The 69,003-nt window shown below is 36.4% G+C and overlaps 8 protein-coding genes across 10 annotated transcripts; 4 read left to right on the top strand and 4 right to left on the bottom strand.

Annotated features, from left to right (window-relative positions):
• Positions 1-3,813: 3,813 nt before the first annotated feature.
• LOC113340745 (F-box/kelch-repeat protein At3g06240-like) lies at positions 3,814-4,620 on the top strand. Its single transcript, XM_026585820.1, has one exon. The coding sequence runs from the start codon at positions 3,814-3,816 to the stop codon at positions 4,618-4,620; it is 807 nt and encodes a 268-aa protein (XP_026441605.1).
• A 9,907-nt stretch (positions 4,621-14,527) lies between these two features.
• On the bottom strand, positions 14,528-15,604 carry LOC113340757 (F-box protein At3g07870-like). The gene has a single exon (XM_026585830.1). It carries the CDS (start codon positions 15,602-15,604, stop codon positions 14,528-14,530), a length of 1,077 nt encoding a protein of 358 aa, XP_026441615.1.
• A 3,135-nt stretch (positions 15,605-18,739) lies between these two features.
• On the bottom strand, positions 18,740-21,009 carry LOC113340767. The gene is made up of 7 exons (XM_026585841.1): positions 20,889-21,009; positions 20,474-20,683; positions 20,130-20,331; positions 19,825-20,019; positions 19,527-19,696; positions 19,241-19,439; positions 18,740-19,069 (listed from the first exon to the last, which is right to left on the bottom strand). Exons 2-7 carry the CDS (start codon positions 20,520-20,522, stop codon positions 18,925-18,927), a joined length of 960 nt encoding a protein of 319 aa, XP_026441626.1. The 5' UTR covers positions 20,523-20,683; positions 20,889-21,009; the 3' UTR covers positions 18,740-18,924.
• A 4,292-nt stretch (positions 21,010-25,301) lies between these two features.
• Positions 25,302-26,108, top strand: LOC113340758 (F-box/kelch-repeat protein At3g06240-like). The gene has a single exon (XM_026585831.1). The coding sequence runs from the start codon at positions 25,302-25,304 to the stop codon at positions 26,106-26,108; it is 807 nt and encodes a 268-aa protein (XP_026441616.1).
• Positions 26,109-42,391: 16,283 nt separating this feature from the next.
• On the bottom strand, positions 42,392-43,366 carry LOC113340759. The gene has a single exon (XM_026585832.1). It carries the CDS (start codon positions 43,364-43,366, stop codon positions 42,392-42,394), a length of 975 nt encoding a protein of 324 aa, XP_026441617.1.
• Positions 43,367-44,076: 710 nt separating this feature from the next.
• Positions 44,077-47,746, bottom strand: LOC113340766. Of its 3 annotated transcripts, XM_026585839.1 has the most exons (8): positions 47,587-47,746; positions 47,115-47,326; positions 46,771-46,972; positions 46,465-46,659; positions 46,167-46,336; positions 45,881-46,079; positions 45,545-45,709; positions 44,077-44,140 (listed from the first exon to the last, which is right to left on the bottom strand). In XM_026585839.1, exons 1-7 carry the CDS (start codon positions 47,589-47,591, stop codon positions 45,574-45,576), a joined length of 1,119 nt encoding a protein of 372 aa, XP_026441624.1. In that variant the 5' UTR covers positions 47,592-47,746; the 3' UTR covers positions 44,077-44,140; positions 45,545-45,573. The 3 variants fall into 3 exon arrangements, with proteins under 3 accessions (XP_026441624.1, XP_026441625.1, XP_026441623.1); XM_026585840.1 differs by lacking the exon at positions 44,077-44,140 and having other exon boundaries at positions 45,389-45,709; positions 46,471-46,659; positions 47,587-47,745; XM_026585838.1 differs by lacking the exon at positions 44,077-44,140 and having other exon boundaries at positions 45,389-45,709; positions 47,587-47,745.
• Positions 47,747-51,067: 3,321 nt separating this feature from the next.
• On the top strand, positions 51,068-51,925 carry LOC113340760 (F-box/kelch-repeat protein At3g06240-like). Its single transcript, XM_026585833.1, has one exon. The coding sequence runs from the start codon at positions 51,068-51,070 to the stop codon at positions 51,923-51,925; it is 858 nt and encodes a 285-aa protein (XP_026441618.1).
• Positions 51,926-63,982: 12,057 nt separating this feature from the next.
• Positions 63,983-65,191, top strand: LOC113340761 (F-box protein At3g07870-like). The gene has a single exon (XM_026585834.1). It carries the CDS (start codon positions 63,983-63,985, stop codon positions 65,189-65,191), a length of 1,209 nt encoding a protein of 402 aa, XP_026441619.1.
• The last annotated feature ends 3,812 nt before the right edge of the window (positions 65,192-69,003 follow it).

Here is a 69,003-nt window from a genome sequence, read left to right on the forward strand (position 1 = left end):
TCCAACGAAAGAAATATAATCTTAACTTCCAAACACTTTTTTATTTAGGTTCATTGCTTATAACGAGATAATGCTCTACATGAACATGGAAGTTTAAATATTTTTTGGAAATATGTCGTCAACAACGCTCATCTTAGTGAAATCAACTAATAAATATCGTCCATAAAAGTCGCCCCATGCTCCTATTTCGCTCCAGCTAACTCATCTATCATGGTCATGTTGTCGATCCTCCAATAGGCATAAAATAGTATTTTTTTTTGCATAGAACGGATGATACAAACTCTCCAATGTGACATGATTTTCCTGTAATTTTTCAACACCCATTAGATGACAATGTTTAAAATGTGTACCCATTACCTTTTTGAAGGGATTGTATATATGCGAACCTCTGCTATTAAATCTTCAACAAAGTATTGTGCCCAGCAGTTCGTCTTAACGAAGGGTATGGTAACTTCAAAAGTCTTGGACATTTTGTCACTTACATTTGTTCCTACCTTCACTTGGAATACAATCTGGCGACACATTACCTCATAAAGAACCTTGAACACATATTGTACTCTCTGATCCTATTTCAAATTAATAGGTTGTCAATAGATCCTTTACCAAAAGTTGACATGTTCTACGTTGAATATTTATAAAAAAAAAAATTATGGTATTGTGGATCGTTGCTTTCTAAGATTGTAGTTTTCAAAATTGGCCTCTTCAAGTCCCACGGCTTTCTAAGTTTATATATCATATTTGTTTTTAACATTTTAGTTAGCCATATTATGTTTGTTACAAACTTTAAACTTGATGTCATCTTCTACTGTGAAATTTATGTGATTTCAGAATCGAAATAGTTATACCTCTTTCATTCGTATCAAGTAATCCGTTGTATATCCCAGGAATTCTTTTAAAACAATTCCTTTCTTTTGTTGTTTCTGGACCATCAGTAGCCATTATTATCAAACGCAATCTGTCTAATTTTTGTTGATGTTATGTATTTGCAATGTTCATTTTTCTTAAATAATAGATTGTAGAAAAAAAAACAAACATAAGTATTACATCGGGTCTAAGTTACTATATCCAAAATACTTTGGACACTGCTTCTGGTGCCTTGTTTCCTCAAATTCCTCGTTGCATTCTAGACAGTACATGCAACACCAATCATTTGTGAAGTGAGCTATTTGCGCAAGTGTGGTCAATGTATCCCTTACCTATAATAATAACAACAACACGTCAATTTTTTTCAAGGCGTCCAGTTGTAAATGGTATGAATCTAATAGATTTGAATTGTACCTCAATCTTAGATATCACCTTCTTCTCACATAACATAGCAATTGAGGAAGGACAAATCTTGACCACTCTTTACATAGGCAGAGTTAGCCAAACTATGTTTTGCAATTGTCTTAGTGGAAATTATTATTAATCCATATTTTAGTCGGCTCCTACCGAAGCCGATCTAATTAGTCTTATAGAAAGTTAATCTTAAATTTTTGACCTTATTTCTTGACCAAATTATCGAAGTATTCTCAGTCATGTTCTGCTTTATTTGATCTACCTATCTGTATCTACTATACCTTCTAACCCAGTGAATGAAACCTATACATATTGATCCGTAGTTTGATATTGTTGTTTTGTAATCATGAGGTCGCATGATTTGAGAATGTCAAATATAAAAAATATTCTATAAACATCGGAGGGGAAATTTGGATTTACGATTTATAGTTTTTTATGATGATTTCGATGAACAAACATAATTTTCAAACAAATATTTTAGAATGAAAATACATTTTCCCGGTCAATAAGGTTTTATATCCTGAAAGTTGTTGTCTCTGTAGGTAGTTGTCGCGAAACAACTCGACATTGATGGTCTTTCAGGAAAAAGAATGTAATAGTACATGGGAGAGTGATAATGTTCTCTTACACGGGTACACCAATTGCCTTTATATAATACGGATATCGTTTCGGTGATCCGACAGTCATGATCATATTGTCTTATACGTTCCGGTATCATCCTCGAAATATTTGGTTTTTGTCCTTATCAATCGTGCTAAAAACCACCAATTACATCTTTCACAATACAATGTTGCATGTTTTATGAAGATTTTTCTTTTACTCGGTCAATAAAACTCACTAAAAAGCAAAAATTCTTATCATCCACTACTATTACCAATACCCACCACCATAAAAACCATCCACGACCACTATTTCTTCCACCAATAGTAATGTTATCGTCTCCACCATTCACAAATACCTGCCAATGTTTATACACCATTGGAATTAATATAGTTTTTAGTAATATTATTAATTAATAAAATTATGTATTTATGTTAGATTATTAAAGGGACATTTATAATAGAAATATAATTAATCATTATGAACAATCAATGAGACACTAATTAATAAAACATTTAAAAATTGTTAAGTTGAAAAACCCCAGCGATAAAGAACAAAATTACTCATTATATTAATAAAATATAATAGAAAGTTGGATACGTGTGAAAAATGGATTTTGTATCCCATTTTACGATAAAAGAACAAAAATAAATATAATTGTGTTTGGCTCCGCCCTTAACCAACACTAATATTTCGGCCTCCACACCTTCTACTACTCATTGTCCCCAAAAATGTCTGTTGATATTATTTATAAAAATTATTTATTAATAGAAATAAATATTATAATTAATTAAGAAAATATTTATAATTAAAAAATAATTAATCATTTATAGAGGGTGTAAAATACAGTTTCTGAGCCAAATACTGGAGTAATCACATGGTTGGTTCATGCAACGGTTTGGTTTGTCTTCACTCTTATAACTTTGTCACAATGGCATCTTATTGTGGTATTTGCAATCCAGTAAGAGCATCTCCGATGAGACTAGATAAACATCCTAGAATCCAGGCCACATAGGATTTTTTAAGTTTTTCAAAATTTTCTTCTCCAATGGGAACGTGAAGGAGGATGTGAGGATGACTTGACACGGCAGTTATTTTAACATCCTCTACTCCATTCTCTGGTTTTAGAGGTTTTTTCCCGAGGATGTGAGCCATCCCAATCACCAATTTTTCCTTGATTTGTAATTTATACCGAAAATAAATTATCTCGAGTGAAAAAATCAAATCTTCCATGCTTTTCGTACACAGATATGCAGAACAACTTATCACCATTAACAAGTTTCACTTGAACTTCGTGAACGGAAAAATATATTACATAGTATAAAAAAAAAGGACGTAAGACACTATTAGAACATCTTCAAGAGAGGGTGGATTTATTTATTTTTAATGACACATAGGATTTCAGATTCCCGTTTGGCATAAATCCATCTCCAATAGTAGGGTCCTATAAGTTAGGAGGGACCAATTACTAATTATGAAGGTGTTCAAGAAAATGTTATCTACACCTCCGATTACACCTCCACGTTCATGTTTTTAACCAATTTTCTTTTAATTTAAGGATTAATATTCTCACGGTTGGAGATAAATTTTTAGATATAAGGTCCTATATTTTCTCTATGTGTGGACCCCATAAATAAAAGGACTAAATAAAAAAGCCACCTAGGATTTTTTACTTCTGTTGGAGATGCTCTTCGAGATTGGCAAACATTTGGTGTGTGATTTTTTTGATTAGTTCAAATTAGATTGATTTCAAGATTAATCACGATTAGGATAATTCACAAAATAAGTTGTATGGCCAATTAAAGTAGTACAAGTGGACACATGATTTAACCTAAAACATTTCCGGTTGGAGATAGATTATATTTTCCTCCTAAATTCTAGGGTTTTTAGCGTTATTTCCCCTGGAGGATGTCTTCAAAGAGCAACCACGTAGGAATGACATCACATTCGAATGGAGATACTCTAACAGGAGAATTCCTTATTCTTCCAAGCGAACTTAAGCCAGAATATGACCAGCGGCTGGTATTTGGATTTGGATACCTTCCTTCCACCAATGAGTATAAGGTTGTTAGATGCAGTTACACTGAGTTAAACAATGTGTGGAAGGGGCATGTGGCGGTATACACTCTTGGCTCACAAAATGGGTGGAGGGAAAAAGAAGACATCCTTTACATTTTGTATTCGTCAGGTCTCTTTGTTAATGGAGTAATTCATTGGATTGGAAAAATAGGCGAACAGGTGCCTCGGATTGTCGCCTTCGATCTGGCGGATGAGAAGTTCAAATGCGTCTCGACACTACCTTTAGATTCTTTTACAGCATTTGACACTTTTAGACTCAGTTTGTTAGGGGGGAACATGTGTTTTATTCACACTGTATGGGATGAAAGTCAAGACTGTGACGAAATCCAAGATATATGGGCATTAAAAAAACGGGACAACAACGCAAAAATACGACAACCTAGAGTTACACGAGAGTACTATGACCACAATTGGAGTTGGAGTAAGGACTTCCATATAGCATTTGGAGGACCAGAGATGTGCAATTATAAGCCTTTTGCAATTACAAAGAGCAATGAAGTTTTATTATGCCAGGATTATAGGAAACTATGCATCTACGACAGTAATACATCTACTTTAACTAAGCTTTGGGATGGTGATAGTAATGGTTTTTTTAGGCCTTCAAGCAATCCCTCACATGAACACACTTGTTTCTTTAAAAGATTTAGGAGAGTGTTCTGGTGATAATGTGACTTCGGATATTGAGAGTTCCGACAGTAAGATGAGTACTAGCTAGTGCCATGCAGGGTAGAAAAGAGATCGAGCGTCTTTTATTAATTAGTTTATCATTTATTAACTATCCTACAGTGTGATTTTGCTTTAATGTCCTTCCATTAAGCTGCAAATTAAATTAGTTTGTCAGTCTTTTTTGTTTCGTGTTCTTGAAATGACAATGATTTTTTAATATCTATCTTGGAATGCTTATCTTCTAATGCTAATTTTTGCATTAACCGTAGGGGTCACCTGTATTTGATTGTTATAACAAATATTCACGGCTGGCCTCGGTCAGTCTTCTGCGACCCCAAATGGTAGGCACACACATGAAACATTTTTCTTCGTTTTCTCACCTGGAAAGGAGTTTTGTGTGGCAGGATCTGAAAATGGTACCAGTAGAATATGGCAGATTGTTCGTTTGATAAGATTAATGCCTGGTTGATTATGCCGACGTTAAAAAAACAACAACACATATTGCCTTTGTTGTGACTTGTGAGTTAATGCTTATGTATTTTTAAGTATTATTTTTCTCTCGGATGAAGACTGGTAGTTACATGAATTTAGTTATTTTTCTGTTTTGTTTTCCATCCTGAAGTCTAATGTTTATTGCGCTTAATTAGCAAGAGAAGCACCAAGTCTTTCTCTAGCTGCCGTGGGTTCACATTTTTGCAGTGAAAATAACGTGGGGCTTGTGCCCCCTATGTGATCCGTTCATATTACCTTTATTAAGCCCATATCCCATATATATGAGAATCTATAACCCGATTGTATAAGAACTTGGTTTCGCCTTCTACCGTCACAATACGGTTTCAAGGGAGTTTCATTAACAACTCATTAGGGTTTTACAGTTAAACCAAGATCGAAGGCGAAGCTTTTGAACCAAAATCATCTTGATGGAGAATCTTCCCACAGATATCATACACAACATACTTTCTCGCTTATGTAGAGCAAACGAGTTTGCAGAACATGGAGAGACATCATCGGTAAAAATAAAATTGGTTTTTTGTTCGCATATGCAAACCTTAAATATAATACTCCATCTCTACCACGACTGGTAGTACAGCTCTACTATGGCGATCAGTTTCAAGTAGGTCTCAACAAATCCTACTCCAACCAAACACTTGAAAGGTTAAACCGTGTAAAATACATTCATCAAGGGGTAACAACATTATTGGTTCATGTAACAGTTTGGTTTGTCTTCAATCATACAGAACGAGAAAAATTCCGTCTGGTATTTGTAATCCATTAACAGGAGAATTTCTTTGTCTTCCGGGCTTAACAGAACGAAGAGATTCAGCGTGGCAAGAAGTTGGATTCGGGGTATATGCTCTCCATGGACAGGTGGAGGTATATACTCTAGGTTCTCAAACTGGGTGGAGAGCGAAAGAAAAAATCCCTTATAAATTCTTTTCGTCTGGCATCTTTGCTAATGGAGCAATTCATTGGGTTGGAAAGAGAGGCGGAGGAGCACAACATGTGTATCAGATTGTCGCTTTCGATCTGGAAGATGAGAAAGTCAAGTACGTCTCATTACCACCTTTTGATTATGCCAAGGGACTTAACAGTTTTAGACTCATGTTGTTAGGGGTGAACTTGTGTGTCATTCATTATAGAAGCCGTGATCAAATCCAAGATATATGGGCACTAAAAAAAAGGACTACAAGGATACTGCGACCTAGACAGAGCCGTACCAAGTTTTTTAGAGGCCCTAGGGGAAAACTAAAACTTGGGGCCTAAAAAAGAAAAAATTATATTGTTTAAAATCAAAAAAATCCCATAAGCAGTATACTTCTTCCGTTTAAAAAAAAAGTTTGTTTTATGCGTGATTTGTACATGGAGCTAACCTATTTTTTTGAAACGGAGATGATACAATAAACTTTGCACAATAGAAACAATTAGATAAAAATAACAAATGTGTTAAAATTGACATTCCTGGCTTGTTTGACGTTATCGTCCTCGATAGACAACATTGCTAGGTTATCCAAAAATAAATAAATTACGACATTGTTGAATGAAAGTAAGACTTGATCAAGTTCAACTTGAATCTTTCTACTGGGGCAACTGTAACTGAAATTGTCAATAAAATTATATATGCAATTTTTGGAGTAGCAACTTTTCATATCTTTCAAGAAATTCAACAATTCAATTTCCCTTTCAATTTTTTTGTGGCAAATAGTTTCTTAGAACTTTCATTTCTAGATACAAGTCATCGCAGCCCATCAATATCAAAATCCATTTCATATTTGAGATAATTTTTAGGCTTGTTACACGACGCTTTTAAAGTGCTGTCATCAAGAAAATATAAAAAGTTTAGTTAGATAGTGAAGTTTTTAATTTCGTAATGTAGAAAGTTGGATACTAGTGTTGGGTGCAATAATCAAAAAAAAAAATCAAATAAGCAAAAGTTACTGATACTTAGCTCCTTTATAATGGAAGTGATTGCTTTGACGAAACGAACAAGCTCCCCGTATCTCCGCAACAGCAACAAGGCAAAACTTTGGAAAATAGAGTGAGTCACGTGTTCAACACGCTGTCCTTAAGACATTAGCGCCCGGTTACACTCAAGAGTGATGCTATAGCCCTCACAGGACGGATATCTTCAGGATAAAACACCCTAATAGTTAAAATATGGGCAAACCGAAAAGAGATTCTGGGATTTTGTAGAAATAATTTTTGGACCAAAATTGTTAAAACTTAGGCTGACGGATAAAATATTCTAGAATTTTGTTGAAATTAAAATGCACAATGATAATTTTATTTTTCTACATGGGCAAAATACACAAGAATTAATATATATACACACACAAATAAAAATAAAAATGGGGGCCCTGTCATTCGCGGGACCTAGGCGACTGACTGCCTATGTGGCCTTTACTACTTGGTACGGCTCTGGACCCAGAATGAAAAGAGGAGAGTACTACGACCGCAGTTGGAGTTGGAATAAGGACTTCAGTATAGCAATTAACCAGTCGGAGGAGATGCATGATTGCAAGCCATTCACAATTACAATGAACAATGAAGTTCTATTATGGCGTGAACATACTAATAAACTATACTGTTATGACAATAATACATCAACTTTAATTAAGCTTCGGGATGGTGGTGATGATGGTCTTTCATGCACTCAAGCAATTCCTCACATCAACACGCTTGTTTCACTAAAAGACCTAGGAGATAATAGCTTAACTGTACAGAGTAAAAACAAGAGAGTAAAAAGCCGGTTGTGCCTTTGTTAATTGGTATACATATTATTGACTCAGGTGATGTTGTCATTTACAAACCATTCGATGTGATTTAGCTCGTTGGTCCAAAAACATATTATTGCTTTTAATTAGACGTCTACTTGTTTTGCGTTCTTGAGATATTTATTGCCGGTGAATTTCCAATATCTTTCTTGGAATGCCTAATTTTCCCCGTTTAATTGGGGGCCCAAAAAACAATTAGGGGCCCTGCAATAGAGGGCAAAAAAGGGTCATGAAATAGCATTTTGTGGCTACCCCTTATCCTCATTTTTTAAAAATGCCTAAATAACCCCTTAATCATTAGTGTTGATTAAGTTAATTAAGATTTTAATTAATATAGTTAGATTAAAATCAGTTTTGGGGATAAAATTATGATAAAAGGGATATTGTGTTTTTGTGTTGTGGAGAAGTAGAAGTTGAGTTTTTGGGGGGAAAGTTTTGGTTTTTTGAAATGAGTGATTTTAGTGGAGGAAATGATGTTGGTGAAGCTTCAAACAACAACAATGATTGTGTTGATGGCAAGATTGTCTCAACTAATGATATGGATTGGATGTTTGATGAGGAGATGTTGATAGAGGAAGCTATCAACAGTGGTGCAAATAAAGATCTCATTGCTCAAAATGAAGGAACCAACACTCAAAATGAGGAATCCCAAGCTCAAAACAATCAGGTAAACATTTTATACCCTTCGATATATCTGTTTGATGCTCCAAGTGGTCGATTCATGTCCACCATGGAAGAATTGAGTGTAAGAGTCGTCATAGTCGGGGTGGTTAATACCCAAACAACTCTAAAATGTCGTCACTACGTTGACACTCCCAAGAATTAAAATGCACAATAATAATTTTAGTGTTTAAAACTTGACGACCCTTTTTTCCAGGTCAAGTAGAGTCGTTATGTGTTTAGGCCTATAAAATGACGATCCTGTTAGCCTCCTTCTCTGTAGAAACATAACAGTATGGTCGTTATAGGTTTAGTCCTATAAAAGGACTATTCTAATCGGCCTTTGCAAATTTTAAGTAGAGTCGTTAGGTTTCCTAGTCCTATAAAATGACGACTCGCACATTGGATTATCATAATTTTGATTTCATAAAATCATTTCATTGAATCTTAAAAGGCGTACATCTTTCATAGGGCTACATTGAAGGAAGTGAAACATAATAGATAGCAATGGTGCACGTCTACACTCCATCATAAAGCATATAATTATACATGGTGCCATGCAAGATAAAGTAGCAATCATGTAACTCAAACTTTTTCCCACGAAGCACCTCGTAGTATGCATACGCCTTCTTCATCTGAAAACGCAAACGCAAACATGGTTAGTTAGTATCGATCAAAGCTTTGGATAAGTTTTACCTTGTGTTTAAATACTTACTCTTGTAACACCCTACATATCCGGAAAGGCTTCCCTTACGGCCGCAAATTCTCTTTTCAAAACATCACACTCAAATTTTATGTCCTTGACGTTTTTCAAAGACCTTGAGTTGCGATTTCCGTCCAACACCACAAAAAGGATGAATACGCGGTTCCACCAAGCATCCGATGTTTCATCAATGTCTTTGTCTAGACTTTCAAAGTGGTTTGTGACCTTCAACCAAGCTCTCGTAATGGCACAATTCTCTTCGGAAATGTAGGGAGTAATCATCTTGAAGATATCTTTTTTTTCCCTTTTGAATGTTAAATCTATGAGAAAGAGAAAGGTTAGGTTGTGAATGTTGAGAATTATGGTTTGGGTGAGGAAGAGGTGATATATGAGTCTCTATTTATAGACTTGAATCACCCAACTGTGCTTTTTTTTGAATTTTTATCCGTTGGTCGAATCAACCACATTTAGGTGAATTGAAAACACACATTAACTGCTAAAATGGTCGTCAACCTATATCCTATATATTAATATATTGACGACCCTTGAAAATCCGACGAGTCGTCATATTTTTTTGTTTACACACTGGAACGACCCATTAAGAAAACTGAACAGATTGGTGTGTGTTTTTACGTCAAGAGTCGTTACTATTATTGTAGTTTCGTTATTTTTGACCAGTTGAGTCGTTCACCTGCTATAACTCCCATGACGACCTATCCCTGGTACACAGTTGACATCTCCTCACTCCCTATTTGGTCGTCAATCTGCTAAAAAGTAAGTTTCGACCCTGGTAAATGTAATAATTTCCAGTTTGTAAAGATTTGGAGTCGTTGGTCTCCAAGTTCCATGTATGACGACTGTACCCTTGGTAAGGTTATTTAATATAAAAGTCGTCACTTTTTTATTGTACATATGGACGCCCCTTGCTTGAATGTTTTGTGATATGTTGCAGTTGGCGGTGCAACCAAGCTCTCAACCAGAACCAGTCAATATAATGGGTCCGAATACCTCCCAACACTATATAACTGATTTGGTACGTTTTCCTTAACCATTTAGTTATATTTAATTTAGCATTTTTTAGTTATTGATCTCATGGATGTGTATTTTTTTTTGTTGAATGTAGACATGGAGAGACAAGGCTAAGGCGAAGGAATGGCTTATCTCAAAGGAAAAAGAGGTGATGTGCGTGGTTGTTCAAAGCAAACACGTCTATTTTAATAAGATGGAGATGCTATGTGAGAGAGCGGGGAAAAAGGGAGAAAGTCATAAAGGTAAGAATTACAAATATGAGAAGAAGACGACTAGGGTCTACAAAACAACATCGAAGAAGTGTGAATGTTCGTTTAGGATTTATTTCAAAAGGCATCACGAAACTGATTGATGGAGATTGGATATTATTCCTGACGGTCGTCACAACCATCCTCCACCTAAAAGTTTATATGGACACACTGCATATGCCCGATTGAAACTGCATCAAATGGAGAAGGTCCGTCAGATGAAGGGATGTAGGCCTCATAAGATCCTAAATGCGATAAGTAGGGAAGATAAGGATAACTTGTCTACCATTTCCACAATCTACGCTGCCAAAGCAACGATCGAGAAAACCGAATGGAATGGTAGATTAATTATGCAACAGTCTGAGTAGTTGGCTGAAACACTTAACTACGCCATGAAAATTAAGGTGGGTCCGGATGAGAAAGTGACTCATATTTTTCTTGCCCATCCAAGGATGATGGATTTGGCTCAGTGTTTTTATCAGGTCCTGTTCCTAGATTGCACCTATAAGACAAATAGGTATAACATGCCGATGTTGAACGTGGTCAGTCATACTTCGAATAAACAATCATTCACCGTGGCATGGTGCTTTATGGAAAAAAGGAAATAAATGATTATGTTTGGGTGTTGGAGCAAGTGAGGTTGATTTACCGTGCCGAAGAGACACCATGGGTTATATTTACGAATCGGGATTATGCAGTATGAGTGCCGTCTGTCAAGTTTTTCCACTAGCTCAACATTTTCTTTGTACGTGGCACATCCAAAACAATCTTTTATCTAATTGCAAGAATAAAATCCAAAATATCCATACTAAGAATGGTAATCAACGTTCGAAGGAGGAAGACGAGCGTGTAAGTAAACTTTCCAAAAAGGAGCGAGCGGAAGAAAGAAGAAAAGAAAATGAAAAATACGACGAAGAGGGGGACCTATGGAAGGATTTATGCACGGATTGGGACTATTTGGTTCATTCGAAGACGGAGGTCAAGTATTATGCTAACTTGCAGAAGTTTATTGATGATTAAAGCACTGAACATAAGAAGGTGGTAGACTATTGCCTAGATACTTGGTTGAATCCTTGGAAGCAGAAGTTTGTTTATGCATGGACCAATAGATACAAGCACTTCAAAAATGAGTCTAAAAGTATTGCAGAGCAGTCTCATGGAAGTTTGGAAAAAAAATTGGAAGAGAATAATAGCGGGGTAGTTACGGTACAAGAAGCTATTCACGAGCACGCAGAGGATGATCTACGCAAAATAGTGGCTCAAATGGAGATAAGTAAAGACCGTTTTCAAATGCAATTCATAGGGACCAAGATTTTGTAAGGGGGTAGAACACCAAGTATCGTGGTGGGCGATAGAGAATATGATGGAAGAACTTAAAAGGTTTAGAGAAAATGAGGCCATGGGAAAGGTGATGCAGTGTAATTGTACAACGACACATGGCTCGGCCTCCCTTGTAAACATAAACTTGGTGGGTACAAAGATCTCATTCCTCTTAAAAACATCGATCCATTCTAGAAGAAACTATTGCTAATCAATGATATTGCTAATCAATTGGGAGTTGAAGTTGATTTTCACGGGGGTCGTATAATTCATAGAACACATTTTTTTGATGAGATTGGAAATTGTGAGGAAACAGTCCAATCAGCTGAAGAATCTTTTGGAACTAAGTTTTTCTTGCAGATTGTTGATCAAGCTATTAGTTCACTTGAAAGACGGTTTGAGTAGTATAAAGCATGTGGCGACATATTTGTTTTTTTGTTTAGTTCATATACTTTAAACTCAATGGATGATGATCATTTGAAAGCTCGTTGTGATAATCTTGAAGCTGCTCTAAGACACGAGGAAACGTCGGATATTGATGCAAACGATTTGTTTGCCGAGTTGAAAGTTTTACGTGAAGTATTACCAAGGGAAATAACCACAAAAGTTGGTATATTTAATTTCTTAAAACGTCAAGATAGCTTTCTGATTACATCTATTGCATATAGAGTACTCTTAACAATTCCAGTTACAGTGGCATCGGCAGAATGAAGCTTTTCAAAATTAAACATATTGAAGTTGTTTTTGCGTACTACCATGGCTCAAGAAAGACTCAATGGGCTGGCTATGATATCGATTGAGCATGGTCTTCTTGACGACGTTGATGTCGATTCCTTAATCGATGATTTTGCAGCAGTGAATTCAAGACGGCTAAATTTTCGTTGATGATCTTCTGAATGGTATATATGCACGTCATATTCGAATTTGACATTAATTTTTTAAAGTCTTCCATTTGTAATTTTGGTTTGCTAACAACTTTAGTCTTTATATATCTTTCAGGTACATAGATTTTGGTTAACTAACTCACAGATGGGAGAAGTTGAAGTCATTTACAAAGATATGTATATGAATCATCTTAGTATATGAATCTTTTTTTGGACCTTTTTTTTGTGTTGAACTAGAAAATGTATAAAAGCAATGCTTATAACCGTAAAGAACTTGTTATGCTTATCCTATCTATATATGTATATGAATCATCTTAGTTTCCTATTCTCATTGCTATTCGAAATTGTCAGGGAGAAAAAAAAATTTGAACGTAAAAAGGCCATGCGGTTAAGTTCGCATCAGGCCCTAAAACGCACAGGATTGGCTCTGCCCTAAACAAACAGTTCCCTCTCATAAATTGGAAGGAAATGAAAATATGCTTGCTAAATACTAACAAATTATGCTCTTATTTGAGTCTAAATTATCAGCTCACAGCACAGCTACACTACATTAGATAAAAAATAATGATCATAAGTCAAATCATTTCTACTTGAAAGATGAAAGATCACCATGAGCCAATTCTAAATTTGATTTAATGTTCAAAAGAGTATAGTTAACTAATTCACAGGCTACAAATAAATTAAAGAAATGCACTATTCTATCATGCTTATTATCGAACACTTCATGTGCAAAATTTAGTGTCTGCTCAATACTCACACAATCAGCACAAGCAACACTCACTGTATTCCAAATTTCAAACTAAGAACATTTCTACCCAGGATCTTATCAATAGACATATTAGTTAGCCATAAACATTTCAAACATTCCTTTCAGAAATCAATAAATTTAATGGTTACGAGAGAAATAAAAAATTGAGAAGAGATATAACTTATCTTTATAATCATTTTTATTGACGGATCTTTAAGATTCGATTGCTTTTGGTGATTTCATCGATCTTCTACATGAATTTCAAACTAATTCTTCAACAACAAATGTAGGGATTGAATCTTTTTGAACCAATTGGAAATTGATATATACTCAGATTTTGGTTATGAAGATGGAGATAGAGATTGAACGAAGTTAGGTTATCTTAAACTCAAATTTACAAATTATAGATCTAAACTCCTCTGGTTTATATGGGTTAGGATTTATTTTTATTTTTCTCTCTCGGCAAAGAGTCGGATTTGAGGAGAGTGATGAAATGAATGAGGAATAACTTACGACTCCGGGTTTTCAAAGCTATGTCATTTTTGTCATCTATTTTTGTAAGATTTGGACCGAATCGTTAAAAAAGGACTAACTCGTCCTAAATTTGGTAAAAAAGGATCTCCCAGTATGAGGTTTTAGGTGACAAGACTAAACTGTCTAAAGCCCAATATAAATGGGATTAAATATTATTTTCTACTAATATGTTATCTTGGAAAAAGACGAAGCCCAAGCCAAGATACAACAAGGAGGATGCCTGTCTCAGTCTGAAAGGCATGCATACTTCTCTCTCACACACATAAAGTTAATGCTTCTAGCCTTCTGGGCAATGATTTAACAATCAAATACAGAAAAACATAATTTGTTATTAGTAAGAAATTTAATAATAAAAATTAAACAACTGTGAATGTTTTTTCTGGATTAACGATCTAACTTTCCTGCTTAAAAATCAAAGAGGAAAACAAAAAACACATATATAGTTATACTAATTAAAACTACAGTAATTAACAAAGGAGCTAAATCGCTTTCTAACCTACACCGCGCTAGCACTTCCTCTTTTTACACTGTTTCGAGATCTTGGAATTCTCATCATCAGCTGAAGTCACATCATCATCACCACAACATTCTCCAAGATCTTTTAAAGAAACAAGAGTATTCATGTGAGGAATTGCTTGAACACATGAAGAACCCTTACCATCGTCCTCCCAAAGCTTAGTGAAGGTTGATGAATTATTATCATAGCAATATACTTCTTGCCTATGTTCATGCCATAATAAAATTTCATTGTTCTTTGTAATAGCAAATGGCATGTACCAATAATTCATTGGCTCATGGTTGATTGTCATACTGAACTCTTCACTCCAACCCCACTCATGGTTGTAGTACCCCTCTCGTGTCACTTTGGGTTGCAATATTCTTGTATTCTCAATCCTCTTTTTAAGTGCCCATACTAGGATTTTATCTCGGCAGCCAATATAGTGAACTGCACACAAGTTTCCGCCTAACAACACGAGTCTTCTACCATCGTATCGCTTAAAATTACTAAAGGGTAGTGATAAGACGTACTTGAACTTCTCATCCACTAAATCATAGGCGACAATCTTATACACCTGTTGTGCTCCTGGTTGGCCTGTCTCGCCAATCCAATGAATTGCTCCGTTAGCCAAGAGACCCGAGGAATAGAATCTGTAAGGGATGTTTTCTTTTCTTCTCCACCCACTTTGAGAGCCAAGAGTATATACTTCCACATGTCCCTTCCGAGCACCATTGTAAGTGCATCTGACAACCTTGTACTCATTGGTGGAAGGTAGGTATCCAAATCCCACATGTCGCCACCCTGGATATTTTGGTTCTCTTAAGCCAGGAAGAAAAAGACATTCTCCTGTCACTGGATTGCAAATACCACCAAAAGTAGGGAGTTGGCCGTTATACGACTGAATACAAACTAAGCCATTGCATGAATCAACCAAGTGATAACAACAATTGCTATATGTTCCTCGCAAACTGTCTTTAACACGGTCTAACTTTGTAAGTGTTTTGTTGGAGTAATATTGCTCGAGATTTACTTCATACTTATCTCCATAGTAGAGTTGTACTTCTGTTCCTGATTTAACTGACATGCTATAATTATGGTTTCCGTATGCAAACAGGAGGCCTGTTTTATTATTACCGATGATCTTTTTCCAAGTGTTACATACTCGTTTGCTCTGTAAAATAGATTGAATCGGTAAGCGTAAAAGTATATTTCTATAATATCTGTGGGAAGGTTCTCCATGAAAATTTAAAGATATTGGTTTCTCTCTAGACCTTAAAAACTCTGATGGTAGGGAGGGGAATCACATAAACCCTAGGTTGGTAATTCAGTGTTATAAAAGAAAACAAATCGGTTTATATATATTGTGACCGAACCGAAGTCCTTTGAAATCCAAATTCTAGTTCAATTGCCTTAATAAAATGCATACAGAGCTGGAAAGCCAATATAAAATACAAGTAGCTAGAAGCTAGCTAGCTAGGACATGAATGCAAGGAGTCGATGTTCAAAATCAGCAGCGTCTTCGATATCCAAGCTCACAGTGGCTTCGATTCCGTCACCTGAACTAGTATCCATTAGCACAACCATATTCTTAAAGGGGATTGAAGAAATACTTATCCATGTTGGCTTTCCAAAACCGAATTCTGAACCTGCACCAACTAGTGAAGTGCAGCATCGATATCAGTAGTTCGCAGTTCTTCTATGTAATCTCCATCAATTTTCTCTATGGTGTCCCTAACTTTACTCACCAAATCTGGGTAGTCCTTGTCTTTTACTTCATTATCCCTGCCATCATTCATGGAGACGTGGGGAGCAACCGCAAGGCAAGCCATATTGCCAAAGGAGTTTGGCGGAACTATCCTTGATCTCATATTTATTGCATGTGTCAGTAGGTAAACGGTTACGGCAGGAGGTTCATCAGTAGCCTCCTTCATGATCTTGCCTTGATCTATATCAATCAAACATTTCCAAATCAAACCAGACGGCGCTTCAACACGAGTCGGCAGCTGGTACTGTAATTCTGTCGATTCTTCTTCGTAACCACTACTCCATTCATCGGCAGAGAGGCAGGCGGTTTGAAACCGGTTAAATCTTTTTGTGGGAAAAGACATTGTAACCCGAAATCGGAACCTTTCATTTGTTGATGACCATTTACAGAACTAATACCACGAGTAGTAGCCCAAATCGTTGATGAAAATGGTGAAGCATCAATTATTTTGTGGGAGATGCACAAACCAATCGCAATTCCGCCACCACGGTCCTCGGTCGAAGACATTGACTTCGACAGATATTAAAGGAAGTCGCATGGAAAGTAATCCAGGATCCCGGGGTTCAAACGGAAGGAATATATTTGCGACTTCATGGACATCAGGATGTTGGATAAGTTGAGAGAGCTGGCAATTACTTACTTTCGTTTCGAAATAATTTGCGCATGTCATCAATGACCTTACCAGCTAAGGGATAGAATTGCCTTAAAGCTTCAGCTAAAGATTTATTTATTACAGAACAACTATCGACTGCTTCAAGCTTCAACATCGTTATAATTGATTGCAGTAATAAAGGAGTGGAGTATAAAATGGAGGAGCAAGCTAATCAAAGTGGGATAAGTTGAAGGTTTAAAGGTGATTGGGAGTTGGGCGAGAAGGTTTGATAATTTCTTTTGAAACTATCATTCGCCATGAAAATATGCAATGAATATAAAGTTATAAGTTTATAGAATACTGTTGTCTACTGCTACACCTAAAACAACATATATATACAATCTATAGATATACACAAACAGTTTACTCTTCAACTACTACCGAATGAATACAAATAGACGGACTTAATCATTTTAGGTGCGTGCAACCACCGTTCGGTAGAACTATATGCTGTATTGTGTGCTCTTGAATATGCTGCTTATATGAATGCTCCAAGATAATCATTCAATCTGATTCAATTACTGCCATTGAAAGGTTTAAAGATGGTGAAATACTCTGGTCCATAAAAGTAAGATGGCCCAAGGTGGTTGACAAGTTTGAAACAGTAAAATTAGAAGGCTATTATTGAGGCCTCACACTCCAATAGAGGGTTTCACTGATTCTTAATGTCCAAAAGAGTAGTTATTGGATATCCTAACACATATACAAAATGTCTAGCTTACCCTTTAACTAAAATAAAACTTAAAAACCGTATAAGTGATTTTACGTCCAGGTTAGGATTAACTCCAACGTAAAATTTTATTTGCATGTAGTTTAACGTCCAGGTTTGGATTAGTTTCCAACCGTAGAAGCTCATTTTACGTCCAGGTTTCTTTTAATTCCAACCGTAAAATCCGATTTTACGGTCCAGTTTTCTTTTAATTCCAACCATAGAAGTGATTTTACGTCCAAGTTTAGTTGAATTCCAATCGTAATTTTCAATTTTACATCTAGGTTTAGTTGAATTCCAACCGTAATTTTCAATTTTACGTCTAGGTTTAGTTTACTAAATTTTCCTTTCGTCAACCTAGCTGTAAATTTCAATTTTACGTCCAGGTTCTTTTTAATTCCAACCGTAGAAATTGATTTTACGTCCAAATTTTGATTGATTCCAACCGTAGAAATTGGTTTTACGTCCAGGTCTGGATCGATTCCAACCGTAAAATTAATTATTATCTAATTAAATTAAATAAAATTAAAATTAACTAAAGGGTTATTCGATCATTACAAGATTATTTGAGATAAGGGATTTTTGATATTACTTCTGGATGACCCGTTTTTGTCCTATTAGGTGACGCCCCTCTAATGGAATGTGACGCCCCAATAATAGCCTTCTAAAATTCCCTCTAATGGAATGTGACGCCCCAATAATAACCTTCTAAAATTAACACACTGCATAAAGGAAATAAATTTTTCGGCAAACACACTAGCAACAAATGGAGTATATTTGAATGCAGGAGAAAGAATTATTCACAAGGGGAGACCTTCTTTTCTAAAGAGAATTGAGCAGCCAAGAGTATCCTATTTCTGTTTATGTTAAAATTCTGTCTTGATTCATTTGCTAGTGTTTAGTCTCTTTATGAGTTAAGTCACAGTCTGTATTGATTTTAGCTTTTATTTTTAGTCCTGTAAAACTTTAGGCTTGGTTTTTTAGCCTTTCAATTAATAAAAAAAGTGTGATTCAACAAAAAAAAGAAAAATAATAATAATAAATAAATAAATAGTAAAAAAGTGATCTAAGTTCGAAACTCATCACACAATTCTTTACAGACCAAAAAAAGGGAAAAGTCTATTTATTTATTTAATCGTGCTCGGAATTTGTGTTCGTTCCAAACATGGAGAAAATGATTAAGTTCGTTCCAAACATAGAGAAAATGAGTAATACACGGCATTTCCCAATTCAGAGACAATAGATATACCCGATAAGAACACATCATGCTTGGTCATCTTAAAATTGGAGGCTCGACAAGGTTGTCAAAAAATAACCACCACAGACAGCACCAGTGCTGGAATCCACCCAGGAAACAGTACCGCATTTGAAATAATCACCAATCATACAAGTGTCACCAGGCTTGCCTACGTAAATTAAGTCGCTGCCATAAAACATAAGGTAAAATGAGCCTCCACAGGAAAACCAGAAACACAGGCAAGCATACCAACTGTATGTGTTCAACTAATAATCGTTTTGTTTGCAAAATAATTAAAAAAAAAACAAAAAACAAAAACAGTCGACTTAAACCTCCAAGAAGGTATAACATATTCACCTGAAAATTCCAACCTTCTCTTTGCTTGTGTCAATCAGCATACCAGCATCGCTGCAACTCGTGTTTAATTGTACATCATTATAGTAAAAATTTTCAATAAGCAAGGCAATGCCATATTCATCCTTTTCATGTGAGGAACAAGAATCAGCAGGCCATGCATCGCCAATAGGATTTTCAGGTTTCTTTACCAAATCCATACCTAACATTAAAAGATTGTATCAGATCTTAAATATGTCATCAACCTAAACAAACAATAAACAAGATGAAATCAAAGACGTTCGCAAACCTCTGAAGCACAAACACGTGTTCTCAATAATGGATAGCAGATGACCCACACATCCCTTTTCAAAAGCCATAGGCCTGATTAAGACGAATGTCAGATCTTCATTGTAGAAATTGCTGTAGAAACTGCTGTAGAGATCGGAACTGCTGGCTAAATTCTGTTCCTTGAAGTACCTAAAAGGAGACGAATTCCATCTTACAACGTATTGAGAATATTAAACAGGAGTAAAGATAGAAATAACAAAGAGCAACGAACTCTGTAAAATTAGATATGTATTTCATAACTAGAGACTGCAGCTTACTCGTACTTAAGGTGACACTGTTCAGCTAACTTCTCCAACACTGTTTCAACAGGGCCAAATGTTTGGCCACCTGGGAGTGCGACTGCCAGAAGATTACTTTCTTTTGCTTCTTCTATCCAGTTTGCAGAGTCAATACCAAACCACAATCTACAATCTTCTTCCACACTATCAGGTGTGACACTGCTATAAGCACGCCTGTAACACAAAATACTCAACTTCACTAACTGTATAGTAGTGTTATCTACCAGTACTATATTATAAATATAAATTAAAATGAGAGATAACAATGCAGTCAAGAACATTACACAGCAGGTATCAGAAAGGGATATCTCTCGGCCGTTGATGTTAGCTGATGAACTTTACTAATAGCATCTTCACCTTCCACTACCATAGCTACAAAAGGATAGGGACAAAACTCTGCTGGAGTAACATTGGGCAAAATGTTTCTACCTTCCATGGCGAAGAATTGAATAAAAAACTTCTCTGTGGCGCATACTAATCTGATCCCTAAAAACACAAACAAAACCAAATGAATTCGAATCAATAATGCACTAGAAATAGTCAATATCAAGATAAAAGATGAAACCATTAACAATGCATAAAAAAAATATAGCACTGAAACAAAAGATATAATGTACGAATGGTGTACTTATTAATTTCAAACTGATCTTCTCAAATTCCATCAAGATTTCGAACATCTTTATAAACCACGGCGCTAGGAAAGCACAAAACAAAGGTCTGCTCCCTCCCTTGAATCGTCTTCTCCAAACCTTCTAACACCACCGTCTTTTCCGTATCTTCTACCATCAGTTTGGGACTTTTTATTGGAGACAGCTTCATCTCCTCTTCAAACGTCGAACTTGAAACATCAAATTAGGTAAGGAGATGAGATTCACATGAGAGTAAGAAAATGTGATAAAAAAAATGGAAACATCAAAAACAACAAACAAATTAGCAAAAAAGAAACAATCCCCAGCCCGTCTTTCACAAAAAAATTGACTTCAAATCGACCATTAATCCAATTGAAACCGAATTCGAAACAAATTTAAATATGTAGAAATTACCTCATGATTCAATTGGAAACTGAGATTAAGTCTGGAAACTCAAAAGATTACAGATACAAAGTTATTTGAGATGAGAAACGAGGCATCTACTTTCGACGGCCTTGTCTTTCTTATAAGCGAAACCCTAAAACGAGGGCAATCCTACACGTCAGATATGAAAACACCCTCCGTATCGCCCCTGTAGAAATTGCAAGCGGCCTTATGCCCAAACAAAGGGGAAAAAAACATCCAGAGGCCCAAGAGCCCCGTAATTAGCTCTGAAATTGCAAGAGCAAAATTCCAACAGTAATTAGCTCTGAAAATGTAAGAAAAATGAATTTTTACGTATTTGAGCAACAAAAAGCTAGTTGGGACTAATTTAGAACATACCAGGTCATTTTTAGGCACTGTTCTTCACTTTGTAGGTTAACTAGCCCTTAACCTGTGCCATAACGGCACGGGCCATGATGTTGGTTCATTTTTAATATATCGTATAATTTGTGTCCCGAATACTTATCAACTCCTTATGATTTAATATGGGTTTTGCATAAAAATAGTTGGGATCTTCCTCTATTTTTTTCTTGTTTTTTTCCTTTAATATTTTTGCCGCCGGAGATTTGATCCAACGAAAGAAATATAATCTTAACTTCCAAACACTTTTTTATTTAGGTTCATTGCTTATAACGAGATAATGCTCTACATGAACATGGAAGTTTAAATATTTTTTGGAAATATGTCGTCAACAACGCTCATCTTAGTGAAATCAACTAATAAATATCGTCCATAAAAGTCGCCCCATGCTCCTATTTCGCTCCAGCTAACTCATCTATCATGGTCATGTTGTCGATCCTCCAATAGGCATAAAATAGTATTTTTTTTTGCATAGAACGGATGATACAAACTCTCCAATGTGACATGATTTTCCTGTAATTTTTCAACACCCATTAGATGACAATGTTTAAAATGTGTACCCATTACCTTTTTGAAGGGATTGTATATATGCGAACCTCTGCTATTAAATCTTCAACAAAGTATTGTGCCCAGCAGTTCGTCTTAACGAAGGGTATGGTAACTTCAAAAGTCTTGGACATTTTGTCACTTACATTTGTTCCTACCTTCACTTGGAATACAATCTGGCGACACATTACCTCATAAAGAACCTTGAACACATATTGTACTCTCTGATCCTATTTCAAATTAATAGGTTGTCAATAGATCCTTTACCAAAAGTTGACATGTTCTACGTTGAATATTTATAAAAAAAAAAATTATGGTATTGTGGATCGTTGCTTTCTAAGATTGTAGTTTTCAAAATTGGCCTCTTCAAGTCCCACGGCTTTCTAAGTTTATATATCATATTTGTTTTTAACATTTTAGTTAGCCATATTATGTTTGTTACAAACTTTAAACTTGATGTCATCTTCTACTGTGAAATTTATGTGATTTCAGAATCGAAATAGTTATACCTCTTTCATTCGTATCAAGTAATCCGTTGTATATCCCAGGAATTCTTTTAAAACAATTCCTTTCTTTTGTTGTTTCTGGACCATCAGTAGCCATTATTATCAAACGCAATCTGTCTAATTTTTGTTGATGTTATGTATTTGCAATGTTCATTTTTCTTAAATAATAGATTGTAGAAAAAAAAACAAACATAAGTATTACATCGGGTCTAAGTTACTATATCCAAAATACTTTGGACACTGCTTCTGGTGCCTTGTTTCCTCAAATTCCTCGTTGCATTCTAGACAGTACATGCAACACCAATCATTTGTGAAGTGAGCTATTTGCGCAAGTGTGGTCAATGTATCCCTTACCTATAATAATAACAACAACACGTCAATTTTTTTCAAGGCGTCCAGTTGTAAATGGTATGAATCTAATAGATTTGAATTGTACCTCAATCTTAGATATCACCTTCTTCTCACATAACATAGCAATTGAGGAAGGACAAATCTTGACCACTCTTTACATAGGCAGAGTTAGCCAAACTATGTTTTGCAATTGTCTTAGTGGAAATTATTATTAATCCATATTTTAGTCGGCTCCTACCGAAGCCGATCTAATTAGTCTTATAGAAAGTTAATCTTAAATTTTTGACCTTATTTCTTGACCAAATTATCGAAGTATTCTCAGTCATGTTCTGCTTTATTTGATCTACCTATCTGTATCTACTATACCTTCTAACCCAGTGAATGAAACCTATACATATTGATCCGTAGTTTGATATTGTTGTTTTGTAATCATGAGGTCGCATGATTTGAGAATGTCAAATATAAAAAATATTCTATAAACATCGGAGGGGAAATTTGGATTTACGATTTATAGTTTTTTATGATGATTTCGATGAACAAACATAATTTTCAAACAAATATTTTAGAATGAAAATACATTTTCCCGGTCAATAAGGTTTTATATCCTGAAAGTTGTTGTCTCTGTAGGTAGTTGTCGCGAAACAACTCGACATTGATGGTCTTTCAGGAAAAAGAATGTAATAGTACATGGGAGAGTGATAATGTTCTCTTACACGGGTACACCAATTGCCTTTATATAATACGGATATCGTTTCGGTGATCCGACAGTCATGATCATATTGTCTTATACGTTCCGGTATCATCCTCGAAATATTTGGTTTTTGTCCTTATCAATCGTGCTAAAAACCACCAATTACATCTTTCACAATACAATGTTGCATGTTTTATGAAGATTTTTCTTTTACTCGGTCAATAAAACTCACTAAAAAGCAAAAATTCTTATCATCCACTACTATTACCAATACCCACCACCATAAAAACCATCCACGACCACTATTTCTTCCACCAATAGTAATGTTATCGTCTCCACCATTCACAAATACCTGCCAATGTTTATACACCATTGGAATTAATATAGTTTTTAGTAATATTATTAATTAATAAAATTATGTATTTATGTTAGATTATTAAAGGGACATTTATAATAGAAATATAATTAATCATTATGAACAATCAATGAGACACTAATTAATAAAACATTTAAAAATTGTTAAGTTGAAAAACCCCAGCGATAAAGAACAAAATTACTCATTATATTAATAAAATATAATAGAAAGTTGGATACGTGTGAAAAATGGATTTTGTATCCCATTTTACGATAAAAGAACAAAAATAAATATAATTGTGTTTGGCTCCGCCCTTAACCAACACTAATATTTCGGCCTCCACACCTTCTACTACTCATTGTCCCCAAAAATGTCTGTTGATATTATTTATAAAAATTATTTATTAATAGAAATAAATATTATAATTAATTAAGAAAATATTTATAATTAAAAAATAATTAATCATTTATAGAGGGTGTAAAATACAGTTTCTGAGCCAAATACTGGAGTAATCACATGGTTGGTTCATGCAACGGTTTGGTTTGTCTTCACTCTTATAACTTTGTCACAATGGCATCTTATTGTGGTATTTGCAATCCAGTAAGAGCATCTCCGATGAGACTAGATAAACATCCTAGAATCCAGGCCACATAGGATTTTTTAAGTTTTTCAAAATTTTCTTCTCCAATGGGAACGTGAAGGAGGATGTGAGGATGACTTGACACGGCAGTTATTTTAACATCCTCTACTCCATTCTCTGGTTTTAGAGGTTTTTTCCCGAGGATGTGAGCCATCCCAATCACCAATTTTTCCTTGATTTGTAATTTATACCGAAAATAAATTATCTCGAGTGAAAAAATCAAATCTTCCATGCTTTTCGTACACAGATATGCAGAACAACTTATCACCATTAACAAGTTTCACTTGAACTTCGTGAACGGAAAAATATATTACATAGTATAAAAAAAAAGGACGTAAGACACTATTAGAACATCTTCAAGAGAGGGTGGATTTATTTATTTTTAATGACACATAGGATTTCAGATTCCCGTTTGGCATAAATCCATCTCCAATAGTAGGGTCCTATAAGTTAGGAGGGACCAATTACTAATTATGAAGGTGTTCAAGAAAATGTTATCTACACCTCCGATTACACCTCCACGTTCATGTTTTTAACCAATTTTCTTTTAATTTAAGGATTAATATTCTCACGGTTGGAGATAAATTTTTAGATATAAGGTCCTATATTTTCTCTATGTGTGGACCCCATAAATAAAAGGACTAAATAAAAAAGCCACCTAGGATTTTTTACTTCTGTTGGAGATGCTCTTCGAGATTGGCAAACATTTGGTGTGTGATTTTTTTGATTAGTTCAAATTAGATTGATTTCAAGATTAATCACGATTAGGATAATTCACAAAATAAGTTGTATGGCCAATTAAAGTAGTACAAGTGGACACATGATTTAACCTAAAACATTTCCGGTTGGAGATAGATTATATTTTCCTCCTAAATTCTAGGGTTTTTAGCGTTATTTCCCCTGGAGGATGTCTTCAAAGAGCAACCACGTAGGAATGACATCACATTCGAATGGAGATACTCTAACAGGAGAATTCCTTATTCTTCCAAGCGAACTTAAGCCAGAATATGACCAGCGGCTGGTATTTGGATTTGGATACCTTCCTTCCACCAATGAGTATAAGGTTGTTAGATGCAGTTACACTGAGTTAAACAATGTGTGGAAGGGGCATGTGGCGGTATACACTCTTGGCTCACAAAATGGGTGGAGGGAAAAAGAAGACATCCTTTACATTTTGTATTCGTCAGGTCTCTTTGTTAATGGAGTAATTCATTGGATTGGAAAAATAGGCGAACAGGTGCCTCGGATTGTCGCCTTCGATCTGGCGGATGAGAAGTTCAAATGCGTCTCGACACTACCTTTAGATTCTTTTACAGCATTTGACACTTTTAGACTCAGTTTGTTAGGGGGGAACATGTGTTTTATTCACACTGTATGGGATGAAAGTCAAGACTGTGACGAAATCCAAGATATATGGGCATTAAAAAAACGGGACAACAACGCAAAAATACGACAACCTAGAGTTACACGAGAGTACTATGACCACAATTGGAGTTGGAGTAAGGACTTCCATATAGCATTTGGAGGACCAGAGATGTGCAATTATAAGCCTTTTGCAATTACAAAGAGCAATGAAGTTTTATTATGCCAGGATTATAGGAAACTATGCATCTACGACAGTAATACATCTACTTTAACTAAGCTTTGGGATGGTGATAGTAATGGTTTTTTTAGGCCTTCAAGCAATCCCTCACATGAACACACTTGTTTCTTTAAAAGATTTAGGAGAGTGTTCTGGTGATAATGTGACTTCGGATATTGAGAGTTCCGACAGTAAGATGAGTACTAGCTAGTGCCATGCAGGGTAGAAAAGAGATCGAGCGTCTTTTATTAATTAGTTTATCATTTATTAACTATCCTACAGTGTGATTTTGCTTTAATGTCCTTCCATTAAGCTGCAAATTAAATTAGTTTGTCAGTCTTTTTTGTTTCGTGTTCTTGAAATGACAATGATTTTTTAATATCTATCTTGGAATGCTTATCTTCTAATGCTAATTTTTGCATTAACCGTAGGGGTCACCTGTATTTGATTGTTATAACAAATATTCACGGCTGGCCTCGGTCAGTCTTCTGCGACCCCAAATGGTAGGCACACACATGAAACATTTTTCTTCGTTTTCTCACCTGGAAAGGAGTTTTGTGTGGCAGGATCTGAAAATGGTACCAGTAGAATATGGCAGATTGTTCGTTTGATAAGATTAATGCCTGGTTGATTATGCCGACGTTAAAAAAACAACAACACATATTGCCTTTGTTGTGACTTGTGAGTTAATGCTTATGTATTTTTAAGTATTATTTTTCTCTCGGATGAAGACTGGTAGTTACATGAATTTAGTTATTTTTCTGTTTTGTTTTCCATCCTGAAGTCTAATGTTTATTGCGCTTAATTAGCAAGAGAAGCACCAAGTCTTTCTCTAGCTGCCGTGGGTTCACATTTTTGCAGTGAAAATAACGTGGGGCTTGTGCCCCCTATGTGATCCGTTCATATTACCTTTATTAAGCCCATATCCCATATATATGAGAATCTATAACCCGATTGTATAAGAACTTGGTTTCGCCTTCTACCGTCACAATACGGTTTCAAGGGAGTTTCATTAACAACTCATTAGGGTTTTACAGTTAAACCAAGATCGAAGGCGAAGCTTTTGAACCAAAATCATCTTGATGGAGAATCTTCCCACAGATATCATACACAACATACTTTCTCGCTTATGTAGAGCAAACGAGTTTGCAGAACATGGAGAGACATCATCGGTAAAAATAAAATTGGTTTTTTGTTCGCATATGCAAACCTTAAATATAATACTCCATCTCTACCACGACTGGTAGTACAGCTCTACTATGGCGATCAGTTTCAAGTAGGTCTCAACAAATCCTACTCCAACCAAACACTTGAAAGGTTAAACCGTGTAAAATACATTCATCAAGGGGTAACAACATTATTGGTTCATGTAACAGTTTGGTTTGTCTTCAATCATACAGAACGAGAAAAATTCCGTCTGGTATTTGTAATCCATTAACAGGAGAATTTCTTTGTCTTCCGGGCTTAACAGAACGAAGAGATTCAGCGTGGCAAGAAGTTGGATTCGGGGTATATGCTCTCCATGGACAGGTGGAGGTATATACTCTAGGTTCTCAAACTGGGTGGAGAGCGAAAGAAAAAATCCCTTATAAATTCTTTTCGTCTGGCATCTTTGCTAATGGAGCAATTCATTGGGTTGGAAAGAGAGGCGGAGGAGCACAACATGTGTATCAGATTGTCGCTTTCGATCTGGAAGATGAGAAAGTCAAGTACGTCTCATTACCACCTTTTGATTATGCCAAGGGACTTAACAGTTTTAGACTCATGTTGTTAGGGGTGAACTTGTGTGTCATTCATTATAGAAGCCGTGATCAAATCCAAGATATATGGGCACTAAAAAAAAGGACTACAAGGATACTGCGACCTAGACAGAGCCGTACCAAGTTTTTTAGAGGCCCTAGGGGAAAACTAAAACTTGGGGCCTAAAAAAGAAAAAATTATATTGTTTAAAATCAAAAAAATCCCATAAGCAGTATACTTCTTCCGTTTAAAAAAAAAGTTTGTTTTATGCGTGATTTGTACATGGAGCTAACCTATTTTTTTGAAACGGAGATGATACAATAAACTTTGCACAATAGAAACAATTAGATAAAAATAACAAATGTGTTAAAATTGACATTCCTGGCTTGTTTGACGTTATCGTCCTCGATAGACAACATTGCTAGGTTATCCAAAAATAAATAAATTACGACATTGTTGAATGAAAGTAAGACTTGATCAAGTTCAACTTGAATCTTTCTACTGGGGCAACTGTAACTGAAATTGTCAATAAAATTATATATGCAATTTTTGGAGTAGCAACTTTTCATATCTTTCAAGAAATTCAACAATTCAATTTCCCTTTCAATTTTTTTGTGGCAAATAGTTTCTTAGAACTTTCATTTCTAGATACAAGTCATCGCAGCCCATCAATATCAAAATCCATTTCATATTTGAGATAATTTTTAGGCTTGTTACACGACGCTTTTAAAGTGCTGTCATCAAGAAAATATAAAAAGTTTAGTTAGATAGTGAAGTTTTTAATTTCGTAATGTAGAAAGTTGGATACTAGTGTTGGGTGCAATAATCAAAAAAAAAAATCAAATAAGCAAAAGTTACTGATACTTAGCTCCTTTATAATGGAAGTGATTGCTTTGACGAAACGAACAAGCTCCCCGTATCTCCGCAACAGCAACAAGGCAAAACTTTGGAAAATAGAGTGAGTCACGTGTTCAACACGCTGTCCTTAAGACATTAGCGCCCGGTTACACTCAAGAGTGATGCTATAGCCCTCACAGGACGGATATCTTCAGGATAAAACACCCTAATAGTTAAAATATGGGCAAACCGAAAAGAGATTCTGGGATTTTGTAGAAATAATTTTTGGACCAAAATTGTTAAAACTTAGGCTGACGGATAAAATATTCTAGAATTTTGTTGAAATTAAAATGCACAATGATAATTTTATTTTTCTACATGGGCAAAATACACAAGAATTAATATATATACACACACAAATAAAAATAAAAATGGGGGCCCTGTCATTCGCGGGACCTAGGCGACTGACTGCCTATGTGGCCTTTACTACTTGGTACGGCTCTGGACCCAGAATGAAAAGAGGAGAGTACTACGACCGCAGTTGGAGTTGGAATAAGGACTTCAGTATAGCAATTAACCAGTCGGAGGAGATGCATGATTGCAAGCCATTCACAATTACAATGAACAATGAAGTTCTATTATGGCGTGAACATACTAATAAACTATACTGTTATGACAATAATACATCAACTTTAATTAAGCTTCGGGATGGTGGTGATGATGGTCTTTCATGCACTCAAGCAATTCCTCACATCAACACGCTTGTTTCACTAAAAGACCTAGGAGATAATAGCTTAACTGTACAGAGTAAAAACAAGAGAGTAAAAAGCCGGTTGTGCCTTTGTTAATTGGTATACATATTATTGACTCAGGTGATGTTGTCATTTACAAACCATTCGATGTGATTTAGCTCGTTGGTCCAAAAACATATTATTGCTTTTAATTAGACGTCTACTTGTTTTGCGTTCTTGAGATATTTATTGCCGGTGAATTTCCAATATCTTTCTTGGAATGCCTAATTTTCCCCGTTTAATTGGGGGCCCAAAAAACAATTAGGGGCCCTGCAATAGAGGGCAAAAAAGGGTCATGAAATAGCATTTTGTGGCTACCCCTTATCCTCATTTTTTAAAAATGCCTAAATAACCCCTTAATCATTAGTGTTGATTAAGTTAATTAAGATTTTAATTAATATAGTTAGATTAAAATCAGTTTTGGGGATAAAATTATGATAAAAGGGATATTGTGTTTTTGTGTTGTGGAGAAGTAGAAGTTGAGTTTTTGGGGGGAAAGTTTTGGTTTTTTGAAATGAGTGATTTTAGTGGAGGAAATGATGTTGGTGAAGCTTCAAACAACAACAATGATTGTGTTGATGGCAAGATTGTCTCAACTAATGATATGGATTGGATGTTTGATGAGGAGATGTTGATAGAGGAAGCTATCAACAGTGGTGCAAATAAAGATCTCATTGCTCAAAATGAAGGAACCAACACTCAAAATGAGGAATCCCAAGCTCAAAACAATCAGGTAAACATTTTATACCCTTCGATATATCTGTTTGATGCTCCAAGTGGTCGATTCATGTCCACCATGGAAGAATTGAGTGTAAGAGTCGTCATAGTCGGGGTGGTTAATACCCAAACAACTCTAAAATGTCGTCACTACGTTGACACTCCCAAGAATTAAAATGCACAATAATAATTTTAGTGTTTAAAACTTGACGACCCTTTTTTCCAGGTCAAGTAGAGTCGTTATGTGTTTAGGCCTATAAAATGACGATCCTGTTAGCCTCCTTCTCTGTAGAAACATAACAGTATGGTCGTTATAGGTTTAGTCCTATAAAAGGACTATTCTAATCGGCCTTTGCAAATTTTAAGTAGAGTCGTTAGGTTTCCTAGTCCTATAAAATGACGACTCGCACATTGGATTATCATAATTTTGATTTCATAAAATCATTTCATTGAATCTTAAAAGGCGTACATCTTTCATAGGGCTACATTGAAGGAAGTGAAACATAATAGATAGCAATGGTGCACGTCTACACTCCATCATAAAGCATATAATTATACATGGTGCCATGCAAGATAAAGTAGCAATCATGTAACTCAAACTTTTTCCCACGAAGCACCTCGTAGTATGCATACGCCTTCTTCATCTGAAAACGCAAACGCAAACATGGTTAGTTAGTATCGATCAAAGCTTTGGATAAGTTTTACCTTGTGTTTAAATACTTACTCTTGTAACACCCTACATATCCGGAAAGGCTTCCCTTACGGCCGCAAATTCTCTTTTCAAAACATCACACTCAAATTTTATGTCCTTGACGTTTTTCAAAGACCTTGAGTTGCGATTTCCGTCCAACACCACAAAAAGGATGAATACGCGGTTCCACCAAGCATCCGATGTTTCATCAATGTCTTTGTCTAGACTTTCAAAGTGGTTTGTGACCTTCAACCAAGCTCTCGTAATGGCACAATTCTCTTCGGAAATGTAGGGAGTAATCATCTTGAAGATATCTTTTTTTTCCCTTTTGAATGTTAAATCTATGAGAAAGAGAAAGGTTAGGTTGTGAATGTTGAGAATTATGGTTTGGGTGAGGAAGAGGTGATATATGAGTCTCTATTTATAGACTTGAATCACCCAACTGTGCTTTTTTTTGAATTTTTATCCGTTGGTCGAATCAACCACATTTAGGTGAATTGAAAACACACATTAACTGCTAAAATGGTCGTCAACCTATATCCTATATATTAATATATTGACGACCCTTGAAAATCCGACGAGTCGTCATATTTTTTTGTTTACACACTGGAACGACCCATTAAGAAAACTGAACAGATTGGTGTGTGTTTTTACGTCAAGAGTCGTTACTATTATTGTAGTTTCGTTATTTTTGACCAGTTGAGTCGTTCACCTGCTATAACTCCCATGACGACCTATCCCTGGTACACAGTTGACATCTCCTCACTCCCTATTTGGTCGTCAATCTGCTAAAAAGTAAGTTTCGACCCTGGTAAATGTAATAATTTCCAGTTTGTAAAGATTTGGAGTCGTTGGTCTCCAAGTTCCATGTATGACGACTGTACCCTTGGTAAGGTTATTTAATATAAAAGTCGTCACTTTTTTATTGTACATATGGACGCCCCTTGCTTGAATGTTTTGTGATATGTTGCAGTTGGCGGTGCAACCAAGCTCTCAACCAGAACCAGTCAATATAATGGGTCCGAATACCTCCCAACACTATATAACTGATTTGGTACGTTTTCCTTAACCATTTAGTTATATTTAATTTAGCATTTTTTAGTTATTGATCTCATGGATGTGTATTTTTTTTTGTTGAATGTAGACATGGAGAGACAAGGCTAAGGCGAAGGAATGGCTTATCTCAAAGGAAAAAGAGGTGATGTGCGTGGTTGTTCAAAGCAAACACGTCTATTTTAATAAGATGGAGATGCTATGTGAGAGAGCGGGGAAAAAGGGAGAAAGTCATAAAGGTAAGAATTACAAATATGAGAAGAAGACGACTAGGGTCTACAAAACAACATCGAAGAAGTGTGAATGTTCGTTTAGGATTTATTTCAAAAGGCATCACGAAACTGATTGATGGAGATTGGATATTATTCCTGACGGTCGTCACAACCATCCTCCACCTAAAAGTTTATATGGACACACTGCATATGCCCGATTGAAACTGCATCAAATGGAGAAGGTCCGTCAGATGAAGGGATGTAGGCCTCATAAGATCCTAAATGCGATAAGTAGGGAAGATAAGGATAACTTGTCTACCATTTCCACAATCTACGCTGCCAAAGCAACGATCGAGAAAACCGAATGGAATGGTAGATTAATTATGCAACAGTCTGAGTAGTTGGCTGAAACACTTAACTACGCCATGAAAATTAAGGTGGGTCCGGATGAGAAAGTGACTCATATTTTTCTTGCCCATCCAAGGATGATGGATTTGGCTCAGTGTTTTTATCAGGTCCTGTTCCTAGATTGCACCTATAAGACAAATAGGTATAACATGCCGATGTTGAACGTGGTCAGTCATACTTCGAATAAACAATCATTCACCGTGGCATGGTGCTTTATGGAAAAAAGGAAATAAATGATTATGTTTGGGTGTTGGAGCAAGTGAGGTTGATTTACCGTGCCGAAGAGACACCATGGGTTATATTTACGAATCGGGATTATGCAGTATGAGTGCCGTCTGTCAAGTTTTTCCACTAGCTCAACATTTTCTTTGTACGTGGCACATCCAAAACAATCTTTTATCTAATTGCAAGAATAAAATCCAAAATATCCATACTAAGAATGGTAATCAACGTTCGAAGGAGGAAGACGAGCGTGTAAGTAAACTTTCCAAAAAGGAGCGAGCGGAAGAAAGAAGAAAAGAAAATGAAAAATACGACGAAGAGGGGGACCTATGGAAGGATTTATGCACGGATTGGGACTATTTGGTTCATTCGAAGACGGAGGTCAAGTATTATGCTAACTTGCAGAAGTTTATTGATGATTAAAGCACTGAACATAAGAAGGTGGTAGACTATTGCCTAGATACTTGGTTGAATCCTTGGAAGCAGAAGTTTGTTTATGCATGGACCAATAGATACAAGCACTTCAAAAATGAGTCTAAAAGTATTGCAGAGCAGTCTCATGGAAGTTTGGAAAAAAAATTGGAAGAGAATAATAGCGGGGTAGTTACGGTACAAGAAGCTATTCACGAGCACGCAGAGGATGATCTACGCAAAATAGTGGCTCAAATGGAGATAAGTAAAGACCGTTTTCAAATGCAATTCATAGGGACCAAGATTTTGTAAGGGGGTAGAACACCAAGTATCGTGGTGGGCGATAGAGAATATGATGGAAGAACTTAAAAGGTTTAGAGAAAATGAGGCCATGGGAAAGGTGATGCAGTGTAATTGTACAACGACACATGGCTCGGCCTCCCTTGTAAACATAAACTTGGTGGGTACAAAGATCTCATTCCTCTTAAAAACATCGATCCATTCTAGAAGAAACTATTGCTAATCAATGATATTGCTAATCAATTGGGAGTTGAAGTTGATTTTCACGTGGGTCGTATAATTCATAGAACACATTTTTTTGATGAGATTGGAAATTGTGAGGAAACAGTCCAATCAGCTGAAGAATCTTTTGGAACTAAGTTTTTCTTGCAGATTGTTGATCAAGCTATTAGTTCACTTGAAAGACGGTTTGAGTAGTATAAAGCATGTGGCGACATATTTGTTTTTTTGTTTAGTTCATATAATTTAAACTCAATGGATGATGATCATTTGAAAGCTCGTTGTGATAATCTTGAAGCTGCTCTAAGACACGAGGAAACGTCGGATATTGATGCAAACGATTTGTTTGCCGAGTTGAAAGTTTTACGTGAAGTATTACCAAGGGAAATAACCACAAAAGTTGGTATATTTAATTTCTTAAAACGTCAAGATAGCTTTCTGATTACATCTATTGCATATAGAGTACTCTTAAAAATTCCAGTTACAGTGGCATCGGCAGAAAGAAGCTTTTCAAAATTAAACATATTGAAGTTGTTTTTGCGTACTACCATGGCTCAAGAAAGACTCAATGGGCTGGCTATGATATCGATTGAGCATGGTCTTCTTGACGACGTTGATGTCGATTCCTTAATCGATGATTTTGCAGCAGTGAATTCAAGACGGCTAAATTTTCGTTGATGATCTTCTGAATGGTATATATGCACGTCATATTCGAATTTGACATTAATTTTTTAAAGTCTTCCATTTGTAATTTTGGTTTGCTAACAACTTTAGTCTTTATATATCTTTCAGGTACATAGATTTTGGTAACTAACTCACAGATGGGAGAAGTTGAAGTCATTTACAAAGATATGTATATGAATCATCTTAGTATATGAATCTTTTTTTGGACCCTTTTTTTTGTGTTGAACTAGAAAATATGTATAAAAGCAATGCTTATAACCGTAAAGAACTTGTTATGCTTATCCTAGCTATATATGTATATGAATCATCTTAGTTTCCTATTCTCATTGCTATTCGAAATTGTCAGGGAGAAAAAAAAATTTGAACGTAAAAAGGCCATGCGGTTAAGTTCGCATCAGGCCCTAAAACGCACAGGATTGGCTCTGCCCTAAACAAACAGTGCCCTCTCAAATAAATTGGAAGGAAATGAAAATATGCTTGCTAAATACTAACAAATTATGCTCTTGTTTGAGTCTAAATTATCAGCTCAAAATTATTAGCTCACAGCTACAGATGAACACTACTTATTTAAGTTCACATGATAAAAATAATGATCATAAGTCAAATCATTTCTACTTGAAAGATGAAATATCACCATGATCCAATTCTAGATTTGATTTAATGATCAAAAGAGTATAGTTAACTAATTCACAAGCTACAAATAAATTAAAGAAATAAGGATGTAATTCATACAAGAAATGCACTATTCTATCATGCTTATTATCGAACACTTCATGTGCAAAATTTAGTGTCTGCTCAATAGTCACACAATCAGCACAAGCAACACTCACTGTATTCCAAATTTCAAACTAAGAACATTTCTACCCAGGATCTTATCAATAGACATATTAGTTAGCCATAAACATTTCAAACATTCCTTTCAGAAATCAATAAATTTAATGGTTACAATAGAAATAAAAAATTGAGAAGAGATATAACTTATCTTTATAATCATTTTTATTGACGGATCTTTAAGATTCGATTGCTTTTGGTGATTTCATCGATCTTCTACATGAATTTCAAACTAATTATTCAACAACAAATGTAGGGATTGAATCTTTTTGAACCAATTGGAAATTGATATATACTCAGATTTTGGTTATGAAGATGGAGATAGAGATTGAACGAAGTTAGGTTATCTTAAACTCAAATTTACAAATTATAGATCTAAACTCCTCTAGTTTATATGGGTTAGGATTTATTTTTATTTTTCTCTCTCGGCAAAGAGTCGGATTTGAGGAGAGTGATGAAATGAATGAGGAATAACTTACGACTCCGGGTTTTCAAAGCTATGTCATTTTTGTCATCTATTTTTGTAAGATTTGGACCGAATCGTTAAAAAAGGACTAACTCGTCCTAAATTTGGTAAAAAAGGATCTCCCAGTATGAGGTTTTAGGTGACAAGACTAAACTGTCTAAAGCCCAATATAAATGGGATTAAATATTTTTCTACTAATATGTTATCTTGGAAAAAGACGAAGCCCAAGCCAAGATACAACAAGGAGGATGCCTGTCTCAGTCTGAAAGGCATGCATACTTCTCTCTCACACACATAAAGTTAATGCTTCTAGCCTTCTGGGCAATGATTTAACAATCAAATACAGAAAAACATAATTTGTTATTAGTAAGAAATTTAATAATAAAAATTAAACAACTGTGAATGTTTTTTCTGGATTAACGATCTAACTTTCCTGCTTAAAAATCAAAGAGGAAAACAAAAAACACATATATAGTTATACTAATTAAAACTACAGTAATTAACAAAGGAGCTAAATCGCTTTCTAACCTACACCGCGCTAGCACTTCCTCTTTTTACACTGTTTCGAGATCTTGGAATTCTCATCATCAGCTGAAGTCACATCATCATCACCACAACATTCTCCAAGATCTTTTAAAGAAACAAGAGTATTCATGTGAGGAATTGCTTGAACACATGAAGAACCCTTACCATCGTCCTCCCAAAGCTTAGTGAAGGTTGATGAATTATTATCATAGCAATATACTTCTTGCCTATGTTCATGCCATAATAAAATTTCATTGTTCTTTGTAATAGCAAATGGCATGTACCAATAATTCATTGGCTCATGGTTGATTGTCATACTGAACTCTTCACTCCAACCCCACTCATGGTTGTAGTACCCCTCTCGTGTCACTTTGGGTTGCAATATTCTTGTATTCTCAATCCTCTTTTTAAGTGCCCATACTAGGATTTATCTCGGCAGCCAATATAGTGAACTGCACACAAGTTTCCGCCTAACAACACGAGTCTTCTACCATCGTATCGCTTAAAATTACTAAAGGGTAGTGATAAGACGTACTTGAACTTCTCATCCACTAAATCATAGGCGACAATCTTATACACCTGTTGTGCTCCTGGTTGGCCTGTCTCGCCAATCCAATGAATTGCTCCGTTAGCCAAGAGACCCGAGGAATAGAATCTGTAAGGGATGTTTTCTTTTCTTCTCCACCCACTTTGAGAGCCAAGAGTATACTTCCACATGTCCCTTCCGAGCACCATTGTAAGTGCATCTGACAACCTTGTACTCATTGGTGGAAGGTAGGTATCCAAATCCCACATGTCGCCACCCTGGATATTTTGGTTCTCTTAAGCCAGGAAGAAAAAGACATTCTCCTGTCACTGGATTGCAAATACCACCAAAAGTAGGGAGTTGGCCGTTATACGACTGAATACAAACTAAGCCATTGCATGAATCAACCAAGTGATAACAACAATTGCTATATGTTCCTCGCAAACTGTCTTTAACACGGTCTAACTTTGTAAGTGTTTTGTTGGAGTAATATTGCTCGAGATTTACTTCATACTTATCTCCATAGTAGAGTTGTACTTCTGTTCCTGATTTAACTGACATGCTATAATTATGGTTTCCGTATGCAAACAGGAGGCCTGTTTTATTATTACCGATGATCTTTTTCCAAGTGTTACATACTCGTTTGCTCTGTAAAATAGATTGAATCGGTAAGCGTAAAAGTATATTTTCTATAATATCTGTGGGAAGGTTCTCCATGAAAATTTAAAGATATTGGTTTCTCTCTAGACCTTAAAAACTCTGATGGTAGGGAGGGGAATCACATAAACCCTAGGTTGGTAATTCAGTGTTATAAAAGAAAACAAATCGGTTTATATATATTGTGACCGAACCGAAGTCCTTTGAAATCCAAATTCTAGTTCAATTGCCTTAATAAAATGCATACAGAGCTGGAAAGCCAATATAAAATACAAGTAGCTAGAAGCTAGCTAGCTAGGACATGAATGCAAGGAGTCGATGTTCAAAATCAGCAGCGTCTTCGATATCCAAGCTCACAGTGGCTTCGATTCCGTCACCTGAACTAGTATCCATTAGCACAACCATATTCTTAAAGGGGATTGAAGAAATACTTATCCATGTTGGCTTTCCAAAACCGAATTCTGAACCTGCACCAACTAGTGAAGTGCAGCATCGATATCAGTAGTTCGCAGTTCTTCTATGTAATCTCCATCAATTTTCTCTATGGTGTCCCTAACTTTACTCACCAAATCTGGGTAGTCCTTGTCTTTTACTTCATTATCCCTGCCATCATTCATGGAGACGTGGGGAGCAACCGCAAGGCAAGCCATATTGCCAAAGGAGTTTGGCGGAACTATCCTTGATCTCATATTTATTGCATGTGTCAGTAGGTAAACGGTTACGGCAGGAGGTTCATCAGTAGCCTCCTTCATGATCTTGCCTTGATCTATATCAATCAAACATTTCCAAATCAAACCAGACGGCGCTTCAACACGAGTCGGCAGCTGGTACTGTAATTCTGTCGATTCTTCTTCGTAACCACTACTCCATTCATCGGCAGAGAGGCAGGCGGTTTGAAACCGGTTAAATCTTTTTGTGGGAAAAGACATTGTAACCCGAAATCGGAACCTTTCATTTGTTGATGACCATTTACAGAACTAATACCACGAGTAGTAGCCCAATCGTTGATGAAAATGGTGAAGCATCAATTATTTTGTGGGAGATGCACAAACCAATCGCAATTCCGCCACCACGGTCCTCGGTCGAAGACATTGACTTCGACAGATATTAAAGGAAGTCGCATGGAAAGTAATCCAGGATCCCGGGGTTCAAACGGAAGGAATATATTTGCGACTTCATGGACATCAGGATGTTGGATAAGTTGAGAGAGCTGGCAATTACTTACTTTCGTTTCGAAATAATTTGCGCATGTCATCAATGACCTTACCAGCTAAGGGATAGAATTGCCTTAAAGCTTCAGCTAAAGATTTATTTATTACAGAACAACTATCGACTGCTTCAAGCTTCAACATCGTTATAATTGATTGCAGTAATAAAGGAGTGGAGTATAAAATGGAGGAGCAAGCTAATCAAAGTGGGATAAGTTGAAGGTTCAAAGATTCTAAAGATCTGAATTTAAGAGTCTCACAATTGTGTAGACTTCATTCTATTTCATTGAGTATTTATACTGTTTACATAAGAATGATTCAATTGAATCTGAACTACATGAACGAATATACAGGAAAATTTACAACAGAAGACTAGGTTACAACAAAAGACTAGGACTTTACAACCAAATACGTCATATATGTAGCAACTGACTAAGACTAGGTTTTATGTGCCGGTGGTGTGTGCTGTTGCCGCACACTCCAAGTGTGGAAGCTATACACGTCTAATACCCCCCCTCAAGTTGGAGGCTGAGGATTATCTGAACAAAGACCCAACTTTCTAGCAAGTCGGATAAAATGATCCACTCCTAGTGGTTTCGTGAAAAGATCAGCTAGTTGCAATGTTGATGACAGATGAGTAGGTTTGATAAGACCAGAAAGGAGTTTTTCACAAACGAAATAACAATCTATTTCAATGTGTTTAGTTCTTTCGTGAAAAACTGGATTTTCAGAAATATGAATAGCAGCCTGATTATCGCAATAAATTGGAATTGGTTGTTGAATAGTAATGCGAAGATCACTGAAAAGATAATGCAACCATTGCAGTTCGGAAGTAAGGCGCGCAAGAGCACGATATTCTGCTTCAGCAGAAGATAGAGATATTGTGGGTTGTTTCTTAGACTTCCAAGAAATAGGACTATCTCCAAGCATGGTGAAATAACCCGTCGTGGATCGACGAGTGGTTGGACAGCCTGCCCAATCAGAGTCGGCATATCCCGAAAGTGACAAAGAGCTTGAGGCAGATAAGAAGATGCCATGACTAACCGTACCTTTAAGGTAACGAACGACACGATGAGCCGCATCTAAATGACCAGAGCATGGTTGCTGCATGAATTGACTTAGATAATTAACATAATAAGTAATGTCAGGACGTGTCACCTGAAGATAAAGGAGACGACCAATTAGACGACGATAGATACTAGGGTCAGGTAGGAGATCCCCAGAAGTTGGAAGCAATTTTAAATGTTGTTCCATGGGAGATGGAGCAATATTAGCTCCTAAAAGTCCAGAATCATTAACAATATCAAGAATATACTTTCGTTGACAAAGAAAAATACCTTTGGGAGAGCGCGATACTTCAATCCCCAAGAAATATTGCAAACGACCAAGGTTCTTGAGAGAGAATTGAGACTCAAGTTTATGTTTTAGGTTCTGAATTGCAGAGTCACTATTACCTGTGATAATAATATCATCAACATAAACTAAAACGTAAATAGATACTGATCCAGAATGAAAGGTAAAAAGAGAGTAGTCAGCACGAGATTGTGTGAAACCTTCATTGAGTAAAGTTGTAGAAAACTTGGAGAACCATTGGCGAGAGGCCTGCTTAAGGCCATATAAAGATTTATTTAATTTGTAGACACGATGATCACCCTTTTTCTGAAAACCAGGAGGAATTTTCATATAAATATCTTCAAGAAGATCACCCTGTAAAAAAGCATTATTAACATCCAGTTGATGAAGAGGCCAATTATAAATAGCCGCAATAGATAAAAGAACACGAACAGTGACCAATTTAGCTACCGGAGCAAAAGTGTCATGATAATCAATACCTTCTTGTTGCGTATAACCTTTAGCAACAAGACGTGCTTTACGACGTTCAATCGTGCCATCTGGGCGATATTTATTCTTAAAAACCCATTTGCAACCAATAGCAGTCTTTCCAGGTGGAAGAGTAGTAGGAGTAAAAGTATCATTGTTTTCTAGAGCCGTATGTTCGTTGAATATGGCATCACGCCAAACTGGAATTTTAATGGCTTCAGTAAAATTTCGTGGTTCATCATTGGTAAGAACAGATGAAATGAAAGCACGATGTTGTGGAGTAAATTGATCAAAAGCAATATAATTAGCAAGAGGATAAGGAGTTGTAGACTTACACTCTTTAACTGAACATATATAGTCCTTCAAATGGGAAGGCCGATTATGCTCTCTGGCTGAGCGACGTAAAGGCACATCAGGTCTAGTAACAGGAACCGAAGCTACTGGTAGAACTTCAGCAGTGGTCACACTTGGTAGAGAAGATGCCGGAGAAGCAGCGCTGGATGACGAGGCAACTGCAGATGGCAGTGACGTAGTGTGGGTATGCTGAGAAGAAGGTTGAGGAGAACAGTCCAATGAGGTAGATGGATTAGGATATGGCTGTTGTAAGTCTGAACCAGAATTTGAAGCATCATAAAAAAATTCTTCCTGAACAACAGGAGTAAAAACATCAGTAGTGGTAACCTGGGCATCCTTAAAAGGAAAGAGATGCTCATGAAAGATAACATCACGAGACACAAACGTGGATTTAGTGGAAAGGTCTAGTATAATATAACCCTTGTGATTATATGGATAACCAAGAAATATTCCCGGTGTATCTCGTGGATCAAATTTATTAGTAATCTTAGTATTGCGCGCATAACAAAGACAACCAAAAATACGAAGAGAACGATAGTCAGGTTTCGTACCTAACAAGACTTCATGAGGAGACTTTTTAGAAAGTACTGGAGTTGGCATTTTATTAATGAGATAGGCTGCTGTTAAAATGCACTCACCCCAGTATGTGATAGGTAGATTTGCCTGGAAACGAAGAGCCCTAGCAACAGTTAAGAGATGACGATGTTTCCTTTTAACTACTCCATTTTGTTGTGGAGTGTAGATACAACTGCGCTGATGATGAATACCATTTTCATGAATCCATGCATGAAATTCTCGAGATAAAAATTCAGTGCCATTATCGGATTGAATACGTTGTAAGATAGGTAAAAAAGGTAGTGAAGTACCTGTAGAGATGATGTTAAGTTGCTTAGAATACTGAGTCACAACATGACGAGCAAAAAACTTGAGAAATTTGCAAGTTTCACTCTTGGTATGCATAAGATATACCCAAGTACACCTAGAAAAATCATCTACAATGGTGAGAAAATATTGTGCACCAGTCAAAGAAGGGGTGGAAAATGGTCCCCATATGTCACAGTGAATAAGTTCAAAACAACGAGAAGAAGAAATACTATTTTTATTAAAAGACAACCGAGTCTGCTTATCCAATGGGCATACATCACATGAATGGGAAAAATTTGACTGAATATAGTCATACGAATTACATAAATAACGAAACCGATCTAAGCTAGGATGCCCAAGTCGACAATGCCATATGTCGAAGGCTGTTTTATTGTTAAAAAGAAATGTAGGAGGTGCCGATGGACATGTAGCAGCTCGTAATTGATATAAACCCGCTGTAAGCTTACCCTGACCAATCACTTTGGTCGTGAGCAGGTCCTGAAACATGAAGGAATCGTGAGTAAGAACAACTACACAATTCAGAGAACGAGTGAGTTGACTGACAGATAAGAGATTAAATTTAAAATTTGGGATATGGTGAACATTAGACAGTTTCAAAGTAGGTGAGAAAACCACTTCACCAATGTGTTTGACAGTGGATAGAGTACCATCAGGAAGTTGCATTTGAATCAAAGATGTAACAGGAGAATATGAAGTGAAATAAGACAAAGAATTACAAATGTGATGAGTAGCACCACTATCAACAAACCAAGGTTCAAAGCAAAAAGAATTAAGTAACTTACCAGCAAAATTGACCGTGGCTCAATTGGAGTATCTGCAGACGGAGTATTGATGAGCGCTAACAAGCGAGAATACTGCTCAGCTGAAAAAAAAGGGGAAGCAGGCTAATTGGTAAGCTGTGATTCGGAAGGAGCAGCGATAGTATTGGCAGCAACCGGCTGTGATGTAGAGGAAGACGGGAAACCGTGAAGACGATAGCAGCGATCCCTGACATGTCCATGGCGGTTACAAAAATCACAATGAGGTCTTGGCCTTTTGTTGTGACTTGCAGCAGATCGGTTAGCAGAAGACGGCGCAGCAAAGCGATTCGTGTTGAGAGCAGCCGACTCGATGTTAGGAAGAGGACTCGAGGTGATATGTTGTTGTTCCTCCTCCTGCTGCACCATATTGAAAATACGGAGTGCTGTTGGAAATGGATCCATTAAAAGGATCTGACTTCTGAGGTTTGAAAACTTGTCGTGCAAACCTTGAAGGAATTCCACGGCTCTGTCACGTTCCAATCTTTCAAGCAGCGACTTTCCAGCTCCACAGATGCACACCTCCGTGACAGCGACAAGGGAATCATATTGATCCCACAAGGTTTTGATTTTGGTATAGTACAGAGACACAGACATCGACTCTTGTCGAATCGCAGCAATAGCAGATTTTAAACGAAATAAGATAGGAGCATTAGATATGCAGAATCTCACCTGTATATCCTTCCAGATTGCGTGAGAGGAAGGAGCATATAAACAGCTTGCCCTGATATCTGGTTGGCATGAATTAAGCAGCCAACTGCCCACCAAATCGTCACAACGTTTCCAACACTGATAAGTCAGTTCATCAGTGGGAGGAGGAAGGGAGCCATCCACGAATCCAAGTTTTCCCTTAGCATTGAGAGCCTTGGTGATACCTCTCACCCATGATCCGTAATTATCACCTTGTAACAACGGAGAGAACAACACAGTAGCTGGGTTGTCGCTGGGATGAATTACGTATGGGTCCAAAGTTCTAGGGTTTCCTGAGTTTGAAGTGAATGGGATTTCTGTGGTTTGGTGATTGGGACTTTCAGGTGGTGTTTGAGAAACTGATTCAACCATTATGAGATGATTTTTCAATGGAGATGAGAAATCAGAGAAATAGGATGCAGAAGGTGAAAAAAAAAAAAAAAACAACTAGGTCCTAGGATACCGATGGATCAAAGATACCATCAAAGATTCTAAAGATCTGAATTTAAGAGTCTCACAATTGTGTAGACTTCATTCTATTTCATTGAGTATTTATACTGTTTACATAAGAATGATTCAATTGAATCTGAACTACATGAACGAATATACAGGACAATTTACAACAGAAGACTAGGAATGGAAGACTAGGTTACAACAAAAGACTAGGACTTTACAACCAAATACGTCATATATGTAGCAACTGACTAAGACTAGGTTTTATGTGCCGGTGGTGTGTGTTGTTGCCGCACACTCCAAGCGTGGAAGCTATACACGTCTAATAAAGGTTTAAAGGTGATTGGGAGTTGGGCGAGAAGGTTTGATAATTTCTTTTGAAACTATCATTCGCCATGAAAATATGCAATGAATATAAAGTTATAAGTTTATAGAATACTGTTGTCTACTGCTACACCTAAAACAACATATATATACAATCTATAGATATACACAAACAGTTTACTCTTCAACTACTACCGAATGAATACAAATAGACGGACTTAATCATTTTAGGTGCGTGCAACCACCGTTCGGTAGAACTATATGCTGTATTGTGTGCTCTTGAATATGCTGCTTATATGAATGCTCCAAGATAATCATTCAATCTGATTCAATTACTGCCATTGAAAGGTTTAAAGATGGTGAAATACCCTGGTACATAAAAGTAAGATGGCCCAAGGTGGTTGACAAGTTTGAAACAGTAAAATTAGAAGGCTATTATTGGGGCGTCACACTCCAATAGAGGGGCTTCACTGGTTCTTAATGTCCAAAAGAGTAGTTATTGGATATCCTAACACATATACAAAATGTCTAGCTTATCCTTTAACTAAAATAAAACTTAAAAACCGCATTAGTGATTTTACGTCCAGGTTAGGATTAACTCCAACGTAAAATTTTATTTGCATGTAGTTTAACGTCCAGGTTTGGATTAGTTTCCAACCGTAGAAGCTCATTTTACGTCCAGGTTTCTTTTAATTCCAACCGTAAAATCCGATTTTACGGTCCAGTTTTCTTTTAATTCCAACCATAGAAGTGATTTTACGTCCAAGTTTAGTTGAATTCCAATCGTAATTTTCAATTTTACATCTAGGTTTAGTTGAATTCCAACCGTAATTTTCAATTTTACGTCTAGGTTTAGTTTACTAAATTTTCCTTTCGTCAACCTAGCTGTAAATTTCAATTTTACGTCCAGGTTCTTTTTAATTCCAACCGTAGAAATTGATTTTACGTCCAAATTTTGATTGATTCCAACCGTAGAAATTGGTTTTACGTCCAGGTCTGGATCGATTCCAACCGTAAAATTAATTATTATCTAATTAAATTAAATAAAATTAAAATTAACTAAAGGGTTATTCGATCATTACAAGATTATTTGAGATAAGGGATTTTTGATATTACTTCTGGATGACCCGTTTTAGTCCTATTAGGTGACGCCCCTCTAATGGAATGTGACGCCCCAATAATAGCCTTCTAAAATTCCCTCTAATGGAATGTGACGCCCCAATAATAACCTTCTAAAATTAACACACTGCATAAAGGAAATAAATTTTTCGGCAAACACACTAGCAACAAATGGAGTATATTTGAATGCAGGAGAAAGAATTATTCACAAGGGGAGACCTTCTTTTCTAAAGAGAATTGAGCAGCCAAGAGTATCCTATTTCTGTTTATGTTAAAATTCTGTCTTGATTCATTTGCTAGTGTTTAGTCTCTTTATGAGTTAAGTCACAGTCTGTATTGATTTTAGCTTTTATTTTTAGTCCTGTAAAACTTTAGGCTTGGTTTTTTAGCCTTTCAATTAATAAAAAAAGTGTGATTCAACAAAAAAAAAAATAATAATAATAATAAATAAATAAATAGTAAAAAAGTGATCTAAGTTCGAAACTCATCACACAATTCTTTACAGACCAAAAAAAGGGAAAAGTCTATTTATTTATTTAATCGTGCTCGGAATTTGTGTTCGTTCCAAACATGGAGAAAATGATTAAGTTCGTTCCAAACATAGAGAAAATGAGTAATACACGGCATTTCCCAATTCAGAGACAATAGATATACCCGATAAGAACACATCATGCTTAGTCATCTTAAAATTGGAGGCTCGACAAGGTTGTCAAAAAATAACCACCACAGACAGCACCAGTGCTGGAATCCACCCAGGAAACAGTACCGCATTTGAAATAATCACCAATCATACCAGGCTTGCCTACGTAAATTAGGTCGCTGCCATAAAACATAAGGTAAAATGAGCATCCACAGGAAAACCAGAAACACAGGCAAGCATACCAACTGTATGTGTTCAACTAATAATCGTTTTGTTCGCAAAATAATTAAAAAAAAAACAAAACACAAAAACAGTCGACTTAAACCTCCAAGAAGGTATAACATATTCACCTGAAAATTCCAACCTTCTCTTTGCTTGTGTCAATCAGCATACCAGCATCGCTGCAACTCGTGTTTAATTGTACATCATTATAGTAAAAATTTTCAATAAGCAAGGCAATGCCATATTCATCCTTTTCATGTGAGGAACAAGAATCAGCAGGCCATGCATCGCCAATAGGATTTTCAGGTTTCTTTACCAAATCCATACCTAACATTAAAAGATTGTATCAGATCTTAAATATGTCATCAACCTAAACAAACAATAAACAAGATGAAATCAAAGACGTTCGCAAACCTCTGAAGCACAAACACGTGTTCTCAATAATGGATAGCAGATGACCCACACATCCCTTTTCAAAAGCCATAGGCCTGATTAAGACGAATGTCAGATCTTCATTGTAGAAATTGCTGTAGAAACTGCTGTAGAGATCGGAACTGCTGGCTAAATTCTGTTCCTTGAAGTACCTAAAAGGAGACGAATTCCATCTTACAACGTATTGAGAATATTAAACAGGAGTAAAGATAGAAATAACAAAGAGCAACGAACTCTGTAAAATTAGATATGTATTTCATAACTAGAGACTGCAGCTTACTCGTACTTCAGGTGACACTGTTCAGCTAACTTCTCCAACACTGTTTCAACAGGGCCAAATGTTTGGCCACCTGGGAGTGCGACTGCCAGAAGATTACTTTCTTTTGCTTCTTCTATCCAGTTTGCAGAGTCAATACCAAACCACAATCTACAATCTTCTTCCACACTATCAGGTGTGACACTGCTATAAGCACGCCTGTAACACAAAATACTCAACTTCACTAACTGTATAGTAGTGTTATCTACCAGTACTTATATTATAAATATAAATTAAAATGAGAGATAACAATGCAGTCAAGAACATAACACAGCAGGTATCAGAAAGGGATATCTCTCAGCCGTTGATGTTAGCTGATGAACTTTACTAATAGCATCTTCACCTTCCACTACCATAGCTACAAAAGGATAGGGACAAAACTTTGCTGGAGTAACATTGGGCAAAATGTTTCTACCTTCCATGGCGAAGAATTGAATAAAAAACTTTTCTGTGGCGCATACTAATCTGATCCCTAAAAACACAAACAAAACCAAATGAATTCGAATCAATAATGCACTAGAAATAGTCAATATCAAGATAAAAGATGAAACCATTAACAATGCATAAAAAAAATATAGCACTGAAACAAAAGATATAATGTACGAATGGTGTACTTATTAATTTCAAACTGATCTTCTCAAATTCCATCAAGATTTCGCCAACATCTTTATAAACCACGGCGCTAGGAAAGCACAAAACAAAGGTCTGCTCCCTCCCTTGAATCGTCTTCTCCAAACCTTCTAACACCACCGTCTTTTCCGTATCTTCTACCATCAGTTTGGGACTTTTTATTGGAGACAGCTTCATCTCCTCTTCAAACGTCAAACTTGAAACATCAAATTAGGTCAGGAGATGAGATTCACATGAGAGTAAGAAAATGTGATAAAAAAAATGGAAACGTCAAAAACAACAAACAAATTAGCAAAAAAGAAACAATCCCCAGCCCGTCTTTTACAAGATTAAATTTTAAGAACCCTAGCAGGATATTTGACCTAAAATACGGATCAAAAAGAAAAATTGACTTCAAATCGACCATTAATCCAATTGAAACCGAATTCGAAACAAATTTAAATATGTAGAAATTACCTCATGATTCAATTGGAAACTGAGATTAGGTCTGGAAACTCAAAAGATTACAGATACAAAGTTATTTGAGATGAGAAACGAGGCATCTACTTTCGACGGCCTTGTCTTTCTTATAAGCGAAACCCTAAAACGAGGGCAATCCTACACGTCAGATATGAAAACACCCTCCGTATCGCCCCTGTAGAAATTGCAAGCGGCCTTATGCCCAAACAAAGGGGTAAAAAACATCGAGAGGCCCAAGAGCCCCGTAATTAGCTCTGAAATTACAAGAGCAAAATTCCAACAGTAATTAGCTATGAAAATGTAAGAAAATTGAATTTTTACGTATTTGAGCAACAAAAAGCTAGTTGGGACTAATTTAGAAACATACCTGGTCATTTTCAGGCACTGTTCTTCACTTTGTAAGTTAACTAGCCCTTAACCCGTGCCATAACGGCACGGGCCATGATGTTGGTTCATTTTTAATATATCGTATAATTTGTGTCCCGAATACTTATCAACTCCTTATGATTTAATATGGGTTTTGCATAAAAAGAGTTGGGATCTTCCTCTATTTTTTTCTTTTTTTTTTCCTTTAATATTTTTGCCGCCGGAGATTTGCTCCAACGAAAGAAATATAATCTTAACTTCCAAACACTTTTTTATTTAGGTTCATTGCTTATAACGAGATAATGCTCTACATGAACATGGAAGTTTAAATATTTTTTGGAAATATGTCGTCAACAACGCTCATCTTAGTGAAATCAACTAATAAATATCGTCCATAAAAGTCTCCCCATGCTCTTATTTCGCTCCAGCTAACTCATCTATCATGGTCATGTTGTCGATCCTCCAATAGGCATAAATAGTATTTTTTGTGCATAGAACGGATGATACAAGCTCTCCAATGTGACATGATTTTCCTGTAATTTTTCAACACCCATTAGATGACAATGTTTAAAATGTGTACCCATTACCTTTTCGAAGGGATTGTATATATGCGAACCTCTGCTATTAAATCTTCAACAAAGTATTGTGCCCAGCAGTTCGTCTTAACGAAGGGTATGGTAACTTCAAAAGTCTTGGACATTTTGTCACTTAGATTTGTTCCTACCTTCACTTGGAATACAATCTGGCGACACATTACCTCATAAAGAACCTTGAACATATATTGTACTCTCTGATCCTATTTCAAATTAATAGGTTGTCAATAGATCCTTTACCAAAAGTTGACATGTTCTACTTTGAATATTTATAAAAAAAAAATTATGGTATTGTGGATCGTTGCTTTCTAAGATTGTAGTTTTCAAAATTGGCCTCTTCAAGTCCCACGGCTTTCTAAGTTTATATATCATATTTGTTTTTAACATTTTAGTTAGCCATATTATGTTTGTTACAAACTTTAAACTTGATGTCATCTTCTACTGTGAAATTTATGTGATTTCAGAATCGAAATAGTTATACCTCTTTCATTCGTATCAAGTAATCCGTTGTATATCCCAAGAATTCTTTTAAAACAATTCCTTTCTTTTGTTGTTTCTGGACCATCAGTATCCATTATTGTCAAACGCAATCTGTCTAATTTTTGTTGATGTTATGTATTTGCAATGTTCATTTTTCTTAAATAATAGATTGTAGAAAAAAAAACAAACATAAGTATTACATCGGGTCTAAGTTACTATATCCAAAATACTTTGGACACTGCTTATGGTGCCTTGTTTCCTCAAATTCCTCGTTGCATTCTAGACAGTACATGCAACACCAATCATTTGTGAAGTGAGCTATTTGCGCAAGTGTGGTCAATGTATCCCTTACCTGTAATAATAACAACAACACGTCAATTTTTTTCAAGGCGTCCAGTTGTAAATGGTATGAATCTAATAGATTTGAATTGTACCTCAATCTTAGATATCACCTTCTTCTCACATAACATAGCAATTGAGGAAGGACAAATCTTGACCACTCTTTACATAGGCAGAGTTAGCCAAACTATGTTTTGCAATTGTCTTAGTGGAAATTATTATTAATCCATATTTTAGTCGGCTTCGGTAATTAGTCTTATAGAAAGTTAATCTTAAATTTTTGACCTTATTTCTTGACCAAATTATTGAAGTATTCTCAGTCATGTTCTGCTTTATTTGATCTACCTATCTGTATCTACTATACCTTCTAACCCGGTGAATGAAACCTATACATATTGATCCGTAGTTTGATATTGTTGTTTTGTAATCAAGAGGTCGCATGATTTGAGGATGTCAAATATAAAAAATATTGTATAAACATCGGAGGGGAAATTTGGATTTTACGATTTATAGTTTTTTATGATGATTTCGATGAACAAACATAATTTTCAAACAAATATTTTAGAATGAAAATACATTTTCCCGGTCAATAAGGTTTTATATCCTGAAAGTTGTTGTCTCTGTAGGTAGTTGTCGCGAAACAACTCGACATTGATGGTCTTTCAGGAAAAAGAATGTAATAGTACTTGGGAGAGTGATAATGTTCTCTTACACGGGTATACCAATTGCCTTTATATAATACGGATACCGTTTCGGTGATCCGACAGTCATGATCATATTGTCTTATACGTTCCGGTATCATCCTCGAAATATTTGGTTTTTGTCCTTATCAATCGTGCTAAAAACCACCAATTACATCTTTCACAATACAATGTTGCATGTTTTATGAAGATTTTTCTTTTACTCGGTCAATAAAACTCACCAAAAAGCAAAAATTCTTATTATCCACTACTATTACCAATACCCACCACCATAAAAACCATCCACGGCCACTATTTCTTCCACCAATAGTAATGTTATCGCCTCCACCATTCACAAATACCTGCCAATGTTTATACACCATTAGAATTAATATAGTTTTTAGTAATATTATTAATTAATAAAATTATGTATTTATGTTAGATTATTAAAGGGACATTTATAATAGAAATTTAATTAATCATTATGAACAATCAATGAGACACTAATTAATAAAACATTTAAAAATGGTTAAGTTGAAAAACCCCAGCGATAAAGAACAAAATTACTCATTATATTAATAAAATATAATAGAAAGTTGGATACGTGTGAAAAATGGATTTTGTATCCCATTTTACGATAAAAGAACAAAAATAAATATAATTGTGTTTGGCTCCGCCCTTAACCAACACTAATATTTCGGCCTCCACTCCTTCTACTACTCATTGTCCCCAAAAATGTCTATTGATATTATTTACCAAATTACTTATTAATAGAAATAAATATTATAATTAATTAAGAAAATATTTATAATTAAAAAATAATTAATCATTTATAGAGGGTGTAAAATACAGTTTCTGAGTCAAATATTGGAGTAATCACATGGTTGGTTCATGCAAAGTGGACACATGATTTAACCTAAAACATTTCCGGTTGGAGATAGATTATATTTTCCTCCTAAATTCTAGGGTTTTTAGCGTTATTTCCCCTGGAGGATGTCTTCAAAGAGCAACCACGTAGGAATGACATCACATTCGAATGGAGATACTCTAACAGGAGAATTCCTTATTCTTCCAAGCGAACTTAAGCCAGAATATGACCAGCGGCTGGTATTTGGATTTGGATACCTTCCTTCCACCAATGAGTATAAGGTTGTTAGATGCAGTTACACTGAGTTAAACAATGTGTGGAAGGGGCATGTGGCGGTATACACTCTTGGCTCACAAAATGGGTGGAGGGAAAAAGAAGACATCCTTTACATTTTGTATTCGTCAGGTCTCTTTGTTAATGGAGTAATTCATTGGATTGGAAAAATAGGCGAACAGGTGCCTCGGATTGTCGCCTTCGATCTGGCGGATGAGAAGTTCAAATGCGTCTCGACACTACCTTTAGATTCTTTTACAGCATTTGACACTTTTAGACTCAGTTTGTTAGGGGGGAACATGTGTTTTATTCACACTGTATGGGATGAAAGTCAAGACTGTGACGAAATCCAAGATATATGGGCATTAAAAAAACGGGACAACAACGCAAAAATACGACAACCTAGAGTTACACGAGAGTACTATGACCACAATTGGAGTTGGAGTAAGGACTTCCATATAGCATTTGGAGGACCAGAGATGTGCAATTATAAGCCTTTTGCAATTACAAAGAGCAATGAAGTTTTATTATGCCAGGATTATAGGAAACTATGCATCTACGACAGTAATACATCTACTTTAACTAAGCTTTGGGATGGTGATAGTAATGGTTTTTTTAGGCCTTCAAGCAATCCCTCACATGAACACACTTGTTTCTTTAAAGATTTAGGAGAGTGTTCTGGTGATAATGTGACTTCGGATATTGAGAGTTCCGACAGTAAGATGAGTACTAGCTAGTGCCATGCAGGGTAGAAAAGAGATCGAGCGTCTTTTATTAATTAGTTTATCATTTATTAACTATCCTACAGTGTGATTTTGCTTTAATGTCCTTCCATTAAGCTGCAAATTAAATTAGTTTGTCAGTCTTTTTGTTTCGTGTTCTTGAAATGACAATGATTTTTTAATATCTATCTTGGAATGCTTATCTTCTAATGCTAATTTTTGCATTAACCGTAGGGGTCACCTGTATTTGATTGTTATAACAAATATTCACGGCTGGCCTCGGTCAGTCTTCTGCGACCCCAAATGGTAGGCACACACATGAAACATTTTTCTTCGTTTCTCACCTGGAAAGGAGTTTTGTGTGGCAGGATCTGAAAATGGTACCAGTAGAATATGGCAGATTGTTCGTTTGATAAGATTAATGCCTGGTTGATTATGCCGACGTTAAAAAAACAACAACACATATTGCCTTTGTTGTGACTTGTGAGTTAATGCTTATGTATTTTTAAGTATTATTTTTCTCTCGGATGAAGACTGGTAGTTACATGAATTTAGTTATTTTTCTGTTTTGTTTTCCATCCTGAAGTCTAATGTTTATTGCGCTTAATTAGCAAGAGAAGCACCAAGTCTTTCTCTAGCTGCCGTGGGTTCACATTTTTGCAGTGAAAATAACGTGGGGCTTGTGCCCCCTATGTGATCCGTTCATATTACCTTTATTAAGCCCATATCCCATATATATGAGAATCTATAACCCGATTGTATAAGAACTTGGTTTCGCCTTCTACCGTCACAATACGGTTTCAAGGGAGTTTCATTAACAACTCATTAGGGTTTTACAGTTAAACCAAGATCGAAGGCGAAGCTTTTGAACCAAAATCATCTTGATGGAGAATCTTCCCACAGATATCATACACAACATACTTTCTCGCTTATGTAGAGCAAACGAGTTTGCAGAACATGGAGAGACATCATCGGTAAAAATAAAATTGGTTTTTTGTTCGCATATGCAAACCTTAAATATAATACTCCATCTCTACCACGACTGGTAGTACAGCTCTACTATGGCGATCAGTTTCAAGTAGGTCTCAACAAATCCTACTCCAACCAAACACTTGAAAGGTTAAACCGTGTAAAATACATTCATCAAGGGGTAACAACATTATTGGTTCATGTAACAGTTTGGTTTGTCTTCAATCATACAGAACGAGAAAAATTCCGTCTGGTATTTGTAATCCATTAACAGGAGAATTTCTTTGTCTTCCGGGCTTAACAGAACGAAGAGATTCAGCGTGGCAAGAAGTTGGATTCGGGGTATATGCTCTCCATGGACAGGTGGAGGTATATACTCTAGGTTCTCAAACTGGGTGGAGAGCGAAAGAAAAAATCCCTTATAAATTCTTTTCGTCTGGCATCTTTGCTAATGGAGCAATTCATTGGGTTGGAAAGAGAGGCGGAGGAGCACAACATGTGTATCAGATTGTCGCTTTCGATCTGGAAGATGAGAAAGTCAAGTACGTCTCATTACCACCTTTTGATTATGCCAAGGGACTTAACAGTTTTAGACTCATGTTGTTAGGGGTGAACTTGTGTGTCATTCATTATAGAAGCCGTGATCAAATCCAAGATATATGGGCACTAAAAAAAAGGACTACAAGGATACTGCGACCTAGACAGAGCCGTACCAAGTTTTTTAGAGGCCCTAGGGGAAAACTAAAACTTGGGGCCTAAAAAAGAAAAAATTATATTGTTTAAAATCAAAAAAATCCCATAAGCAGTATACTTCTTCCGTTTAAAAAAAAAGTTTGTTTTATGCGTGATTTGTACATGGAGCTAACCTATTTTTTTGAAACGGAGATGATACAATAAACTTTGCACAATAGAAACAATCAGATAAAAATAACAAATGTGTTAAAATTGACATTCCTGGCTTGTTTGACGTTATCGTCCTCGATAGACAACATTGCTAGGTTATCCAAAAATAAATAAATTACGATATTGTTGAATGAAAGTAAGACTTGATCAAGTTCAACTTGAATCTTTCTACTGGGGCAACTGTAACTGAAATTATCAATAAAATTATATATGCAATTTTTGGAGTAGCAACTTTTAATATCTTTCAAGAAATTCAACAATTCAATTTCCCTTTTAATTTTTTTGTGGCAAATAGTTTCTTAGAACTTTCATTTCTAGATACAAGTCATCGCATCCCATCAATATCAAAATCCATTTCATATTTTAGATAATTTTTAGGCTTGTAACACGACGCTTTTAAAGTGCTGTCATCAAGAAAATATAAAAAGTTTAGTTAGATAGTGAAGTTTTTAATTTCGTAATGTAGAAAGTTGGATACTAGTGTTGGGTGCAATAATCAAAAACAAAAAAAAATCAAATAAGCAAAAGTTACTGATACTTAGCTCCTTTATAATAGAAGTGATTGCTTTGACGAAACGAACAAGCTCCCCGTATCTCCGTAACAGCAACAAGGCAAAACTTTGGAAAATAGAGTGAGTCACGTGTTCAACACGCTGTCCTTAAGACATTAGCGCCCGGCTACACTCAAGAGTGATGCTATAGCCCTCACAGGACGGATATCTTCAGGATAAAACACCCTAATACACCTACTACTAGGATATGTAGTAGATGCTCAACTTGAGCTTGGCAACTTCGAAAAAACCGTTAAGGAAAATCGCGAATGCTTAAAAAACGCTATAAAATATTTTCCCTTAGGGGTCCCTCTAAAATATAGAGCAACCCCTTTCCCATGATTTTACAAAAGTAGTGAATTTCTTTATCTAATGGAATAAAACAATTTAAGAAGAGGAATTCCCCGATGTGGGACTAAAAAGCTTATATAGTCTCTTAAAACAACTGAAAAGTGAAAACTCCACAATGTGGGACTAATAAGTTTTTCATTCACAAACAAAACAATAAATTAATTTTATTTAGTTAAACACATTAAAATAATAATTAATAAATATTGTTCCAACAACTAGTTGGGCCAAAATTTTACTAGGCCAAAATAGTTAAAATATGGGCAAACCGAAAAGAGATTCTGGGATTTTGTAGAAATAATTTTTGGACCAAAATTGTTAAAACTTAGGCTGACGGATAAAATATTCTAGAATTTTGTTGAAATTAAAATGCACAATGATAATTTTATTTTTCTACATGGGCAAAATACACAAGAATTAATATATATACACACACAAATAAAAATAAAAATGGGGGCCCTGTCATTCGCGGGACCTAGGCGACTGACTGCCTATGTGGCCTTTACTACTTGGTACGGCTCTGGACCCAGAATGAAAAGAGGAGAGTACTACGACCGCAGTTGGAGTTAGAATAAGGACTTCAGTATAGCAATTAACCAGTCGGAGGAGATGCATGATTGCAAGCCATTCACAATTACAATGAACAATGAAGTTCTATTATGGCGTGAACATACTAATAAACTATATTGTTATGACAATAATACATCAACTTTAATTAAGCTTCGGGATGGTGGTGATGATGGTCTTTCATGCACTCAAGCAATTCCTCACATCAACACGCTTGTTTCACTAAAAGACCTAGGAGATAATAGCTTAACTGTACAGAGTAAAAACAAGAGAGTAAAATGCCGGTTTGCCTTTGTTAATTGGTATACATATTATTGACTCAGGTGATGTTGTCATTTACAAACCATTCGATGTGATTTAGCTCGTTGGTCCAAAAACATATTATTGCTTTTAATTAGACGTCTACTTGTTTTGCGTTCTTGAGATATTTATTGCCGGTGAATTTTCCAATATCTTTCTTGGAATGCCTAATTTTCCCCGTTTAATTGGGGGCCCAAAAAACAATTAGGGGCCCTGCAATAGAGGGCAAAAAAGGGTCATGAAATAGCATTTTGTGGCTACCCCTTATCCTCATTTTTTAAAAATGCCTAAATAACCCCTTAATCATTAGTGTTGATTAAGTTAATTAAGATTTTAATTAATATAGTTAGATTAAAATCAGTTTTGGGGATAAAATTATGATAAAAGGGATATTGTGTTTTTGTGTTGTGGAGAAGGAGAAGTTGAGTTTTTGGGGGGAAAGTTTTGGTTTTTTGAAATGAGTGATTTTAGTGGAGGAAATGATGTTGGTGAAGCTTCAAACAACAACAATGATTGTGTTGATGGCAAGATTGTCTCAACTAATGATATGGATTGGATGTTTGATGAGGAGATGTTGATAGAGGAAGCTATCAACAGTGGTGCAAATAAAGATCTCATTGCTCAAAATGAAGGAACCAACACTCAAAATGAGGAATCCCAAGCTCAAAACAATCAGGTAAACATTTTATACCCTTCGATATATCTGTTTGATGCTCCAAGTGGTCGATTCATGTCCACCATGGAATAATTGAGTGTAAGAGTCGTCATAGTCGGGGTGGTTAATACCCAAACAACTCTAAAATGTCGTCACTACGTTGACACTCCCAAGAATTAAAATGCACAATAATAATTTTAGTGTTTAAAACTTGACGACCCTTTTTTCCAGGTCAAGTAGAGTCGTTATGTGTTTAGGCCTATAAAATGACGATCCTGTTAGCCTCCTTCTCTGTAGAAACATAACAGTATGGTCGTTATAGGTTTAGTCCTATAAAAGGACGATTCTAATCGGCCTTTGCAAATTTTAAGTAGAGTCGTTAGGTTTCCTAGTCCTATAAAATGACGACTCGCACACTGGATTATCATAATTTTGATTTCATAAAATCATTTCATTGAATCTTAAAAGGCGTACATCTTTCATAGGGCTACATTGAAGGAAGTGAAACATAATAGATAGCAATGGTGCACGTCTACACTCCATCATAAAGCATATAATTATACATGGTGCCATGCAAGATAAAGTAGCAATCATGTAACTCAAACTTTTTCCCACGAAGCACCTTGTAGTATGCATACGCCTTCTTCATCTGAAAACGCAAACGCAAACATGGTTAGTTAGTATCGATCAAAGCTTTGGATAAGTTTTACCTTGTGTTTAAATACTTACTCTTGTAACACCCTACATATCCGGAAAGGCTTCCCTTACGGCCGCAAATTCTCTTTTCAAAACATCACACTCAAATTTTATGTCCTTGACGTTTTTCAAAGACCTTGAGTTGCGATTTCCGTCCAACACCACAAAAAGGATGAATACGCGGTTCCACCAAGCATCCGATGTTTCATCAATGTCTTTATCTAGACTTTCAAAGTGGTTTGTGACCTTCAACCAAGCTCTCGTAATGGCACAATTCTCTTCGGAAATATAGGGAGTAATCATCTTGAAGATATCTTTTTTTTTCCCTTTTGAATGTTAAATCTATGAGAAAGAGAAAGGTTAGGTTGTGAATGTTGAGAATTATGGTTTGGGTGAGGAAGAGGTGATATATGAGTCTCTATTTATAGACTTGAATCACCCAACTGTGATTTTTTTTGAATTTTTATCCGTTGGTCGAATCAACCACATTTAGGTGAATTGAAAACACACATTAACTGCTAAAATGGTCGTCAACCTATATCCTATATATTAATAAATTGACGACCCTTGAAAATCCGACGAGTCGTCATATTTTTTTGTCTACACACTGGAACGACCCATTAAGAAAACTGAACAGATTGGTGTGTGTTTTTACGTCAAGAGTCGTTACTATTATTGTAGTTTCGTTATTTTTGGCCAGTTGAGTCGTTCACCTGCTATAACTCCCATGACGACCTATCCCTGGTACACAGTTGACATCTCCTCACTCCCTATTTGGTCGTCAATCTGCTAAAAAGTAAGTTTCGACCCTGGTAAATGTAATAATTTCCAGTTTTTAAAGATTTGGAGTCGTTGGTCTCCAAGTTCCATGTATGACGACTGTACCCTTGGTAAGGTTATTTAATATAAAAGTCGTCACTTTTTTATTGTACATATGGACGCCCCTTGCTTGAATGTTTTGTGATATGTTGCAGTTGGTGGTGCAACCAAGCTCTCAACCAGAACCAGTCAATATAATGGGTCCGAATACCTCCCAACACTATATAACTGATTTGGTACGTTTTCCTTAACCATTTAGTTATATTTAATTTAGCATTTTTTAGTTATTGATCTCATGGATGTGTATTTTTTTTTGTTGAATGTAGACATGGAGAGACAAGGCTAAGGCGAAGGAATGGCTTATCTCAAAGGAAAAATAGGTGATGTGCGTGGTTGTTCAAAGCAAACACGTCTATTTTAATAAGATGGAGATGCTATGTGAGAGAGCGGGGAAAAAGGGAGAAAGTCATAAAGGTAAGAATTACAAATATGAGAAGAAGACGACTAGGGTCTACAAAACAACATCGAAGAAGTGTGAATGTCCGTTTAGGATTTATTTCAAAAGGCATCACGAAACTGATCGATGGAGATTGGATATTATTCCTGACGGTCGTCACAACCATCCTCCACCTAAAAGTTTATATGGACACACTGCATATGCCCGATTGAAACTGCATCAAATGGAGAAGGTCCGTCAGATGAAGGGATGTAGGCCTCATAAGATCCTAAATGCGATAAGTAAGGAAGATAAGGATAACTTGTCTACCATTTCCACAATCTACGCTGCCAAAGCAACGATCGAGAAAACCGAATGGAATGGTAGATTAATTATGCAACAGTCTGAGTAGTTGGCTGAAACACTTAACTACGCCATGCAAACTAAGGTGGGTCCGGATGAGAAAGTGACTCATATTTTTCTTTCCCATCCAAGGATGATGGATTTGGCTCAGTGTTTTTATCAGGTCCTGTTCCTAGATTGCACCTATAAGACAAATAGGTATAACATGCCGATGTTGAACGTGGTCAGTCATACTTCGAATAAACAATCATTCACCGTGGCATGGTGCTTTATGGAAAAAAGGAAATAAATGATTATGTTTGGGTGTTGGAGCAAGTGAGGTTGATTTACCGTGCCGAAGAGACACCATGGGTTATATTTACGAATCGGGATTATGCAGTATGAGTGTCGTCTGTCAAGTTTTTCCACTAGCTCAACATTTTCTTTGTACATGGCACATCCAAAACAATCTTTTATCTAATTGCAAGAATCAAATCCAAAATATCCATACTAAGAATGGTAATCAACGTTCGAAGGAGGAAGACGAGCGTGTAAGTAAACTTTCCAAAAAGGAGCGAGCGGAAGAGAGAAGAAAAGAAAATGAAAAATACGACGAAGAGGGGGACCTATGGAAGGATTTATGCACGGATTGGGACTATTTGGTTCATTCAAAGACGGAGGTCAAGTATTATGCTAACTTGCAGAAGTTTATTGATGATTGAAGCACTGAACATAAGAAGGTGGTAGACTATTGCCTAGATACTTGGTTGAATCCTTGGAAGCAGAAGTTTGTTTATGCATGGACCAATAGATACAAGCACTTCAAAAATGAGTCTAAAAGTATTGCAGAGCAGTCTCATGGAAGTTTGGAAAAAAATTTGGAAGAGAATAATAGCGGGGTAGTTACGGTACAAGAAGCTATTCACGAGCACGCAGAGGATGATCTACGCAAAATAGTGGCTCAAATGGAGATAAGTAAAGACCGTTTTCAAATGCAATTCATAGAGACCAAGATTTTGTAAGGGGCTAGCACACCAAGTATCGTGGTGGGCGATAGAGAATATGATGGAAGAACTTAAAAGGTTTAGAGAAAATGAGGCCATGGGAAAGGTGATGCAGTGTAATTGTACAACGACACATGACTCGGCCTCCCTTGTAAACATAAACTTGGTGGGTACAAAGATCTCATTCCTCTTAAAAACATCGATCCATTCTAGAAGCAACTATCATTCGACCCAAATCCCTCAGGTGACGCTGAGCAAGAATTCAGAGACTTGGAAATTGGCAAGTATATTAACGAAAAATACCGAAAAGCCAAACGAGCGGGAAGACAAATATTGATTTCTAATTTGTGGTCGGCTTCCCGTAAGTGTTTGGGAGTAGAAAAAGAGACAATCAAAAAAAAACCACCGGGGTAAACCAACAACTAAAAAGTCGTTTAGAGAAACAATGAATGGTGACAAGAACTGCACAAGTGACCCATCACGTCATGACTATGTCCAGGCTGAATATACGGAGTATGAGAACTCATTTCTTCCCAAGAAAAGGGGTCGTCCAAAAATACAAGTAGTCAACCAAAGTCTTATACAAGCCAATGAAAAGGTGGATATGGATGTTGCTGAGTATACGGTTGGTACCCAACAAATCCAAACGAGCGGAATGGTGACGATAAGAGGAATCAAGGGTTATCCCCGCACTCCTAGAGATTCCCAAGGAAGGCCACATCGTGTTGCTTACTCTTTGTATAAAGAGTATACCGATGAACTTCCCTACGTCATCTTGGATTACCTTATATCCACGGACGACGTTGACGGCGATGGAAATTGTGGTTACCATGTTGCAACGGAACAGTTAGGGCATTTCGATGAAGCGGACAATCTAAAACTCACCCAAATCGAATTTGCAAGGAAAAAAATGGTCGCTACACTAGTTGAGGACAAGTTATTCTATTTAAAAATGATCATGGAAGGAGATCCAAAAGAAAGAGAATTGAAGTTCAAAGAATTGGTATCTAACGTGAAATGGCGGAAGGGGTCGAAGAAGCTTGGTTTTAAGTTTTGGATGCAAATTCCCTTTGGTGGTCAACTTTTAGCGGACACATTCACTTGTGTTGTAGTTGTTTTCAGCAAAGGCTTCCCCGGAGGCTCTTGTATGTATGTACCCTCAAGAACTAGGTCCGAGGCGGCGGTAAAGAAAAGAAGAATTGTAATGGCACATGTCAACAATAACCATTACATAGGTTTGAAGATAACTGATGAATGTCCTTTGCTACGGGTGATCTATGGTGATTGGGGAGACTACACTAAGGAGTGGACAAACCAGTATGAGTACGGGATGAACTTGTGGAATGCTTTGGACGCAACGACGGCTTCCGTTGACATGGGTGATGATGGAATGAAAGGATTAAGTAGTGTTTAATGGTTTCAACATGTTTATTTTGAGCTTTGTATTTTGAAGTATACTTTTGGAACATGGTTACATTTAGAACATGTACGTTTGAATTTTGAAGAATGCTTAGTGAATGTGTTTTACTGTTATGTTGTTTTTTCTTTACCAATAGTAGTTAATGTTTAACGAATAAACCATAACGACGCACATCTGCTATTATTATTTTTGACAGAGTCGTTACCTGCGATACCCATAATTTGTAACGACTCTAAGGGTCCAGGTAAGTTCATCTCCTGTATGTTTTCCTCACGTAGAGTTGTCAGCACTATAATCAAACAAAACAACGACCCAAACTAGGCATTAGATTTAAGTTGGAGTCGTTAGCACGATACCCATAATTTGTAACGACTCTAGGGGTCCTGGTAAGTGCATCTCCTGGATGTTTTCCTCACTTAGGGTCGTCATTCCTATAATCAAACAAAACAACGACCCAAAGTAGGCATTAGATTTAAGTTGGAGTCGTTAACACGATACCCATAATTTGTAACGACTCTAAGGGTCCTGGTAAGTGCATCTCCTGGATGTTTTCCTCACTTAGGGTCGTCATCCATATAATCAAATAAAACAACGACCCAAACTAGGCATTAGATTTAAGTTAGAGTCGTTAGCCGCGTTACCCATAAATTGTAACGATTCTAAGGGTCCCGGTAAGTGCATCTCCTGGATGTTTTCCTCACTTAGAGTCGTTACCTGGATATAATATTAAGTAACGACACTTTCTCTTTTCTTTTTTTTTTTGTCTTCAACGGCTATTTCTGAAAACACACTTCCCCAAAATTGAGCCGTTGGGATATATTCTATATAAAGAATCTATCATCAGGTAGGAAATACAACCGAAAATAATCAAAGGAAATCAAATTTTCAATGTCAGGTCCATCTTCAACTACCAATTCAATTGAAAACATACTTAAAAGATGCAAGCGACCAACCAAATCAATATTGGAAATGGAAGAAGAGATACGCAAAAGAACCACGCGACCTACTAAAAAACCATACACTTACATGCCATATCCTACGAAGGAATAAGAAGAGAAGCGCGAGGCCGAAAAAATAGGCAAAGAACAAGCGCATCTCCGGGAAGTATTCAAGCAAGTCGAGGAAGAGACCGAATGGGTAAAAAATTATTACATCGTCAAAGATATTCCCGAAGAACATCAAGATGAGAGTATATTTTGGACTCAAGTTGGTTGGAGTCCTTTCGTTAATTACAACAAGAAACTACATTATGATTATTTACCGTCACACATTCGTGATATGACGATTCAAGTTATGAGATTGTGCACCATGTACAACGAGTTTCTCGCGAGGCACAAACGGGATCGGCGTGACCCCTAGGCTGCATATACCAGATGGAGAGGAGAGCCGTTTTATCATATCGAAGCCGCAATGGTAGTTCAATCTCACATCAGGAAATAAGTAACATGTAATTTGTTGAGTACGATTTATGATAGACTTGATGTATTGTAGTTTCAACTAAATGGAGTTTACATTTATTCTGAAGAAATGGAGTTCCTTTTTTATTCTGTACAAGGGTCGTTAACATACATATTTCTAACGTGACGGCCTTTGTTTTGGATTTCAAAATATCCAACCGTTACAGTTTACAAAAATGGGTCGTCTCCGTATAGGGGGTAACCATAACGAATCATCAGTTGGTTCTCTCCAGGATGTTGGTGTAACCTAGAGTCGTCATTTATTACCATATAAACAGAAGCGACTCTATATGCCTCAAAGTGGTGTTCCCATGATTTAAGCCACAGATAGAGTCGTTACTTTTGTATATATTCAAAGTAAGGACTCTAAAATAGAAAATTTAGTTCACCTCCTGGATGTTTTTGTAACTTAAGATCGTCATGATTTTTGGTACATAGGTCGCCAAAGAGTGAGCAGCTGAATTGGCTATCTTTGGTACATGATTGTAAGAACCTGCACTGTTGAGAGAGTTCATTTTGTGAGTAATATCATCCTTCAATCTCCAGATTCTCCAAGGAATGTTCCGTAACTCTCCCTTTAAGCTTTTCACCACCACCTGGTTATCACCTTCAATAATGATATCATTCAATTGTAGCCAAATTGCAAGGTCCGCAGCTAAGCGAAAACCATCTGCTTCTGCGTAAACCACCGAGTCTGATCTTCCTAAACGAGTTCCAGCTCCGCAGCATATGCCTTCACTGTTTCTTGCCACTGCTGCACAAGCATAACGACCATCTTTCCAGGAAACATCTACGTTTATCTTGATGAGAGGGTGATTGGGAGCAGTCCAGGTGTTTTGAGTGGAGGAATTTGCATGATTGTTCAAACCTATTGTATGAGATTCATCGTCTTCAGCAAAGTTGAAGTAGAGATTATACCATTACGATGTTATTGTCAGGATTCCTTGCACATTGACAGTCTTGTTCTCGAACACTTTGTCATTTCGGGCTTTCCAAATTGCTTAGCATATGGACATTCCCATGACCAGAAAAGCTTCATTGTCATTCCTGTTGAGTTAGAGTTCCATTAAGCTGGAAGTGGTCATCTGATCACCTTGCAGTCTTAAGCCTAATGGAGAGGCAAACCAGACAGCTCGAGCCAGTTCATAGTGGACCAAGAGATGGTCAACAGATTCTTCTTCCCGAGTGCAAATACTACACATTGTTGAAACTCCAGCAATATATTTTATCGACCTTATTCTTGTTCTAACGTTTTATTGCACTACGAAAAGCTTTTACGCAACATCACCTTCATATGTACAAATTGTTCCTCTACGTCAGAATGTCAAAGTGCTTATGGAATACTTCTGCAAAGTTAATTTGTTTTGGGGACATCTCTATGGTGCTAAAAGAAATAACATGTCCGACTATGGATCCAAGAAGTCAGTGACTCGGGCTCGTGGCCCCTATGTGGACCCGTCCATATATGACGAATTTCCCATTTATTTTATAACATTTGATTTGCCTTTACTGGTTCCGTCTGTATGCAACAGCTCGTTAGGGTTTTGAAGTTAAGAAATAAGGTACTGTGATCTATCGCGCAGCTTTTGAACCAAAATCATCGTCATGGAGAAACTTCCCACAGATATCATAGACAACATACTTTCTCTCTTACCAATTGAACCCACCTTACAGAGCAAACGAGTATGCAGAACATGGAGAAAGCTCATCGGTAAGAATAAAACCGGTCTCCTGCTCGCGGTTGCAGACCTTAATTATAATCTCCCAGCTGAATCAGGAACAGAAGTAAAACTCTACTACGAAGATGAGCACGAAGCAAATCCCGAGAAATCCTACTTCAAGAAAACACTAACTAAATTAGGTAGTGCAAAATACAGTTTCCTAGCCAGTAATCACATTGTTGGTTCATGCAACGGTTTGGTTTGTCTTCATTCGTATAACAAAGTCACAAAGACTTCTTATTGTGGTATTTGCAATCCGGTGACAGGCGAATTCCTTTTTCTTCCGGGCGAATTTAAGCGGGGAAATGACGAGCGCCTGGTATTTGGATTTGGATACCTGCCTTCCACGAATGAGTATAAGGTAGTCAGACGTAGTTACATGTTGATAAACGGTGTACGGCAGGGGAATGTGGCGGTATACACTCTTGGCTCTCAAAATGGGTGGAGAGAAAAAGAAGACATCCCTTACTTATTGTATTCGTCAGGTCTCTTTGGTAATGGAGTCATTCACTGGCTTGGCAAAATAGGAGAACAGGTGCCTAAGATAGTTGCCTTTGATCTGGCTGATGAGAAGTTCAAGTATGTCTCAGCAATACCTTTAAATTCTTTTACATCATTCGACACTTTTAGACTCAGTTTATTAGGGGGGAACTTGTGTTTTATTCACAATATATGGAAGAACTTTAATGGCCGTGATCAAATCCTAGACATATGGGCATTAAAAAAAAGGAACACGGGTACGAAACTACGACATCCTAAAGTGACGCGAGAGCACTACAGCCGCAATTGGAGATGGAGTAAGGACTTCCATATAGCATTCAAACATCTAAAGATGTACGGTTTCACGCCATTCGCAATTACAAAGAGCAATGACGTTCTATTATGGCATGAATATAAGAAACTATACATCTATGACAAAAATACATCAACCTTAACTAAGCTTTGGGATGGCAATGGTAATGGTAATGGTTTTTCACACCTTCAAGCAATCCCTCACATGAACACCCTTGTTTCATTAAAAGATCTAGGAGAATGCGGTCAGAATCCAGGGAGTAATATTTCAACGACGAAGAAAAAGAGGAAGTCATACTAGTGCCTTTTTTTAGTTAATATTAATTGTCATTTACTAGCAATCCTGCTGTGTGTTTTTGCTTTAGCGTCGATCCATTAAGCTGCAAATTAAGTTAGTTCGTTAGTCTTTTTTGTTTCGTAATCTTGAAATGACAGTGAAAAGCAAGTTTTTGTTATGCGTATTTTCTTCATGCACGCTTTTATGAACGCCACTATATGCGTCAGATAGGTGAAAAGCAAGAAGCACAGGCCGTGAATCTATTTTCTTGGCCATGCGTTCATTATTTTTTGCAATAAAAATAACATGGGGGCACTTGCCCCTTTGTGTATTTGTCCGTATATAGTATTCGACTAGAATTTGGATTCTGGCTTTAGTCCAAAATTTGAAACTGATTTTCATTAGGAATTTAGGATTGGTAAATACAAGCCTATGGTTAATATGATTCCGTATATAAGAAGATACGGAACACCAAAAGTTATTATATCCAAGGAATAACAACTCATTAGATTTCAGGTCAAGAACTCAGGAGTCATTCATGGATAATCTTCCCACAGATATCATAGAAAGTAATAGTAAAACCGGTCTACTGTTTGCGTATGCAGACGTTAATAATCGGTCAGACAAATCAGAAACAGAAGTCCAGCTCTACTATGAAGAATCTCTCGAGCAATCCCATCTCAACAAAAACCTAACAAAGTTAGACGGTGTAAAATTCCCTTTTCAAGGGTATGAATGCATGATTGGCTCATGTAATGGTTTGGTTTGTCTTCAGTCACATGACCGGGTATCACTATTTCCTTCTGGTATTTGTAATCCAGTAAGGGCTTAACCGTACCAAGAATTGCAGCGTGGCGACAAATTGGCTTTGGATACCTTTCTTCCACCAATGAGTATAAACTTGTCAGAATCAATAGCTGCTCAGACGAGGGACAAGGATATGCAGAGGTATATACTCTTGGCTCTCAAACTGGATCATGGAGAGGGAAACAATAGGTTCATTGCAAATGCGATTCCCCTGGCATCTTTGCTAATGGAGCGATTCATTGGATTGGCCAGAGAAACCAAGGAGAACGACGGGTGTATACGATTGTTGCCTACAATCTGGCGGATGAGGAGGTGATGTACGTCTCAATACCACCTTTTGATTATTCCAATACTGATGACACTTTTAGGCTCATGTTATTAGGGGGAAACTTGTGTGTTATTCACTATAGAGAAGGCCATGATCAAATCCAAGATATATGAGCACTAAAGAAAAAGATTACGGATACAAAAATACTACAAAAACCCAGAGTGACTCGAGGAGATTACTATGACGACAATTGGAATTGGAGCAAGGACTATTGTATAACATTCAAACACCCAGAGTTGCACAATTACCAGCCATTTGCAATTACAAAGAGCAATGAAGTTCTATTATGGCATGAACATAAGACACTATACTGCTATGACAATAAAACATCAACTTTAACTAAGCTTCGGGATGGCGGTGGTGATGGTCTTTCGTGCATTCAAGCAATTCCTCACATGAACACGCTTGTTTCGCTAAAAGACCTAGGAGAAAAGAGCGTGCTCTATTTCGTATAATGGTGAAAGTTTTGGGAATAAGAGGAAAGTTAGCTCATTGGTCCAGGAACATTAGATTTCCCCAATCATTTGAATAAGTACTCTACTTGTTTTGTGTTCTTGCAACATTGTCGAATTTCTAATATCTTTGTTGGAACTTAAATGTGAAACTTCTTTATTAATTTATTTTGGGCTTGGCCCATTTGAATGACTGCCGGGTGCGTTTGCTCAACAAGGATTTAGTAGTAAATCAAATGGGAAACTTAGGGTGAGACCAAAAAAAAAATTCTCATTGTGGGACCCACAATTAATTTTGGATAACGTGACACCCATATTTATTTTTGTGACACTCATAATTATATGAAATTATTAAAAATGTCTGCATGACGGATCATGCATCTGCATGACGAGTTATGTATACTATTTTTCAGGGATAACTCGTTATGCATCCTAATTTTTCAGGGGTATAATTGACAACACAAATTGGATATAACATATCTAAAAAACCGCGCCTTGGAATTTAACAAATTTTATATCGTTGGAAAGCTTTTAAAGAGAGCTACGCAACGAGCACAAACAACAATATCAAATTTTTGTTTTTCACGAAAAAATCGGAGGTGATCATCATTTTAGGCAAATATTTTGAAAACTTGATACATAACCATTATGCAGCCACCAAAAAAGATGCATAACACATTCTGCAGACGCATAACGAATTATGCAACCATTTTCTCCACTGCATAACAAATTACGCATTTGGATAACAAAGTTATGTATCTATAATAAGTTATGTAACCATTGTTTTGGTTGATTTTAGTGCGTACATAAAAAAAATTGATGCATAATGCAGTATGCATCCATATTTACTGATGCATATCAGGTTATGCATCTATTTTCTCGATGCATAAAAGACTGCGCAACAATTTTTTCGATGTATAATGAATTATGCAGTCATATTTTCGGATGATCCATTTTCACGACTGCATAATATGTTATGTAGATATTATTGTACAAGTTATGCAGCCTTATTTTTTGTTGGTTTCAATACTAAGAAAAAAGTTGCTGCATAACGTGTTATGCAACCGTTTTCTGGACCGCATAACAAGTTATGCACCAAACTTTGTAGATGCATAATAGGTTATGGTGCATTATCATCTCTCCATCCAACCACAGCATCGTATCATATACCCTTATCTTACTAAGCAGCAAGCTCTGCTCCGTAAGTTCACTGCAATAAATTACTGCAGCAGTTTGAGTTTCTTCAGCTGCTTCTTTGGCCATAAACCATACCAAACTCTGATAAATTCTGACCAGAATCTGGGAGATGTAGAAAATAATGAAGCTCAGATGGAGGAATTAGCGAGTTTTCTCGTCAGTTGCTGCCATCAAAAGTTGATTCAAGAAACCATCTCAAGAAATGGAATCAGGGTTTGTTTCATCACTGCAATTGAAGAATGAAGTAACGAGTTGGTGGTGATTCGAGAGATTCATGGAGGTTTGGGTGGATTATTGTTGAAATTGGTTATAGGGTTTGCCGGTACCATTAATAGCAGTAGTGAATTGAAATTTTAATGAAGAGAATCGGTACTAAGAGGGTTCGTGGTTAATTCGAAGAAGAAGACGATTTGGTGCTGTTGTTGAGATCGAGAAATTGGGAGATTACAGGAAAGATGGTGGAATTTAGGCATGAATTTGTTCTCGAAATAAATTGAAGAAGACCGTGAATGGGTTGTGTTGGTGATGAGATTCTGCCGGATACTTGAATTTAATGGGTTAGATTAGGTCTTTCAATGGGTACCCATTACCCGGAACCGGACCCGGTGTATTAAGGTACGGAACTGGGTCCTAAGTTTGGACCCATTAACAACTTAGGACCCGGCGGGTCATTACCCGATTGGACCCGGCGGGTCATTACCCGATTGGACCCGAATCTAAACGAGTCTAAACGGGTAATACCCGTTGGGTACCCGCGGGTATTGGATACCCGATTATTTATTCTTTTATCCATATTTTTAGCAAAATTACAAGTATTTTGATAGTTTCGGCTTTGATTTTTTTTATTTCTCATTTTTTTTCTTACATATGATTATTTTTAGTACATTAATAAAGAAATAATATTAAATTTTTATAAAAATAATTTAAATTCAAGCCAAAAAGAGAAAGAAATTATGTTTTTAAGGTTTTTTTTATTGTTTTCTTAATACCCAATGGGTAGCCAGAATCGATGGATACTCGGTATTTTAAACGGGTCCGGTTCTGGGTCCAAC

Source organism: Papaver somniferum, unplaced genomic scaffold, assembly GCF_003573695.1.
Source record: "Papaver somniferum cultivar HN1 unplaced genomic scaffold, ASM357369v1 unplaced-scaffold_23, whole genome shotgun sequence".
NCBI classification, from domain to species: Eukaryota; Viridiplantae; Streptophyta; class Magnoliopsida; order Ranunculales; family Papaveraceae; genus Papaver; species Papaver somniferum.

Coding starts and splice junctions, on each gene's coding strand:
- LOC113340760 (XM_026585833.1), top strand. CDS start 51,068: ATGACATCACATTCGAATGGAGATACTCTAACAGGAGAATTCCTTATT.
- LOC113340766 (XM_026585839.1), bottom strand. Junction 46,973..47,114: donor GATCAGTTTGAAATTAATAA/GTACACCATTCG, acceptor TTGTGTTTTTAG/GGATCAGATTAGTATGCGCC. Junction 46,660..46,770: donor CCCTTTCTGATACCTGCTGT/GTTATGTTCTTG, acceptor TTTGTGTTACAG/GCGTGCTTATAGCAGTGTCA.
- LOC113340767 (XM_026585841.1), bottom strand. CDS start 20,522: ATGTTCGAAATCTTGATGGAATTTGAGAAGATCAGTTTGAAATTAATA. Junction 20,332..20,473: donor GATCAGTTTGAAATTAATAA/GTACACCATTCG, acceptor TTGTGTTTTTAG/GGATCAGATTAGTATGCGCC. Junction 19,070..19,240: donor GAGAAGGTTGGAATTTTCAG/GTGAATATGTTA, acceptor GTTTTATGGCAG/CGACTTAATTTACGTAGGCA.
- LOC113340758 (XM_026585831.1), top strand. CDS start 25,302: ATGACATCACATTCGAATGGAGATACTCTAACAGGAGAATTCCTTATT.
- LOC113340745 (XM_026585820.1), top strand. CDS start 3,814: ATGACATCACATTCGAATGGAGATACTCTAACAGGAGAATTCCTTATT.
- LOC113340761 (XM_026585834.1), top strand. CDS start 63,983: ATGGAGAAACTTCCCACAGATATCATAGACAACATACTTTCTCTCTTA.
- LOC113340759 (XM_026585832.1), bottom strand. CDS start 43,366: ATGGTTGAATCAGTTTCTCAAACACCACCTGAAAGTCCCAATCACCAA.
- LOC113340757 (XM_026585830.1), bottom strand. CDS start 15,604: ATGTCAGTTAAATCAGGAACAGAAGTACAACTCTACTATGGAGATAAG.